The 70,154-nt window shown below is 46.8% G+C and overlaps 3 protein-coding genes, 1 non-coding gene and 2 pseudogenes across 4 annotated transcripts; 2 read left to right on the top strand and 4 right to left on the bottom strand.

Annotated features, from left to right (window-relative positions):
* Positions 1-789: 789 nt before the first annotated feature.
* LOC115933009 (PRAME family member 22) lies at positions 790-3,590 on the bottom strand. Its single transcript, XM_031006751.3, has 3 exons — positions 3,304-3,590; positions 2,339-2,917; positions 790-1,390 (listed from the first exon to the last, which is right to left on the bottom strand). Exons 1-3 carry the CDS (start codon positions 3,588-3,590, stop codon positions 817-819), a joined length of 1,440 nt encoding a protein of 479 aa, XP_030862611.3. The 3' UTR covers positions 790-816.
* A 20,284-nt stretch (positions 3,591-23,874) lies between these two features.
* Positions 23,875-26,709, top strand: LOC101150139 (PRAME family member 17-like; annotated as a pseudogene).
* A 5,509-nt stretch (positions 26,710-32,218) lies between these two features.
* Positions 32,219-39,265, top strand: LOC101146552 (PRAME family member 15-like). Its single transcript, XM_055374076.2, has 4 exons — positions 32,219-32,296; positions 35,122-35,430; positions 36,099-36,680; positions 38,380-39,265. The coding sequence occupies exons 2-4, from the start codon at positions 35,138-35,140 to the stop codon at positions 38,939-38,941; spliced, it is 1,437 nt and encodes a 478-aa protein (XP_055230051.2). The 5' UTR covers positions 32,219-32,296; positions 35,122-35,137; the 3' UTR covers positions 38,942-39,265.
* Positions 39,266-49,346: 10,081 nt separating this feature from the next.
* LOC115933212 (PRAME family member 1-like) lies at positions 49,347-52,365 on the bottom strand (annotated as a pseudogene).
* Positions 52,366-54,914: 2,549 nt separating this feature from the next.
* On the bottom strand, positions 54,915-55,021 carry LOC115932973 (U6 spliceosomal RNA). Its single transcript, XR_004069052.2, has one exon. It is a non-coding gene; the product is annotated as a U6 spliceosomal RNA (small nuclear RNA).
* Positions 55,022-56,865: 1,844 nt separating this feature from the next.
* Positions 56,866-59,943, bottom strand: LOC101150488 (PRAME family member 7). Its single transcript, XM_004024695.5, has 3 exons — positions 59,638-59,943; positions 58,680-59,255; positions 56,866-57,764 (listed from the first exon to the last, which is right to left on the bottom strand). The coding sequence occupies exons 1-3, from the start codon at positions 59,922-59,924 to the stop codon at positions 57,203-57,205; spliced, it is 1,425 nt and encodes a 474-aa protein (XP_004024744.4). The 5' UTR covers positions 59,925-59,943; the 3' UTR covers positions 56,866-57,202.
* Positions 59,944-70,154: the final 10,211 nt, after the last annotated feature.

Raw genomic sequence — 70,154 nt, 5'->3', positions numbered from 1 at the left:
TAGCTGGGCATGGTGGTGCATGCCTGTGATCCCAGCTACTCGGGAGGCTGAGGCAGGAAAATCGCTTGAACCCAGGAGGCGAAGGGTGTGGTGAGCCAAGATCACGCCATTTCACTCCAGCCTGGGCAACAAGAGCGAATCTCAGTCTAAAACAAAACAAAAAAGAAAAAAAAACACAACAACAAAATGAAGTTTATTTTGATTCCTTTATTCCCTGCGGATGAACCTAAATCACAGATGAACTAGTACCTCTTTTTTTAATTCATCAGGAACTAAAGATTTCTGATGTATAAATTGCCGAAACAGGCTAATCAATCATGAAGGACAGCAGAGAGTTTCCATTTAGGTTCCCTCTACTTCCGACGTTTCTTTATATCCATCCTTGCTGAGATAACTCCCTCACTCTAGAACTTCAGGTTCTATTTCTGACTGTCTAGGACAGGTCCCTAAGTCTCAGTGACTCCATTCAACCTTTTCCCCAGTGCTGCCCCCTGCTGGGTTTTTTTGTTTTTTGTTTTCCACTCACAGAAAGCACATGCCTGAAACAGAGGTTTCTCTGTTCCCTTTATAATGCACCTATAGACCCGGCACAGCTGCTTATGCCTGTAATTCCAGAATCTCGGGAGACCAAGCAGGGGGCTCCCTTAAGCGTAAGAGTTTGAGAGCAGCCTGGACAACATAGGGAAACCCTGTCTCAAATTTTTAAATAAAAACTGTAAAATTGTAAAATAAGGAAAAAGAAAAATAAAAGACATCTATGTCCCAGATTTTAGTTTCCAAGTGCCTGGAGAAAAAGCTTTTTATACCTCCACCCCACTAGGCAGGCCTTCCCCACAAGCAAAAATTGAACTCCAGTTGCTCAGTGGGCGACGTGCCACAGCAAGGACAGGAGACCGGAGCAAAGAAGATCCTTTTGGGCTCCCTTACTTCCCTCAGTATACCCATCAGCTCAGCCTGAAGTGGGGTGAGGAGCTCCGAAATGACACGACCCCTGTCGTCAAGACTCTCCCGAGGGGCAGGATATGTTTCCAGGCTCAAATTGCTCAGCCTGCCTGTGTGGCGCAGCAGGTCCTTCAGAGCATCCATGGACGTGTCATTGCCGTGAAAACAGAAAGTGGTGAGGTTGGAGCAGCGGCTCAGGGCAGGCAGGATGACCCTGAGTTTGGAGTCCCCAATCCCACAGTCCACTAAGAAGAGGGTCTGAAGAGTGGCAGCAACTTTCTCTAGCAGAGCTCGGAGGGGCTCAAGACGGATGAAGCGCAGTGCACCATGACTCAGATTCAGCTGCTTCAGTTGACTGAGACTTGGGTACCGGGGCAGACATTTCAAGTCCACTTTTTCTAGGAAGCCATAAGTTAATGCCAATGTCTCCAACGGGCTCCTGAGGCACCTGGGGAGAGCAAGAAGTTAGTACTGGGCAATGGCACCAGTTAGAGGACGGTGGTGGAAAATAACGTCAAGGGAAGAGCCTGTTTTGCCCAAACACAAGTTTGTTCTCATCATCTAATCACGGTCCTCCCGCAAGGTGCTGCCTGATGAGGACTTGGATCATTCAGAGGCAGTCCCATTTTAGGCTCAGTCCTGTCACCATCACTGGTGTGATTGGTTCAAGGCCATAAAATCTCTAAAGCCTCTTTTCTTCATCTTCCAGCAGAAAGCTTCATCTCTGGGCCACAGGAGCCCAGTGGAAGAGATGCCCAAAGAACTGACCTGAGCAAGGTCTAGGGACATCAGCAGGGCTACCTGCTTTCAGAGGCTCCCTGACATGGCCACATCTGCAAACCACCTGTCACTTTGTACCACTCTCGTGCCTACTCCCTCACTTCCATCCCAGAAGCACGCATTTCCCATGTCAGTTACCTTTCCTGGAGTTCAAAACAACCTTTTACAGACAGGGAACCAGAGAGGGGATCATTCACGTTCACTAAGCTGTGAGGACAGAGCTTCCTCTGTGAAACGCACAGGTTTGGTGCACTTTCTCTTCTTTTACACCCTCCCCTCTGTTGCCTCTTTTTTATCATATTAACTTGAAACACACTTCCTAACAAGGAATTCCTAAAAGGAATTCACCCTCACTAGAGCTGAACCCCCCACTAACCAGCTCCCTACACGATGTCCCTCTCTGTAGCTTCTACCCCAGGTCATCCCTCTGCCCTTACTGGAGCGATCCTGTGATACCCACTTCAGGATATAGAGCACCAAACAGGACAGTGCATTCTAGTGTCCCCTTCCCTAGACATCTCCAGTGGCTGGCACACAGTAGATGCTGATTGGTGTTTATTGTAACAAAAAAAGGCTGTGCTATGGCCCCCAGAGAAAGCTCACCATCCTTCCTCACCTGATCAGCTGGTCCAGGTAGCCTCTGAAGAAGCAGACCCTTCTTATATAAAGCATCTGGAGGTACTCCAGCCTGAGGAGCACAGAGCTGAATTCAGCAACTAACTGTTCTTGGCTGTCAGAGCTTAGCAGGTAACGACAGCCATCGGAGATGAAGAGTTTGCGAAGATTCCTCATCTGGCTCAGGTAACGGCTAAACTCTACTATCATACACGGCCAGCACACGTTCCAAATTTCCAACACTTGGATACTGTCTGGGTATACTGTTTCCAATATGTTTCTGAAATTTAGCATGCTCATTGAATAATTCACCACCTTAGTACAGCACAGGTGTACTGAACCTCTTCTGTGCTGGACCCACCCAGAGAAGAAGCTCAGATCTTCATCCATGAATTTTTCCTTGAGGCAAACATCCATGAACACCTTCAAGGGCTGCTTCTCTCCTGTCCTTGGACAGTCCTCCACTGTCTGCCTCTTACTCATGGCCTCTGGGGAGCAGGACACGGGCCTGGCTCCAGACCATATGGTCCAAAAATTCTCATCAACATCCCGCAATTCCAGCACTTGAAGTTTCCACCTCCTGTGAGTAACATAGGGGAAAAGCTCAGAACGTAGACAAGGACCCACCCCTGACCTGGGCTTTCACTCCACATCAAGGACTTCAGCTGCTTTTTTCCTCAGCGCCCCTCCTTCTGTCTCTTCTCCATCCCTTTCCCCCTTGGATTCTGCCTGGTACCCACTTCTAGTGCCTTTACCTTCCACTGGGAGCAGGCAGGTTCCTGTTTCCTCAGTGGACCCTGTATGGTGAGCAGTCCTTTCCCAGAGGAGCTGGGCAATAGCCAAGAACTTTCCCAGCTTTCTCACTGGCACCATCAGAAGCCCCTGGGCCACCCCGGGTTCCCAATTTGTCTGACCCAGCTGTTTAGTCCCTGGACACCTGGGCCCTCCCCACCTGGGTCACCTCACCTGGGGCGAACCTTTTGGGAAAGCAGGCAATCAATCCCATCCACTACATAATGTAAGATCTCCGGATCAGGCGTCTTCATCAGGGACCCCAGAGGGAGGCAGGGGAAGGGCCAGGCCTGCACCATCACCTTCAGAACCTCGCAGTGTCTGCTAGTGAAGGCCTCCATGAACAGTGGGGGGAAGAGCTCCCTGGGCAGCTCATCCAGGACGGAGATGGCCAAGGCCTGGTCCCTCAGCAGGCTCTGCCCTGCCAGCTCCAGGAGTCTGCGTGGGGCCTGGAAGCTCATCCTGATAAATCTGCAAGAAAACAAATCCAGAGAAAAGACAAACTTATCAGGCCAGTCCTCTCACACCCTGACTTCTCCTCGGCCAAAAGTCACTACTCTGGCAGGTGTGAAAGAGTCCTTAGTTTACCCCAATTCGACTCTGCAATAATTGGCCACAGAGACATAGTTCTGCCCTTCTGGTACCAAGAAGAGTGTCTCCCAACCTCCAAGGAACGGGCAAGATCACTCCTACTCCATGAATTTTCATTAATTGCTCCACCCAACTCTATTAGCTCTGGGAAGTGTTACCAAGGATCTTCAAAGCTCAGCTCCTTTTTTGAGAAAAAATGTCTTCTCAATTTAAGGATCTAAAACAATGGTCATGTGGCTGGGCTTGGTGGCTCACAACTGTAGTCCCAGCACTTTGGAGGCCAAGGCAGGCGGCTGACTTGAGGTCAGGAGTTAGAGACCAGCCTGGCCAACAAGGTGAAACCCAGTCTTTACTAAAAATACAAAAAGTAGCCAGGCATGGTGGCAGGTGCCTGTAACTCCAGCTACTCGGGAGGCTGAGGCACAAGAATCGCTTGAACCCAGGAGGCGGAGGTTGCAGTGAGCTGAGATAGTGCCACTGCACTCCAGCCTGGGCAATAGAGAGAGACTCAGTCTCAAAATAAATAAATAGATAAATAAATAAAACAATAAAACAATGGTAATGGGAGTCTCCTGTGGCCCCAAACAGCCTACAGTCTCAGTTCCCACAGTGAACTTGGCTAGGAGAGACTAAAGGGATATTTTTAATTAGACACCATTATGTTCACTTTCAAAAGAGTAATGAGGGGCCACACATGGAGGCTCACAGCTGTAATTCCAACACTTTGGCAAGCCAAGGCAGAACAATCACTTAAGCCCTGGAGTTGCTGACCAGCCTGGACTACATAGTGAGACCCTGTCTCTCCAAAAAAATACAAAAAATAGATGGATGTGATGGCGCACACCTGTAGTCCCAGCTGCTCTGCAGGCTGAGGTGGAAGGATGGCTTGTGTCTGGGAAGCAGAAGTTACAGTGATCTGAGACTCTGCCACTGTACCCCCAGCCTGGGCAGAAGAGCAAGACTCTGTCTTAATAAATAAATAAATAAAATATTACCCACTTTGGAATGGAGTCTAGAGAAACAAATGGATCCCACATTCAGAACAAAGACTCCATTCTTGAAAATGGTGTATGAGACCAGTCATGTTGGCTCATGCCTGTAATCCCAAGACTTTAGAAGGCAAAGTGGGAGGTTTGCTTGAATCTAGGTGTCCCAGACCAGCCTAGGTAACAAACCAAGACCCCATCACTATAAAAAATAATAATAATAGGCCTGGCACGGTGGCTCACACCTGTAATCTCAGCACTTTGTGAGACTGAGGCAGGCAGATCGCCTGAGTTTGGGAGTTTAAGACCAGTCTGGCCAACATAGTGAAACCCTATCTCTATTAAAAATACAAAAATTAGCCAGGTGTGGTGGCACAGACCCACAGTCCCAGCTACTTGGGAGGCTGAAGCAGGAGAATCACTTGAACCCGGGAAGCAGAAGTTGCAGTGAGCCAAGATCATGCCTCTGCACTCGAACCTGGGCAACAGAGTGAGACTCTCTCTCAAAAAAAAAAAAGAAAAAGAAAAAAACAGAAACAAAACAAAAACAAAACAAAAACAAAAAAATTAGCCGGTTATACTGGTGCATGCCTGAATTCCAGCTATTCAGAAGGCTAGAACTTCTGAGTAGGGAGGATGGCTTGAGCCCAGAAGGCAGAGGTTGCGGTGAGTTGAGATCACAATACTGCATTCCACCAAGAATGACGCAGGAAGACAATGTCTCAAAGAAAAAAAAAAAAAAAGACTTCAGTCAATTGCATTATTTTTCAACTGCTTGATTCGGAACTCTGAAGCTGGGCATGGTGGCTCACACCTATAATCCCAGCACTTTGAGAGGCCTAGGTGGGCAGATCACGAGGTCAGGTGTTCGAGACCAGCCTGGCCAACATGGTGAAACCCTGTCTTTACTAAAAATACAAAAGTTAGCTGGGCATGGTGGTGGGCACCTGTAATCCCAGCTACTCAGGAGGCTGAGGCAGGAGAATTGCTTGAACCTAGGAGGCGGAGGTTGCAGTGAGCCGAGACCTCATCATTGCACTCCAGCCTGGGTGACAGAGCAAGACTCCATCTCAGAAAAAAAAAAAAAAAAAACATTTGAAATGACATAAACTAAACACAAATAAAATATTTGGAGTGAAGAGATAAAACTGCATTAGAGAAAAAATTAAAGCCTACATGTGTTCATCTGAAAAACAGGCAGGAAAATTCTCTGTGCCACCTTGGCCTGCATGTCGCCATCTCTACTGGCTGACTGTGGGTCATAGGAGTGCCCTTGTGAAGGTCCCTGACTTACCAGATCTGGACTCACTTTGCAGTCTGCTCGGACCTCTTGGAGAACCAAGCAATAACTCCAGGCACCACAGCTCGGGGTCTCTTCTGTGGATGTTCACAAGCTTTCTTGGACCTTTCTCTTTTTTTGAGATGGAGTTTCACTCTTGTTGCCCAGTTTGGAGTAAAATGGCGTGATCTCAGCTCACCGCAACCTCCACCTCCTGGATTCAAGTGATTCTCCTGTCTCAGCCTCCAAAGTAGCTGGAATTACAGGCACGCGCCACCACACCTAGCTAATTTTGTATTTTTAGCAGAGATGGTGTTTCACCATATTGGCCAGGCTGGTCTTGGGAACTCCTGACCTCATGATCCACCCTCCTCCTCAGTCTCCCAAAGTGCTGGGATTACAGGCATGAGCCACGGCTCCCAGCAACTTTCTTGGACTTCCCTAATCCCACCTCCTTTATCAACTTCCAGATTCCTATCAGAAAGTGATGCCTGATTGGATTTCTGAATCCCACCCAGTTAAGCCTGATTGAAGTTTTGGCTTTCTGCAGAATAATGGATTGAATCAGATATCCAATCATGAAACTGAAAGCACTGTAATTAGGGTGGAAGTCAAGAACTCATTTTGATGATTTTGATGTCACCAAAGAGCTCCCAACCATAATATTTTCCGGTTTTGCTTTTCTGTCTAATCTCAGGAATAGGTTGAACCCTTCCCTGTCTTCCACTCAGGACTAGGAAGGTCACATATTACTACCACTCCATCTCTGCTTGTGGAGGGCATTAATGAGTGAATTCTTGACTTCCACCCTAACAAACACTGATGGAATTTACCAGTATGTGACCTTCTTTGTCCTGAGTGTGAGACAGGGAACTCTCACTCTGTTCCTGACATTAGAGAGAAAAACAAAACCTAAAAAGATTAATGTTGGGGAAATCTTTGGCCCCATCAAAATTATCAAAATGGACCAGGTGCAGTAGCTCATGCCTGTAATCCCAGCACTTTGGGAGGCCCAGGCGGGTGGATCACGAAGTCAGGAGATCAAGACCATCCTGGCCAACATTGTGAAACCTTGTCTCTACTAAAAATACAAAAATTAGCCGGGTGTGGTGGCGGGCGCCTGTAGTCCCAGCTACTCAGGAGGCTGAGGCAGGAGAATCACTTGAACCCAGGAAGCGGAGGTTGCAGTGAGCCAAGATCGTGCCACTGCACTGCAGCCTAGGTGACAGAGAGAGACTCTGCCTCAAAAAGCAAAACAAAACAAAATTATAAAAGGTTTCAGCCAGGCACTGTGGCTCACGCCTATAATCCCAGCACTTTGGGAGGCTGAGGCGGGTGGATCATGAGGTCAGGAGATCGAGATCATCCTGGCTAACAGTGAAACCCTGTCTCCACCAAAAATACAAAAAATTAGCCAGGCATGGTGGCGGGCGCCTTTATTCCCAGCTACTCCAGAGCCTGAGGCAGGAGAATGGCATGAACCTGGGAGGCGGAGCTTGCAGTGAGACAAGATCGCGCCACTGCACTCCAGCCTGTGTGACAGAGCAAGACTCAGTCTCAAGATAAATAAATAAATAAATAAAAATAAAAATGTTTCAGAGTTTAAACTTTATAAGCCAGGCACGGTGGCTCAAGCCTGTAATCCTGGCACTTTGAGAGGACAAGGTAGGCAGATCATGAGGTCAGCAGTTGGAGACCAGCCTGGCAAATATGGTGAAACCCCGTCTCTACTAAAAATACAATAATTAGCTGGGCATGGTGGGATGCACCTCTAGTCCCAGCTACTCAGGAGTCTGAGGCAGAAGAATCACTTGAACCCGGGAGGTGGAGGTGGCAGTGAGCCAAGATCATGCCACTGCACTACAGCCTGGGCGACAGAGGGAGACACCATCTCAAAAAAAAAAAAATCAGTGAAGCATGGTGGCGCACACCTGTGGTCCCAGCTACTCTGGAGGCTGAAATGGGAAGATCCATTTTTTGATCCCCACGATGCAGAGGTTGCAGTGAGCTGAGATCAATCCACTGCCCTCTGGGCTGGGCAACAGAGCCTGTATCAAAAACAAAAACAAACAAAACAAAAAACAGCTTCATGAAGGCAGTGGTTTTATGCCCACAAAATTGAATTTAAATGTTCGTGTATATATTGGTCATTTGGGATTTAAGTTACCCATATGAGGAAATCGTATGCTCATTTGTGTGGAAGAGAGGTACCGCTAAGGGTGTGATTGGTCTCAAGACTTTGTTCCAGGTTTCTCTGGAGGAAATCAGGTAAAAATTACAAAGAGAAGTAAGGGTGGCGGCTGGGCTGGGCTGGGTTGGGCTTAGTGTTCCAATGGGACCTAGAGATTGAACCAAGTCATGGTCAATGTGTTGGGTTTTTGTGGGCATGAGGGAGACTCTTTCCAACATTGGCCAATGCCACCTTAACTGTGATCCTTATGGCCAAGGAGGATGCCTTCAAAACCACTTATGGAATCCTCCTTATTTTTCCTTTCCAAACCCTTGTCTTCCTTGACCCTCCTGAATAGTCTCACACCTATTCCCATTGCTTTGCTCATTCCATAAGAAAAGAATCCTTTTTTACTGAGTCTCTTTCTCTGTCTGTTAAGTACACCATATTTTTGTTGACACACAGGTGAGTAACCCAGTTTTAGGGTGAGAAAGGGTCAAAGGATCCCATTCTCCACCAGTTGGAGGTAATGGGATGGTCATGGTTATTCTTCACCATAGCTGCGTCTGCACATTGCCAGTGAAAACCTGCAGATCAGCCAGGCTTGGTGGCTCACACTTGCAATCCTAACACTTTAGGAGGCCAAGTCGGGAGAATCACCTAAGGCCAGGAGTTCAAGACCAGCCTGGCCAACATGGTGAAACCCCATCTCTACTAAAAAATATATACATATATATAAATTAGCCAGGTGTGTTGGGGCATGCCTGTAATCCCAGCTGCTTGGGAGGCTGAGGCAGGAGAATTGCTTGAACAAGGGAGGCGGACATTGCAGTGAGCCAAGACTGCACCATTGCACTCCACCCTGGGTGACAGAGTGAGATTCCATCTCAAAAAAAAAAAGAAAACAAAAGCAAAAACCTGCAAATCACAGTTGGCGGGCTTCCAAACCAACCATCTGGGGAAGGACTTAGGATTCATGGCTTACATCCTGTCCCTGAGTAAATCATCTGATCATGAGCTTCTCAAACTCTTCAAGTACTGACAAAGGCTTCACCTTCTGACATTGAGAAGGACACTGATTTGACTTTGATCATGAAGTTTGACTGTCTTGCACTTCAAGCATTTTGGCCTGTTCATTGTCAACCTTGGCCAATGATTGTAACCTCTGTGTTGTACCCATCATTGAAGAAGGACAACTCAGCTATGAGGAGTCCCACTGCCTTCTACACTCTCTCATGAAAGCATTCCAACTTATAATAGACTTTGGAACACACCCACTTTGTTGCTCTATGTTCCTGGGTCAATTCTCACATTCAGCTTCCAATAAACTTGTATCAAATTATTTCTCCTTCAACAGCCTTAATTTCCATTGACACCAGATTGTGTGATTGTGGTTTAAATTGGGATAGAGGAGCAAGCATAGTGGTTAACACCAGTAATCCCAGCATTTGGAAAGCCAAAGTGGGCAGATTGTTGAGTCCAGGAGTTCAAGACCAGCCTGGGCAATGTGGCAAAACCTCATCTCTACAAAAAATACAAAAATTAGCTGGGCATGGTGGCATGCACCTGTACCCTCAGTGACTTGGGGGGCTGAGGTGGAAGGATCACTTGAGCCTAGGAGGCAGAGGTTGCAGTGAGCTGAGATCTGCCACTGCACTCCAGCTTGGGTGACAGAGTGAGAACCTGTCTTATAAATAAATAAATAAGGCTGGGCACAGTGGCTCACACCTGTAATCCCAGCACTTTGGGAGGTCGAGGTGGGTGGATCACCTGAGGTCGGGAGTTCAAGACCAGCCTGACCAACATGGAGAAACCCTGTCTCTACTAAAAATACAAAATTAGCCGGGCATGGTGGCACATGCCTGTAATCCCTGCTACTAGGGAGGCTGAGGCAGGAGAATCGCTTGAACCAGGGAGGCAGAGGTTGTGGTGAGCTGAGATCACACCAATGCACTCCAGCCTGGGCAACAAGAGTGAAACTCCATCTCAAAAAAAATAAAATAAAATAAATACATAAATAAATAAATGTAGGAAGAAAAAGTATTTTAATGAATTAGATGAAGTAGCCATTGCATGCTATCTCCATTAAAGGATAAGTAGGTTCCTCTACAAAATGCCCTGATTATTGATGCATCTAATAAACCAAACTATTGGCCGGGTGCGGTGGCTCACGCCTGCAATCCCAACACTTTGGGAGGCCAAGGTGGATGGATCACAAGGGCTCAGGAGTTTCAGACCAGCCTGACCAACATGGCAAAACCTCGTCTCTACTAAAAATACAAAAAATTAGCCAGGTGTGGTGGAGAGCACCTGTAATCCTAGCTACTTGGAGGCTGAGGCAGGAGAACTGCTTGAACCCAGGAGGCAGAGGTTCCAGTGAGCCAAGATCATGCCATTGCTCTCCAGCCTGGGCAACAGAGTGAGACTCTGTCTCAAAAAACCAAAAACAACACAAACAAACAAAAGAAGCTATTATTTATTTCATATAGTAGAACTGTAGAGACAATCCCTTTGCCTCTCATGTTTCCATTAAACCAATGTCTAGTTTTTTAGTTTTTTGTTTTTTGGGTTTTTTATTGAGACGGAGTCTTGTTATGTTACCCTGGCTGGAGTGCAATGGCACGATCTCAGCTCACTGCAACCTCTGTCTCCCAGGTTCCAGCGATTCTCCTGCCTCAGCCTCCCAAGTAGCTGGAATAACAGGCACTCGCCATAATGCGCAGCTGATTTTTTTGTATTTTTTTGTAGAGACGGGGTTTCACCACGTTGGCCAGGCTGGTCTTGAACTCCTGACCTCAGGTGATCTGCCTGCTTCGGCCTCCCAAAATGCTGGGATAACAGATGTGAGCCACTGCGTCCAGCCACCAATGTCTGGTTTTAGTAAGACGCTGATTACGTAGTAGAGGTTAACATGATCATGCTCATGTATTGTTTTGTTTTGTTTTGTTTTGTTTTGTTTTGTTTTGTTTTGCTTTGCTTTGATTTAGACAGAGTCTCACTCTGTTGCCCAGGCTGGAGTGTAGTGTTGCCATCTCAGCTCACTGCAACCTCTACCTCCTGGGTTCAAGCGATTTTCCTGGCTCAGCCTCCCAAGTAGCTGGGATTACAGGGGCCTGCCACTACACCCAGCTAATTTTTCTTGTACTTTTAGCAGAGATGGGGTTTCACCATGTTGACAAGGCTGGTCTTGAACTCCTGATCTCAAGTGATCTGCCCTCTTCAGCCTCCCGAAGTGCTGGGATTACAGGCATGAACTACTACCTCTGACTGTTGTTTTGTTTGTTTGTTTTTGTTTTGTTTTGTTTTGTTTTTTGAGATAAGGCCTTCTTCACTCTGTTGCCCAGGCTAGAGTTCAGTGGCATAATCATAGCTCATAGCAGCCTTGAACTCCTGGACTCAAGTGATCCTTCTGCTGCAGCCTCCTAAGTAGTGGTCATGTTCTAATTTTATATCTATTTCCCTTACACATTGGCTTCCAATCTCCATAATGTGTGTCAAACCAAAGAGTCTGGTTACAGAGGGAGTCTGGAACACTGCCTAGATCAACCCAGTTGCACTAAGGTTTTCTATGCACAGAAATAAATTTCCAGGCCCTGCTTGGTGGCTCACACCTGTTATCCCAGAACTTTTGGAGGCCGAGTCAGGCAGATTGCTTAAGCCCAGAGGCCAGGAGTTAGTGACCAGCCAGGGCAGCATGGTGAAACATTCTCACTCATAGGTGGGAATTGAACAATGAGATCACATGGACACAAGAAGGGGAATATCACACTCTGGGGACTGTGGTGGGGTGGGGGGAGGGGGGAGGGATAGCATTGGGAGATATACCTAATGCTAGATGACGAGTTAGTAGGTGCAGTGCACCAGCATGGCCCATGTATACATATGTAACTAACCTGCACAATGTGCACATGTACCCTAAAACTTAAAGTATAATAAAAATAAATAAATAAATAAATAAATAAATAAATAAAAATAAAATTAAAAAAACACAAAACCTAGCCACGTGTGGTGGCACACGCCTGTAATCCTAGCTATTTAGGAGACTGATTTGGAGGATTGATTGAGCCTGGCAGGTCAAGGCTGCAATAAGCCGTGATCGTGCCACTTCACTCCAGCCTGGGTTGCAAAACAAGACCCTGTCTCGAAAAAGAAAAACAAAAACAAAGATTAAAAAAAAAAGTTTACATAGCCAGCAATTGATTTGCTTAGTGAAAGAAGCTAAACTTTGAACAGTAGAACTTTGAGAATGTTCAGTTTGAGGCCAGGCACGGTAGCTTACACCTGTAATCCCAGCACTTTGGAAGGCCAAGGTGGGAGGATCACTTGAGGTACGGAGTTCGAGGCCAGCCTGGCCAACATGGTGAAACCCCGTCTCTACTAAAAATACAAAGATTAGCCTGGCAAGGTGGTGTAAACCAGTAGTTACAGCTACTTGGACGGCTGAGGCAGGAGAATCGCTTGAACCTGGGAGGCAGAGGTTGCAGTGAGCAGAGATGGTGCCACTGCACTCCAGCCTGGTGAAAGAGGGAGACTTTATCTCTTTTTTTTTTTTTTTTTTTTGAGACAGAGTCTCGCTCTGCCACCCAGGCTCGAGTGCAGTGGCGTGATCTCGGCTCACTGCAAGCTCCGCCTCCCAGGTTCACGCCATTCTCCTGCCTCAGCCTCCCGAGTAGCTGGGACTACAGGCGCCCGCCACCACGCCTGGCTAATTTTTTGTATTTTTAGTAGAGGCGGGGTTTCACTGTGTTAGCCAGGATGGTCTCGATCTCCTGACCTCATGATCCACCCGCCTCTGCCTCCCAAAGTGCTGGGATTACAGGCGTGAGCCACCGCGCCCGGCCGGGGGACTCTATCTCAAAAAAAAAAAAAAAAAAAAAAAAAACTCAGTAGTAAAACTTTTGGTTAGCCGGGCACGGTGGCTCACGCCTGTAATCGCAGCACTTTGGGAGGCCGAGGCGGGCGAATCATGAGGTCAGGAGATCGAGACCATCCTGGCTAACATGGTGAAACCGCATCTCTACTAAAAATAGAAAAAAATTAGCCAGGCATGGTGGCAGGTGCCTGTAGTCCCAGCTACTCAGGAGGCTGAGGCAGGAGAATGGCATGAACCCAGGAGGCAGAGCTTGCAGTGAGCCAGGATCATGCCACTGCACTCCAGCCTGGGTTACAGAGCGAGACTCCGTCTCAAAAAAAGAAACAAAAAAAAAAACTTTTGGTTAGTGTAATCTAGTCTTCCCTGTAGATGTAGCTAATTTTATTTTATTTTTATTGTTATTTTTTTTGAGACAGAGTCTTCCTCTGTCTCCCAGACTGGAGTACAATGGTGCAATCTCGGCTCACTGCAACCTCTGCCTCCTGGGTTCAAGTGATTCTCCTGCCTCAGCCTCCCTAGTAGCTGGGAATACAGGCATGCACCACCATGCCTAGCTACTTTTTGTATCTTTAGAAGAGAAGGGGTTTCACCGTGTTGGCCAGGCTGGTCTCGAACTCTTTACAAGTGATCCACCCGCCTCAGCCTCCCAAAGTGCTGGGATTACAGATGTGAGCCACCGCGCCCAGCCTGATTTAGCTAATTTTAGTTTCAAGATACTATTTGTTCATTCAACCTTTGTAGAAGGCTGAGAAAAACAAGGGCAATGGTAGTGCCACTAAATTTGTAAAATCTTCTTTAAGCGTTTGATAACCTGTCCAGTAGTGTGTTCCTGAGACAGGATTGTTCCCTTGACTTTGACCTTCTTCATGGGCAGGAACTAGAGTGGCTTGTTTCACTCCGGCTGCAGTCTGTGGATGGCTGAGTGTGAACAGCTCAGTGTAGGGTCAGAGTGACAGGTTCCCGCACCTGCCCTTTTTGACACTCAAGTTCTTATTTGGTGTAAAGGAAGAACCAGGTCACATTAGCTATTTAAAGAGTAGCATAAGTGAAGGATTTTACTGGGTGATAAATGTGGCTCTCAGTGGAAAGGAGAGTTAGAAAGGGGACGGTGCTGCCAGGCACAGTGGCTCAAGCCTGTAATCCCAGCACTTTGGGAGGCTGAGGCAGATGGATCACCTGAGGTCAGGAGCTCAAGACCAGCCTGGCCAACATGGTGAAACCCCATCTCAACCAAAAATACAAAAAAATTAGCTGGGCGTGGTGGCGGGCGACTGTAATGCAAGCTACTTGGGAGGCTGAGGCAGGAGAATCTCTTAAGCCCAGGAGGCAGAGCTTGCAGTGAGCAGTGAGCTGAGATCACGCCACTGCACTCCAGCCTGGGCAACAGAGTGAGACTCCGTCTCAAAAAAAAAAAAAAAAAGAAAGGGGATGGTGCAGCAAGAAGATGACCTTCCCCTGAAGCCACACCATCTGAAGTTAGCTGCATCTCTCTGTAGGCTTTAATGCTCATCTGCTTGTAACCCCAACATTCAGTCACTTGTATTCCGATGCTCAGCATCTTGCATCCCCGACCACTTGCAGCAGCCACTTGTGTTGCTCTGCCAGCTGGTCTTTTTATGGGCCCAGGATAGGGTGTGGGGAAGGCCAAAAGGGCAACCATTTGGGCAGAAAAATGGGGTTAGCTGTTTTCACTTAGGGCCGAGTTTCCAGGATTGAGGGTGGGTTTAGTTGGGAGCCCAGCTGTTCTGAATCATTTCCTTATTGCTGGCCAACAAGGTAAAACCCTGTCTCTACCAAAAATTAGCTGGGTGTGGTGGGGGATGCCTGTAGTTCCAGCTACTTGGGAGGCTGAGGCAGGAGATTCCTTGAACCCAGGAAGCAGAGGTTGCAGTGAGCTGAGATCGTGCCACTGCACTCCAGCCTGGTGACAGAGCAAGACTCCGTATCCAAAAAAAGAAGAATGGGCACACAGATGCCTCAACAGTTGGCAACTGAGGGACTTTTCCTCCTGGGTCATTATCCATCCATTCCAATTATGGAAAAATTCCTGCTTTCTAGAGCATTAAAGGAGAATCACCAAGAGGATATTAAGACAGGTGGTGATAAAGCCTTTTGGATATAGTTGTTCTCACTATTGGGTTTATGCAAATGGAGATATGATAAAGACATTTTTTGGCCACTTTAGGACAGATTACAAAAGAAACCACAAAACAATGCTGTGGGACACAGAAGTCTCTAAATTCCTTACCTTAAGTGGTTTCAGGGAAATGTTTATGTTTACAGCTAATTGCTACAAGTCTAACTAAAACCAAGGTTGCAGTAGCTCAATGCATAGAACTTATAGATAAGTCCATTTTTGTAAGCTTGCTTTTTGGCTTTGGTTTTAGGCTTCTGTTGCCTAAAAGGTTTTAAGTGTTGATGCATGCCTGCCCACCGCCACGCTTATCTGGCCTAGGATGCTTTAATTGGCTGTAAGTCTTTTGGCTCTGAATCTCACGTCCATAGGAGTCCCACCTAGGGGCTGGGTGGACCAAGGCAGGTAGCTCCGCCACCCTGTCATCCACATGAGACAAATTAAAACTTTGGCCATTGATGCTGCTTCTGGCATATCCTGATGAACAGGGGGGAAAATGAGAAATAACAGTGAATTTCTAAGCCCCCTAACTGAAGAAACAGACCCCCTATTGGTCAAGAGGAACCCCCAGTTATCCTTGAAAACTGAGTTCTCAAGGAGAACGAGATGGTGGGTGGGGGTTCCACATGCTTCAGTATACCCCCTCCCTTGCTAACCACCATTAGCCTTTCTTCCTTAAGGGTCAAACAGAAACCAGCTCTTTAAGAATCTACCACTCATAGCAACCAACTGCCTGATGCTGCTCCTCCCGTCAGAGTGGCCATCCGACACTTGGCCACTCTTTTTTTTTTTTTTTTTTGACACGGAGTCTCCTTCTGTCGCCCAGGCTGGAGTGCAGTGGCACCATCTCGGCTCACTGCAACCTCTGCTTCCCAGGTTCAAGTGATTCTCCTGCCTCAGCCTCCCAAGTAGCTGGGATTACAGGCGTGGGCCACCATGCCCAGCTGATTTTTGTATTTTTAGTAGGGACAGGGTTTCAACATGTTGGCCAGGCTGGTCTCGAACTCCTGACCTCAGGTGATCCACCCACTGGGATCAGGTGCTGGAATTCCAGCTATGAGCCACCTTGCCTGGCCAAGGCCACCTTTTATGAAAAATAAAGCTCTCTCTTCCAAACTTAAAATAAATAAGTAGTAAAATAAATGATACATACCAACAGAACACTGTATATAGTAAATACACACATACAATATGTATGCAGTTGAAAAATATAATAGTGGCCGGGCGCGGTGGCTCACGCCTGTAATCCCAGCACTTTGGGGGGCCGAAACGGGTGTATCATGAGGTCAGGAGATCAAGACCAGCCTGACTAACACAGTGAAACCCCGTCTCTACTAAAAACACAAAAAATTAGCCGGGCGCAGTGGCGGGTGCCTGTAGTTCCAGCTAACTTGGGAGGCTGAGGCAGGAGAATGGCGTGAACCCAGGAGGCAGAGCTTGCAGTGAGCCGAGATCGCGCCACTGTAGTCCAGCCTAGGGGACAGTGTGAGACTCCGTCTCAAAAAAAAAAAAAAAAAAAAAAATATATATATATATATATATATATATATATATAAAATAGTAATGTTGACAAAAAGAGTCAGACTCTGCAATATATGTGAAGAGGTTTATTCTGAGCCAAATATGAATGACCATGGCCCATGACACAGCCCTCAAGAGGTCTGGAGAGGCTGGGCGCAGTGGCTCATGCCTGTAATCCCAGCACTTTGGGAGGCCGAGGCAGGTGGATCACGAGGTCAGGAGATCGAGACCATCCTGGCTAAAACGGTGAAACCCTGTCTCTACTAAAAATACAAAAAAAAATTAGGTGGGCATGGTGGCGGGCGCCTGTAGTCCCAGCTACTCGGGAGGCTGAGGCAGGAGAATGGCGTGAACCCGGGAGGCGGAGCTTGCATTGAGCCGAGATCGCGCCACTGCACTCCAGCCTGGGTGACAGAGCAAGACTCCATCTCAAAAACAAAACAAAACAAAAAGAGGTCTGGAGAACACGTGCCCAGGGTGGTTGGGGCGCAGCTTGGTTTTATACAGTTTAGGGGGACATGAAACATCAATTAAATACATCTAAGAAATATATGGCCAGTCCCCCTGGTTCTGTGGCTCACGTCTGTAATCCCAGCACTTTCAGAGGCCGAGGTGGGTGGATCATTTGAGGTCAGGAGTTCGAAACCAGCCTGGCCAACATGCTGAAACCCCATCTCTACTAAAAATACAAAAATTAGCCTGTCATGGTGCTACACACCTTTAATCCCAGCTACTCAGGAGGCTGAAGCAGAAGAATTGCTTGAATCTGGGAGGTGGAGTTTGCAGTGAGCTGAGATCACACCACTGCACTCCAGACTGGGTGACAGAGCCAGACTCCATCTCAAAAAAAAAAAAAAAGAAAGAAAGAAAAAAGAAATATATGGCCGGGTGAGTGGTGGCTCACGCCTGTAATCCCAGCACTTTAGGAGGCTGAGGCGGGTGGATCACCTGAGGTCAGGAGTTAGAGACCAGCCTGGCCAACATAGTGAAACCCCGTCTAATTTTTGTAAAAATACAAAAATTAGCCAGGCGTGATGGTGTGTGCCTGTATTCCCAGCTACTCGGGAGGCTGAGACAGGAGAATTACTTGAACCCGGGAGACAGGGATCGCAGTAAGCCAAGAGGACACCACTGCATTTCAGCCTGGGTGACAGAGTGAGAATCTGTGTGAAAGAAAGAAAGAGAGAGGGAGAGAGGGAGGGAGGGAGAGAGAGAGAGAGAGAAAAGAAAAGAAAAGAAAAGAAAAAGAAAAGAAAAGAAAAGAAAAGAAAAGAAAAGAAAAGAAAAAAGAGAAGAGAAGAAAAGAAAAGAAAAGAATTACATTGGTTTGGCTCAGAAAGGAGAGACAACTGAAGGGTCAGGGGCTTCCAGGCTATAGGTAAATTTAAACATTTTCTGGTTGACAATTGGTTGAGTTTGTCTAAAGACCTGGGATCCATAGAAAGGAAATGGTCAGGGTGAAATAAAAGATTGTGAAGACCAAGGTTCTTTTGAAATCTTATAGTGGCCACCCTTTGAGACAACAGATGACAAATGTTTCCTATTCAGACCCTTAAAATTACCAGACAGTTCATCTCTTCAGGATTGGGAGGGCCTGCAAGAAAAAGATCTAGCTGTGTTAATAGAGATTCTTTACAGATGCAGATTTTCCCCCATAAAGGACAGCTTTGCAGGGCCATTTCAAGATATGGCAAAGAAACATGCCTTGGGGCAAAATATCTTGACTTTCTCCTCTGTCACAGGATGTTATGCCAGAGTCAGATTGGAAAGTAAGTCACCATATACAGGGCTAACAAAAACTCATCTGATGGGAATTTATGATTTTGGTGCATGACTCTGTAGACTCCTTAGGAATTTGGGCAAGATAAAAAATTCAGACCTTAGTCCTCAGTAAAATGAAGGCATATGTACCTTCCACCCACTTTAGGGCCACCTGTCTCTCCACTCTTCTCCTTCCAATCCCATCCACCTATGTGTCTTCCAACAATTTATAAAAATGACCAAAGGGACAATGAAAACGGTTTTAACATTTGAATATCAACCAAACATGCATGATTGGGCCAGGTTCAGTGGCTCACACCTGCACTCCCAACAACTCTGGGAGGCTGAGGTGGGCAGATCACCAGAGATCACAAGTTCAAGGCCAGCCTGAGCAACATGGGAAACCCTGTCTCTAGTAAAAACACAAAAATTAGCCAGGCGTGGTGGTGCACATTTGTAATTCCAGCCACTCAGGAGGCTGAGGCAGGAGAATTGCTTGAACTCGGAAGATGGAAGTTGCGGTGAGCTGAGATCACACCACTGCACTCCAGCCAGGACCACAGAGCGAGACTCTGTCTCCCAAAAAAAAAAAAATTCAACCAACGTATTTAAACAAATAAATAGAATAAAAGCACCAGAAGATGATCATCTTAATTGATGTAGGAAAAACATTTGAAAAAATTCAATGACTCATTCAGGATTTTAAAAATATTCTCAGCAAAATAAGAAAATAATTCCTCAATATGAATTGCTCAATGGGATTACAGGCACACACCATCCACCTTATCAGTCAGTCCCTTAGTAAATTCCATCAGTGTTTGTTAGGATTAGGGTGGAAGTCAAGAATTCATTCATTAATGCCCTCCACAGAGAATGAGTTGTACTAATATGTGACCTTCCTTCCTATTTTTGAGTTTGAGACAGGGAAGGGTTCAATCTGCTCCTGAGATTAGACAGAAAAACAAAACCTGAAAGCTTTATGGTTCAGAGATCTTTGGCTGGATCAACGTTATCAAAATGAATTCTTGACTTGCATTCTAATCCCAACACTTTCAATTTCATGATTGGATATCCAAGGGATTGAATGGACACCTGAATTCACAGGCTTAACTGGGTGGAGCTTCAGAAATCCAATCAGGCATCACTCTCTGATGGGAAGCTGGTGGTTGAGAAGGGGAAGTGTGATGAGAAAGGTTCAAGAAAGCTTGTGAGCACCCCCAGAAGAGACCCAGAGCTGTGGTGCCTGGAGTTACCGCCTGGTTCTCCACGAGATCCGAGCACACTGCAAAGTGAGTCCAGATCTGGTAAGTCAGGGACCTCCACAAAGGGCACTCCTATGACCCACAGTCAGACAGTCAGGATGACGACATAGAGGTCAAGACGACACAGAGAATTCTCCTGCCTGTTTTTCAGACGAAAAGATGTAGGCTTTGAATTTTCCTCTAATACACTTTTATCTACACTCCAAATATATATCTACATATATATTTTTGTTTGTTTGTTTGTTATGAGACAGAGCCTCACTCCGTTGCCTGGGCTGGAATGCAGTGGCACGATCTTGGCTCATTGCAACTTCCACCTCCTGAGTTCAAGCAATTCTCCTGCCTCAGCCTCCCGAGTAGCTGGGACTACAGACGCCCACCACTACGCCTGGCTAATTTTTTTTGTATTTTTAGAGAGACAGGGTTTCACCATGTTGGCCAGGCTGGTCTTGAACTCCTGACCTCGTGGTTCACCTGCCTCAGCCTCCCAAAGTGCTGAGATTACAGGCAGGAACCACCACTCCCAGCCACTCTCCAAATATTTTATTTCTGTTTTAGTTTATGCCATCTCAAAGTTCTCTTTTATTTTATTTTTTTGAGACAAACTCTTGCTCTGTCACCCAGGTTGGAGTGCGGTGGTGCGATCCTGGTTCACTGCAACCTCCGCCTCCCAGATCAAGTGATTCTCCTGCCTCAGCCTCCCTACTATCTGGAATTACAGGCGCCCACCACTTTGCCTGACTAAATTTTGTATTTTTTTTTCCCATATTGCTTCAGGGCTTGATAAGCTTCTTTTTTTTTGAGACAGAGTGTCACTCTTGCCCTGGCTGCAGGGCAATGGCACTTTCATGCGCGTCCATGTTAAGAGACCACCAAACAGGCTTTGTGTGAGCAACATGGCTGTTTATTTCACCTGGGTGCAGGCGGGCTGAGTCCGAAAAGAGAGTCAGGGAAGGGAGATGGGGTGGGGCCATTTTATAGGATTTGGGAAGGTAATGGAAAATTACAGTCAAAGGGGGTTGTTCTCTGGTGGGCAGGGGTGGATCTCACAAAGTACATTCTCAAGGGTGGGGAGAATTACAAAGTACCTTCTTAAGGGTGGGGGAGACTACAAAGTACATTGATCAGTTAGGGTGGGGCAGGAACAAATCACAATGGTGGAATGTCATCAGTTAAGGCTGTTTTTACTTCTTTTGTGGATCTTCAGTTACTTCAGGCCATCTGGATGTATACGTGCAAGTCACAGGAGATGCGATGGCTTGGCTTGGGCTCAGAGGCCTGACAGGCAAAATCTCGGCTCACTGCAACCTCCACCTCCCAGGTTCAAGTGATTCTCCTACCTCAGCCTCCCGAGTACTGGGATTATAGGCAACCACCACCACACCTGGCTAATTTTTGTATTTTTAGTAGAGATGGGGTTTCACCATGTTGGCCAGGCTTGTCGCAAACTCCTGACTTCGTGATCTGCCCGCCTTGGCCTCCCAAAGTGCTGGGATTACAGGTGTGAGCCACCGTGCCCAGCCCTAATTTTGTATTTTTAGTAGAGGTAAGTTTTCACCATGTTGGCCAGGCTGGTCTTGAACTCCTGACCTCTCAAGTGATCAACCTGCCTTGGCCTCCCAAAGTGCTGGGATAATAGGCATGAGCTACTGGGCCCTGCCACATTTCAAAGTTCTTTTTTTTTTTTTCTGCAAGAAGGAGTCTCACTCTGTCGCCCACGTTGGAGTGCAGTGTCGCGATCTCAGCTCACTGCAACCTCCGCCTCCCAGCTTCAAGCAATTCTCCCGCCTCAGCCTCCCAAGTAGCTGGGATTACAAGGCACCTGCCACCATGCGCAGCTAATTTTTGTATTTTTAGTAGAGATGAGATTTTGCCATGTTGGCCACACTGCTCTCAAACTCCTCACCTCACTGCAACCTCTGCCCCCCACGCTCAACGGATCCTCCCTCCTCAGCCTTCCAAGTAGCTGAGACTCCCATGATGGCTCACACCTGTAATTCCAGCAACCTTGAAAGGCCAAGGCAGCCAGATCACATGAGGCCAACTCCATCTCTACTTAAAATGCAAACATTAGCCGGGCATGGTGGTGCACACCTGGGTGACCCAGCAAGACTCTGCCTTAAAAAGGAAAAAAAAATTTATTTGTGCTTTGTTTTATGTCATTCCAAAATTCTTAACCAAAGAATTAAAAAAGAATCCAACTGGGCCAGGGACAGCGGCTCATGCCTGTAATCCCAGCACTTTGGGAGACCAAGGTGGGTGCATCACCTGAGGTCAGGAATTTGAGACCAGGCTGACCAACACAGTGAAACGCCTTCTCTACTAAAAATACAAAAATTAACTGGGCATGGTGGCACATGCCTGTAATCCAAGCTACTGAGGAGGCTGAGGCAGGTGAATTGCTTCAGCCCACGAGGTGGAGGTTGCAGTGAGCCGAGATCACACCATTGCACTCCAGCCTGGGTGATAGACTCCGTCTCAATTAAAAAAAAAAAAAAAGAATCCAATTAATTAATGTCTCATTCCTTGACATTTAAAATTTGTAGATTGTGTGCCCTTAATTTGCAGTTTATAGACTATGTTATTGTGATTTTAATTTCTTGAGACAAAGTCTCGCTCTGTCACCCAGCTGTACTGCAGTGGTGTGATAATTGCCTCAGTACAACCTCTGTCTCCTGTATTCAAGGGATCTTCTCACCTCAGCCTTCCCAGTAGCTGGGACTACAGACCCACACCATGAGGCCTGGCTAATTGTATTTTTAGTAGAGATGGGGTTGTACCATATTGCCCAGGCTGGTCTGGAACCCCTGGACTCCATGTGATCTGCCAGCCCTTACCTTCCCAAAGTGCTGGGATTACAGGCAAGAGTCACCCCACCCAAGAATGCTATTGTGATTTTGAAAGATAGGCTTTGTTTTTTACTAAAATTATAAAGATATTCCTTCTACCATGCTCTATTAACTTTTTTTATAATTATGGGGTCTCGCTTTGTTAGCCAGGCTGGTCTGGAACACCTGGACTCAAGCAAACCCCCCACCTTGTCTCCTAAAGTCTTGGGATTACAGGCATGAGCCACCACGTCTGGCCCCATAAACTATTTTCAAGAGTAGAGTCTTTGTTTTGAATGTAGGATCCATTTCTTCCCCTAGATTCAATCCCAAAGTGTGTTAGCATTATTATTATTATTATTATTATTATTTGAGACAGGGTCTTTCTCTGTTGCCCAGGCTGGAGTGTGGTGGCACAATCTCAGATAACTGAAACCTCTGCTTCCCAGGCTCAAGTCATCCTCCCACCTCTGTCTGCAGAGTAGCTGAGACTATAGGCATGTGCCACAATGCTCAGATAATTACTTAATATTCTAGTAGAGTCTAGTAGACATGGGCTATCACTATGTTGCCCTACCTGGTCTGGAACTCCTGGGCTCAAGTGATTGTTCTGCCTTGGCTTCCCAAAGTGTTGGGATTACAGCTGTAAGCCGCCATGCTTGGCTTCCCTTTACTTTTTTTTTTTTGTTTTTTTTTTTTGTTTTTTTGAGACAGAGTCTCACTCTGCCACCCAGGCTGGAGTGCAGTGGCTAGATTTTGGCTCAGTGCAAACTCTGGCCCTCGGGTTAAGAGATTCTCCTGCCTCAGCTTCCCAAGTAGCTGGGATTACAGGCAGGGACCACCACACCCGGTTAATATTTTGTATCAGTAGAGATGGTATTTCACCATGTTGGCCGGGCTGGTCTCGAACTCCTGACCTCATGATCCGCCCACCTCGGGCTCCCAAAGTGCTGGGATTACAGGCATGAGCCACTGCGCCTGGCCAAGAAGACATTTTGTTTTCTCAAGAAAGTGGAGATCTGAGCTTCAAAGATCCTTGCTAACACTTCCCAGTGCTATCAGTGTAGTAGTGCAGTGGCTAATAATTCATGGACCCTATAGGAGTGATCTTGCCTGCTCTTTAGAGGTTGGGACACACTCTTCTTGGTACCAGAAGGGCAGAACTATGCCTCTGTGGCCACTTATTGCAGAATGGAATTGGAGTAAACTGAGGGCTCTTTCACACATGCTAGAGAAATGACTTTGGCCCTGGGAGAAGCGGGGCTTGCAGGGGATTGGCCTGAGAAACTTGCCTTTTCACTGGATTGTCCTCTAGAGTTTTTCCTTGCAGATTTGTCAGAATGAGCCTCCAGTCCCCATCCAGACTCCTGGAGCTGGCAGGACAGGGCCCACTGAGGAACCAGTTCTTGACCATCTTCACCCTGCACGAGCTGCCCAGGGAGGTCTTCCCTCTGATGTTCATGGAGGCCTTCAGCAGGAGACGCTGTGAGGCCCTGAAGCTGATGGTGCAGGCCTGGTCCTTCCTCCACCTCCCTCTGGGATCCCTGATGAAGACACCTCATCTGGAGACCTTGCAAGCTGTGCTGAAGGGACTTGATACACTGCTGGCCCAGAAGGTTTGCCCCAGGTGAGGTGACTCAGGTGGCCTGGTGGGAAGGGTCCAGGCATCCAGGGAAGGGACAGCTGGCTCAGGAGGAGTGGTGGGGTTGGGGAGCTAGGGTGACTCAGAGGCTTCTGATGGTGCCCATGAGAGGCCTTGACCATTGCCCAGATCCTCTGGGAAAGGACTGCTCACCATACAGGGTCCACTGAGGAAACAGGAACCTGCTTCCTCCCAGTGGAATGTAAAGGTTCTAGAAGTGACAACCAGGCAGAACCCAAGGGGGAGCGGGATGGAGAAGAGACAGAAGGAGGAGCACTGAGGACAGGAGCAGCTGATTGATGTCCTGGTTGTGGAGTGAAAGCTCAGGTCAGGGGTGGGTCCTTGCCTACATTCTGAGCTTTTCCCCTATGTTACTCACAGGAGGTGGAAACTTCAAGTGCTGGATTTGCGGGATGTTGATGGGAATTTCTGGACCATATGGTCTGGAGCCAAGGTCCTCTCCTGCTCCCCAGAGGCCATGAGTAAAAGGCAGACAGTGGAGGACTGTCCAAGGATAGGAGAGTGCCAGCCCTTGAAGGTGTTCCTAGACCTCTGCCTAAAGAAAAGTATGCTGGATGAATGCCTGAGCTACCTTTGTGGGTGGATCCACTACAGAAGAGGTCCAGTGCACCTGTGTTGTAATAAGGTGCAGAATTACTCAATGCTCACTTCAAGTTTCAGAAATCTATTGGAAAGGATATACCCAAACAGTATCCAGGAGTTGGAAGTTAGGAGAAAGTGCTCTCTGAATAAAACAGGAAAGTTTGCCCCTTACCTGAGCCAGATGAGCAATCTTTGCAAACTCTTTTTAGCCTTTGGTTATGACGATGAGTTATATATAAGCGGCCAACAGCAGTTCGTTCCTGACTTGGACTGTCCATTCCTCTGCCTGTCCTATCCTCAGATGCTTTATATAAGAAAGGTCAATAATATCAAAGAGCACCTGGAGCACCTGCTCAGGTAAGAAAGGATGGTGAGCTTTCTCTGCAGACCATACCACAGACTTTTGTTCTTTTTCACAGTAAACGCTAGTGGGCATCTACTGTGTGCCAGCCACTGGTGATGTCACAGGGAATGGGATGCTAGAATGTCAATTCATTATGCTGTTCAGTGCTCTATATCCTGAAGTTGGTATCACAAGCCCGCTCAAATAAGGGCAGAGGGATGGCCCGGGGCAGATGCTACAGAGAGAGACATGCAGGGAGCTAGTTAGTCAGGGGTTCAGATCTAGGGAGGGTGCATTTGTGAATTCCTTTTCAGGAAGTGTGTTTGAAGTTAATATGATGAAACTTACTCTTCATATAGAGGAGAGTATGAAAGAAGGGAAAGTGCATCAAACCTGTGCGTTTCACAGTAGAAGCTCCATCCTCACAGCTTAGTAAACACCAATGATCCTGTCTCTAATTCTCTGTCTGTAAAAGGTTCTTTTGGACCCCAGGAAAAGTAGTTGACATGAGAAAAGCGTGCTTCTTGGACAGAGGTGAGGGAGTAGGCAGGAGAGTGGTATAAAGTGATAGGTGGTTTGCAGATGCGGGCACGTCAGGGAACCTTTGCAGGCAGGTGGCCCTAGCTGATATCCCTAGACCTTGCTCAGTTGAGTTCTTTGTGCACATCACCCACTGGGCTCCTCTGGCCCAGAGCTGAGGTTGTCTGCTGAAAGATGAAGTAAAGAGGCTTTAAAGATTTTGTGGCCTTGAACCAATCACACAAGCAAGGCTGAAAGGACTGAGCCTAAAATGGAGCTTCCCCTGAATGATCTGAGTCTTCATCAGGCAGCACCTTGCACGCAGACCATCATCTGATGATGGGAACAAACTTGTGTTTGGGTGAAACAGGCTTCCCCATTGCAGTTACTATAACACCTGTGTGGTAGTAAGGTGCAGAATTACTCAATGCCCACTTCAAGTTTACCATTGAGATTATTTCCCACCCCCCTCCTCTAACTGGCACCATTGCCCATAACTAACTTCTTGCTCTCCCCAGGTGCCTCAAGAACCTCTTGGTGGCCTTTATATTCTGTCATGCTTACCTAACTGATCGGGACATGGAGTGTCTGTCTTAGTAACCAAGCCTCAGTCAGCTAAAGGAGCTGCGTCTGATTCGCATCGTAATGTGGACCACCCATCTTGATCCCCTTGGAGCTCTGCTAGAGAAAGTTGCTGCTACTCTCGAGACCCTCACGTTAAAGGACTGTCGGATCCAGGACTCCCAACTCAGGGTCCTCCTGCCTGCCCTGAGCCACTGCTCCCAGCTCACCACCTTCTACTTTCATGGAAACGAGACCTCCATGAATGCTCTGAAAGACCTGCTGTGTCACACAGGCGGGCTGAGCAAGTTAGGCCTGGAGTTGTATCCTTCCCCTCTGGAGAGTCTTGACAACAGGGGTCATGCCAATTGGGAGATCCTTGCCTCAATTCGGGCTGAGCTGATGTGTATACTCAGGGAAGTCAGGCAGCCCAAGAGGATCTTTTTTGGTCCCGTCCCCTGCCCTTCCTGTGGCTCATGACCATCTCACCTCCATCTTTGCTCTTAGGGAAGGCCTGGCTAGTGGGATGGATACGCTTTCTTCTGGATGCTTGGGCACTAAAATCTAGGACACAGGTGCTTTTTTTTTTTTTTTTTTTGATGGAGTCTCGCTCTGACCCTCAGACTGAAGTGCAGTGGCACAGTCTCAGCTCACTGCAACTTCCACCTCCCAGGTTCAAGTGATTCTCCTGCCTCAGCCTCCCTAGTAGCTGGTGTTACTGGCATGCACCACCACACCTAGCTAATTTTGTATTTTTTTTTCTTTTTTTTTTTTGAGACAGAGTCTCGCTCTGTCACCCAGGCTGGAGTGCACTGGCATGATTTTGGCTCACTGCAACCTCCGCCTCCGGGGTTCACGCCATTCTCCTGCCTCAGCCTCCCGAGTAGCTGGGACTACAGGTGCCCACCACCACACCCAGCTAATTTTTGGTATTTTTAGTAGAGTCAGGGTTTCACCAAGTTAGCCAGGATGGTCTCGATCGCCTGACCTCGTGATCCGCCTGCCTCGGCCTCCCAAAGTTTAATTTTTGTATTTTTAGTAGAGACAGGGTTTCACGATGTTGGAGGAGGCTGGCCTCAAACTCCTGACCTCAAGTGATCTGACTACCTTGGTCTTCCACAGTGCTGGGTTTACAGGCATGAGCAGCCAGGCCTGGTCAGGTGCATCTTAAAGGAAGCACACGGTCATGTGTTTCAGGCACGTGCTGACTGTGAGTGGAAAAACAAAGGTGACTCAGCTGGGGGCAGGACTGGGTGAAAATGCTGACTTGGCATCAATAAAGCCTTCAGGGTCCTGTTTCCTAGACTCAGAAATGGAACCTGAAGTTCTAGAATGATGCAGGAGTTACCCTCGCAAGGATGGTTATTTAAAAATGTCAAAAATAAATGGAACCTGAATGGAAACTTTCTGGTGTCTTCCATGATTGATCAACCTGTTTTAGCCATTTATATATCAGAAATCTCTAGTTACTGATGAGAGGTACTACGTCATCTGTGATTGAGGTTCAGCTGCAGCAAATCAAGGCATCAAAACTGAAATGTGATCATTTTGATTAATTCTCACTCATTTTTTGCTTCCTTTCAGTCATCTGTTTCTTCCTTAATTTCTCCCATGCCTGTTCACTGGGTTCATTCACAAAGGATGCACACTTGGGGCCTGGAACATTCTGTGTGGGCAGTGATGATGAGCCACTGAAACCTACCCTCTTCTCAGGGGCCCTCACTGCTCCTCAGATACTGAGACCCTGCTCACTCCTAATGGACAGATACAGAGGAATCCGTTCCTGATCTTTGGCCATGCCAGGAAATGGCTTCACTGGACCAGGAGTGAATTCACATGAAATTCACTGAAAGCTTCACATGAAGCTCAGAAAACTCCTGTGTTTGAAGCAGTCCCGATGACATTTGGACCATTTTTAGGAAAGTATGGCTTTTTATTAAGTGACAACATGGGGTTGAGATTTGCTTTCTCCGTTAAGGTGATGCGTAAAGCTTTCTCTGGAGGGAGAGAAAACCCTAGAGTTTCCTGACCTTCCTTAACCTGAGCTGCTTGGTTCCCTAGAAGCAGAAATTGATCATATTAGAACCCAAACTCATACCAACCTTGACCTTCATGAAGTACTCCAGTGTTTCTGCTCTTCTTCCTCATGTGATGTAGAAAGTATTAAAAGTGATGAGTTTAGGCCGGGCACGGTGGTTCACGCCTGTAATCTCAGCACTTTCAGAGGCCGAGGTGGGTGCATCACCTGTGGTCAGGAGTTCCAGACCAGCCTGGGCAACATGGTGAAACTCTGTCTCTACTAAAAATACAAAAACTAGCTGTGTGTGGTGGCCTGTGCCTGTAATTCCAGCTAACTGGGAGACTGAGGCAGGAGAATCACTTGAACTGGGAGGCAGATGTTGCAGTGAGCTGAGGTCACACCATTGCACTCCAGCCTGGAAAACAAGAATGAAACTCCATCTCAAAAAAAAATTAATAAATAAATACATTATAAATAAATAAATTAATGCTTTAAAGAAAAAAGAAATAAACTTTGCCTACAAGTTTCATATGCAATTGAATACCTCTTAAATTTTGATGTGAACCGACCAGGCATGGTGGCTGAGGCCTGTAATCCCAGCACTTTGGGAGGCCGAGGCAGGCAGACCACGAAGTCAGGGGATTGAGACCATCCTAGTTAACATGGTGAAACCCGGTCTTTACTAAAAATACAAAAAATTAGCCAGGTGTAGTGGCATGCACCTGTAGTCCCGGCTATTTAGGAGGCTAAGGCAGGAAAATTGCTTGAACCGGGGAGGCAGAGGTTGAAATGAGCTGAGATTGTGCCACTGCATTCCAGCCTGGTGACACAGCGAGACTCCATCTCAAAAAATAAATGAATAGAATAAATAAATAAATAAAAATACTGTGACAGGAACCAACATTGCTCAACTTGTACACTAATGTCTTACAAAATCCTTTCCTTGTCACCTTCAAATCTCCATTTCAAATGCTACACTCTGCATAACTCTACCACTTTGTTGCCATTTCCTGATGATGGAGAAGACCATACATGTGTGTGTGGCATCAGAACTATTGACTCCTCCTATTGATGTTTAAGATATTCCATTACACAAACCTGGGTTCATACTTTTTTGTTGATAGATCTTATGCCAAAAATGTAGGCGAAAAATGCCCAGCAGGAAATGCTATCACTTCTGAAGATGAATTCATAGAGATGGAAATTCTTTCAGAATTTATTTTTCCAGCTTTTTCCTTTGTTTGTTTGTTCATTTGTGTTTGTTTCCTTGTTTGTTTGTTTGTTTTGAGATGGAGTCTCGCTCTGTCACCAAGTTGGAGTGCAGTGGTGAAATCTTGGCTGACTGCAACCTCCTCCTCCTGAGTTCAAGCGACTCTCCTGCCTCAGTCTCTCGAGTAGCTAGGACTATGTGTGGGCGCCACCATGCTCAGCTAATTTTTGTATTTTTAGCAGAGACAGGGTTTCACCATGTTGTCTAGGATGGTCTCAATTTTTTGGCATCGTGATCTACCTGCCTTGGCCACCTAAAGTGCTGGGATTACAGGTGTGAGCCACCACCGTGCCCGGCCTTTTTTTTTTTTTTCTTTTGAGATGGAGTCTCGCTCTATTGCCCGGGCTGGGAATGGGACTCCTCCTATCAATTATTTTTTTAAATTTTCTTTTGTTTTATTGACCTGACAAGGCTCAAATAGAGTTGAGTTTTTGTTTTTGTTTTTTCCACTGGAAGGGACAATACAGAGGTTACAATCATTGGCTTTAGATGACAAGATACAAGAATAAAACATATTCCTTGCAAGACAACCAGCAGAACATGATCAGCATCAAATCAGTGCCTTCTCACTGTCAGTGGGTGGAAACCTTCATCAATACTTGCAGAGTTTGAGGCACTCATGAACTCACCATGAGACTCTTTACTCAGGGACAGGATGTAAGCCAAGCAAAAGACCTTCCACAGGTGGTGAATTTGGAAGCCTGCCCAATGTGACCTGCAAGTTTTCACTGGCAATATGCAGGTGCAGATATGACAAAGAATAACCGTGACCTTTACATCACCCCCAGCTGTTGAGGAATGGGATCCTTTTGACCCTTTCTGTCCATAGAACCAGGTTACTCATCTTGTGTGGCAACAACATATGTGGTCTACTTAACAGAGAAGAAGACTCTGTAAAAAAAAATGTTTATTATGAAGTAAGCAAAGAAATGGGAATAGATGTGAGATTATTTGGGGAGATAAAGGAAGTTGAAGGTTTTGAAAGGAAAAATAAGGAGGATTATACAAATTGTTTTGAAAGACTCATACTTGGTCATAAGGATTAAAACTAAAAGGGCATCAGTGCAATGTTAGATAGATTCCTCTTACACCCACTCGATAACCCCCAACATGTTCAGCAAGTCTTGGTTCACTCCCAGGTTCCCATTAAAAACCCAGCTCAACCCTGACCAGCTCCACCCTCACTTCCATTTGTAATTTTGACATGACTTTATTACAGGACCATGAGGTTCCTATGCCTGCTGCACAGTAGCTTAGCAATATTCTGAGACAGCAGGGTTTGCAGCAGAGAGTTTAATGATCACAAGGTGGCTGAATGAGAAGCTAGGAGGAGATCCTCAAATTCATCTCCCGAAGGAGTACTGAGGGTTTCCAGTGGATCCTGGATAGCAAGGGGCTGGAAAGTTGGGGTAGCGGTAAGAGGGAAGAAGTCAACAGGATGTAGAAACTGCATTCTTTGGTGAGTTGGTGCATTGCAGGGCCCTTCAGATCAGCTGGCATCAGTAGTTTCACTGACATGCAGAACCTGAAAGAATATCTCAGATGAAAAAGTTAATGTTTTACAATGCGTAAATCGTTGTCTGCAGGGATGTTAAGGGGAACTATAATCTAAGGTGTATATGATTTTGGAACAGTAGGTTGCCAGCAACCATGAGGAACCAGGTCAGAGAGCAAGAAGACCTCCTGATGAATGCTGAATGTGTTGCAAGCTTGGTTTATTTTTGTTTCTCTCCCTCCCTTCTTCACTGATTAAATTTATAAAGTTTATCGATGTGGTTTCAATTTCTTCCAAAGAAGCCTTAACCTAAGCCCTGAGACCACTCACGCCCTCAGTGGCACCTCTCCTCCACCAGAACGAGCATGTAATCTGCTACCTTAGGTTATACAAAATTCCGAAGACCATTCAATACATTGAGATTTTTATTCTGATTTCGTAGGGACGACACCTCTGTTTTTATAAAGCTTTTTAAAATATAAAGCATTTTTATATTTTGATGTGGCCAAAGGTCTCCTAACAACACTACTTTCAGATTTTATTTTTCTGTCTAATGTCGTAAACAGATCAAATCCTTCCCTGCCTCACACTCAAGACTATGAAGTTCACATATTAGTAAAATACCATCAGTGTTTGTGGAGTTCATGAATGAATGATTTTTTTATTTTTTGACAGAATCTCCCTCTGTCACCCAGACTGGAGTGCAGTGGCACAATTCTGGCTCACTGCAACCATTGCCTCCTGGGTTCAAGCAATTCTCCTGCCTCAGCCTCCCAAGTAGCTGGGTTTCAGGCACCTGCAATCGCGCCCAGCTAATCTTTGTATTTTTGTATTTTTGTAGAGACAGAGTTTCACCTTTTTGACCTGGCTCGTCTTGAAGCCCTGACATCAGGTGATCTACTCACCTTGTCCTTCCAAAGTGCTGGAATTACAGCTATGAGCCACCTCACCCGCCCTTGAATGAATGTATTCTTGACTTCTACCCTATCCCTAACACTGTCAATTTCTTGCTTCACGAACTGCATATAGATATGTGATATGAATGGATATGTGACTCAATCCATTAATCTGGGGAGAGCCAAAAACCCAATCAGGATTAACAGGGTGGAGCTTCACAAATGCAATCAGATATCACTTTTTGATTGGAAGGTAGCAGCGGATACGTGGAGGGGCGTGGGTGGGAGTTGTGATTAGAAAGGTCAATAAAAGCTTCTAAAGACCCACAGGAGAGACCCAAAGTCTTCAAGCCTGGAGTTCCTGCTTGGTTCTTCCTGAGGTCTGAGCATCTTCTAGACTACATCCAGATCTGGTAAGTCACTAATTTCTGTAAGGACACTCCCATCTGACCTACAGTCAGCTGCTCTGGGATGTTGACACGGCAGCCTACGATGGCACAGAAGTGTATCCTGTCTTTTTCTTTTTTTTATATGAACAGTTTAAAGCTTGAATTTTTTCCTCTAAATGCAGTTCTGTCTTTATTTCAAAAAAGCTGATTGTGCTTTGGTTGATGTCATTTCAAAATTCTTGAACGGAGCAGTGACTCATGCCTTTAACCCCAACACTTTGGGAGGCCAAAGTGGGAGGATCATTTCAGCCCAGGGGTTTGAGACCAACCTGGGCAACATGACAAAAACCCTCCTCTACACAACGTTTTTTTTTTTGAGGGTGGGGATGGAGTCTCACTGTGTTGCCCAGACTGGAGTGCAGTGGCACGATCTCAACTCACTGCAACCTTTACCTCCCGGGTTCAAGCAATTCTCATGCCTCAGTCTCCATCCTCAGAAGCTGGTGTCACAGACATCTGAAACCATGCCTGGCTAAGTTTTGTATTTTTAGTAGAGGTGGGGATTCACCACGCTGGCCAGGTTGATCTCGAACACCTGACCTCAAGTGATCCACCTGCCTTGGCCTCCAAAAGTGCTGGGATTACAGCTGTGAGTCACTGGTGCTTGGCCTCTACTTTTTTTTTTTTTAATTAGCCGAGCATGGTGGCATGCATCTGTAGTCCCAGCTATTTGGGTGGCTGGTGTGGGAGAATCACTTGAGCCCAGAAGATTGAGGCTGCAGTGAGCCATGCTCACACCACTGCTGTACTCCAGCCTGGGCAAAAGAGAGAGACCCTGTCCAAAAAACAAAAACAATATCTTAACCAAAAAGGATCTATGACCTTAATTTTAAACCAATCACGTCCTCACCGTAATTCTTCCACCCGAATGGAGACATGGGTGTGGGGGTGCATGCCTGTAATCCCAGCTACGTGGAAGGCTGAAGCATGAGAATTGCTTGAATCTTGGAGGCCGAGGCAACAGTGAGCCGAGATGGCACCACTGCACTCTAGCCTGGCCGATGAAGTGAGATTCAGCTCCCTCAACACCAAAAAGAATTATGCCACCTAGGTGATCATTGGATATATGAAGATTTCTATTGTGTTTTCTTAGGGACTGTCATCTCTGTCTTTGAAAACTGTTTTAACTCTGAAATATTTTGATAAATTTGATGTGGCCAAGGATCCCTCAACAAAGATACTTTCAAGTTTTCTTTCTTTCTGTCTAATATCAAGAAGAGATTCAACCCTTCCCTATCTCACACTCAGGACTTTGAAGGACACATATTAGTAAAACTCCATGTTTGTGAAGGGAATCAGTGAATGAGTCATGGACTTTCACCCCATCCCTAAATCTTTCATTTTGATGGATGAATATCTAATTCGATCAGTTAATATTTAAGAAAGGCAAAAATCCAATCAGGATTAACTGGGTAGAGATTAAGAATTTGAATCAAATGTAGCTCTCTCTGTCTCTCTGTTCAATCTAGCCTATTTCCCAGGCTGGAGTGGAGTGGTATAATGTCAGCTCACTGCAACTTCTGCCTCCTGGGTTCAAGAAATCCTCCTACCTCAGCCTCCCTAGTAGCTTGGACTACAGGCGCAGACCACTGCACCTGGCTAATTTTTGCTGTCTTAGTAGAGGCAGGGTTTTACCATGTTGGCCAGGCTCATCTTGAACTCCTGATCTCAGATGATCCACCTGCCTCGGCCTCACAAAATGCTCAGATTACAGGTGTGAGTCACTGCACCCAGCCAAAGTGGTTCACTTTGAATATGTGTAAGAGGTGTGCATTGGAAACATCTATCTTGTGAATGATGCATAACAGTGTCACATAGCTTTCAGAGCTTCTCACTGAAATTTTCAATAATGAGGCTGGGGCGGAGGCTCACACCTATAATCCCAGTATGTTGGGAGGCCAAGATGGATAGATTGCTTGAGACTAGGAGTTCAAGACCAGCTTGGACAACATAGCGAAATCCACTGTCTTTACAAAAAGTCAAAAAATAAAAGATGAGCTGGGTGTGGTGATGCATAACTGTGGTCCCAGCTACTTGGGAGGCTGAGGAGGAAGAATCCTTCAAGCTGGGAGGTCAAGGCTGCACTGAGCTGAGATCCCACCACTACACTCCAGGCTGGGTGACAGAGCAAGACCCTGTCAGAAAGAGAGTGAGAGAGGGAGACAGAGAAAGAGAGAGAGAATGACAGAAGGGAGGCAGGGAAAGAAGACAAGAAAGAAAGAAGGGAGAGAGAGGGGGAAAGAAAGAAAGAAGGGAGAGAGAGGAGGAAAGAAGGAAAGAAGGGAGGGAGAGAGGGAAAGAAGGAAAGAAGAAAGAGAGAGAAAGAGAAAGCAAGCTTAAATAATGAAAAGAAAACACATAGAACCTGTTCTAGGGATGCCCCATGAATGTTCCCAACAAGCTTATTTGTAGGAACTGATAATGTGGGCATGTAGGCTTGTGACACTCCCATTCCCATTGTTTTAGAACCTTGAGTAATTAGTAATTTCCCCCAATGGTAGGAGGGGTTCACTTTCAGGTTCCTCCACACTCACTAGTCACTGGATGGAGCACTGGATAGAAAGGAAGGGCTAGTGGTGGCCCTGCTTCCTCACTGCTTCGGAGACACTCATGCTGATGCAGCAGAGGCAGAATGCTGGCTTAATGGCCACTGAGTACAGAGTAGAATTGGAGTAAACTGAGGGCTCTTTCACCATTGCCAGAGCAGTGACTTTGGCTATAGGAGAAGATGAGATTGCATGGGCTTGTCCTGAGAGTGATGCCTTTTCTCTGGGTTTGTCCTCTGGAAGTTTTCCCTGCAGATTCATGAAGATGAGCATCCGGACTCCACCCAGACTCCTGGAGCTGGCGGGGCGGAGCCTGCTGAGGGACCAAGCCTTGGCCATGTCCACCCTGGAGGAGCTGCCCACAGAACTTTTCCCCCCACTGTTCATGGAGGCCTTCAGCAGGAAACACTGTGAGGCCCTGAAGCTGATGGTGCAGGCCTGGCCCTTTCGCCGCCTCCCTCTGAGGCCTCTGATAAAGATGCCTTGTCTGGAGGCCTTCCACGCTGTGCTCGATGGGCTTGATGCACTGCTTACCCAAGGGGTTCGTCCCAGGTGAGGTGGCCCAGGTGGGCTGGTGGGGAGGGCCCAGGTGTCCAACCGAAGGAACAGCTGGGTCATGACAAGTGAGGAGGCCCAAGGGGGGATGGTGGTGGTGAGGAAGCCGAGAGGACTTGGCCATTCACCAGCTCCTCAGGGAAAGCACTGCTGACCATGCCAGGTCCATGGAGGTAACAGGAACCTCTCCTCTAATGGCACTGAAAGGCACCATGAAAAGTGAGAACTGGGCCAGGCACGGTGGCTCATAATGTAATCCCAGCACATTGGGAGGCTGAGGTCAAGAGTTGGAGGCCAGCCTGTCCAACATGGCAAACCCCAACTCTACTAAAAATACTAAAATTAGCTGGGCATGGTGGTGGGTTCCTGTAATCCCAGCTACTTGTGAGGTTGAGGCAGGAGAATCATTTGAACCCGGGAAGCAGAGGTTGTAGTGAGGTGACATCACAGCAGTGCACTCCAGCCTGGGCGACAGAGGGAGACTTGGTCTCAAAAAAAAAACAAAAAAATATGGAAGTGGGTAGGATCCAAGGGGAAAACAGAGTGAAGAAAAGTCAGAGAGAGGGACAAGAAGCAGGGAGGGGAGGAGCTGCTATCCAGGATGTGGAGTTTTAAGTTCAGAAATGAGTTCTGAAATTCTCAGTCTCACCTCTACTTTCCCACAGGAGATGGAAACTTCAAGTGCTGGATTTACAGGATGTCTGTGAGAACTTCTGGATGGTTTGGTCTGAAGCTATGGCCCATGGGTGCTTCCTCAATGCCAAGAGGAACAAAAAAGCAGTGCAGGACTGTCCAAGGATGAGAGGACAGCAGCCCTTGACTGTGTTCGTAGAACTTTGGCTCAAGAACAGGACTCTGGATGAATACCTCACCTACCTCCTTCTATGGGTCAAACAGAGGAGAGATTTACTACACCTGTGCTGTAAGAAGCTGAAAATTTTGGGAATGCCCTTCCGCAATATCAGAAGCATCCTGAAAATGGTGAACCTAGACTGTATCCAGGAGGTGGAAGTGAATTGCAGGTGGAAACTGCCCATCCTGACACAGTTTACCCCATACCTGGGCCACATGAGGAATCTTCAGAAGCTCGTTCTCTCCCACATGGGTTTCTCTCGCTACGTTTCCCCAGAGCAGAAGAAGGAGATTGTTACCCAGTTCACCACTCAGTTCCTCAAGCTGCGCTGCCTCCAAAAGCTTTATATGAACTCTGTTTCTTTCCTCGAAGGCCACCTGGACCAGCTGCTCAGGTGAGGGAGGGTGGTGAGCTTTCTCTGCAGACCACAGCAGAGCCTGTTACACTAAACGCTAGTGGGCATCTACTGTGAGCCAGCCTATGAGGATGTAACAGTGAAGGGGACACTAGAATGTCCATGCATTGTCCTGTTGGTGGCCCTGTCCTGAAGTGGGTATCACGCAACCATCCCAATAGAGGCAGAGGGATCAGCCAAGGGAGATGCTATAGAGAGGTTGCTATAATAGGAAGCTAGCTACTGGGGGGTTCAGATCTAGTGAGGGTGCCTTTCTGAATTCTTCCTGAGGAAGTGTGTCTAAGTTAAGATGATGAAAAATACACCAGGGGCGGTGGCTCATGCCTGTAATCCTAGCACTTTGGGAGTCTGAGGCAAGAGGATAGCTTGAGCCTAGGAGTTTAAGACCAGTCTGGGTAACATCCCAAGACCGCTGTCAGAAATGAATAAATAAAAGTAAAAACAAACAAGATAACTTTTTTTTCTGAGATGGATTTTCACTTTGATTGTCCAGGCTAGAGTGCAGTTGTGACATCTCAGCTCACAGCGGCTTCTGCCTCCCAGGTTCAAGCGATTCTCCTGCCTCAGCCTCCTGAGTGCCTGGGATTACAGGCGTGAGCCACCACACCTGGCTAATTTTTATATTTTAAGTAGAGACAGGGTTTCACCATGTGGCCAGGTTATTCTCCAACTCCTGACTTCAGGTGATCCACCCACCATGGACTCCCAAAGTGCTGGGATTATAGGCGAGAGCTACCATGCCCAGCCAACAAGATAATTTTTAAGAAGATGATGTGAAGTAGGGAAGTGAAGTGGGCACTGAAGAGGGGAATGCTCAGCAAACCTGCACATGTCAGAAAATCAGCTTTGTGCCCCACAGTTTCGTGAACATGAATGATCCCATCTCTAATTCCCTGTTGTAAAAAGTTTCTTTTGAGCTCCAGGTAAATTAATTACCTAGGAAATGCATGATTCTGAAACAGAGGGTCAGGGAGCAGGCACAAAGAATGGTGAAAGTGATAGATGCTTTGCTGATGATACAGGCATGTCAGGGACGCCTGCAGCCCGCCCACCCCAGCTGATGTTGCAGGATCCTGCCTGGGTTTGTCCTTTATGCCTGAATCTCCACTGGGCTCCTGTGGCCCAGGGATGTGGTTTTCTGCCTGACAGATGAGGAAAGGGAGCTTTAGGGATTCTGTGAACTTGATCCATTCCTGTTTTTTTTTTTTAACACAGAGTCTCTCTCTGTCACCCAGGCTAGAGTGTAGTGGCATGATCTCTGCTCACTACATCCTACACCTCCTGGGTTCAAGCGATTCTTCTGCCTCAGCTTCCCAAGTAGCTGGAATTGCAGGCTCCCGCCACCACACCTGGCTAATTTTTGGATTTTTAGTAGACAGGAGGTTTTGCCATGTTCACCAGGCTGGTCTCAAACTCCTGATCTCAAGGAATCCACCAGTCTCAGCCTCCCAAAGTTCTGGGACTACAGGTGTTAGTTACTGGGCCGGGTCTAACGTGGAATTGACCTCGGTGGCAAAGCTCTTCATCACGCATCATCCTAAGTGTTGACCATCAGGCCATCAGAATGACCCTGGACTTGGGCAAAAAGGTCTCCATCCATTACCTTGAAGCCATTCGCCACCACCCTCCACTCACCCCTATGATTCCCCAGAATTAACTTCTTGCTCTCTCTCCCCAGCTGTCTGAAGACCTCGTTAAAGGTCCTCACAATAACTAACTGTGTGCTTTTGGAATCAGACTTGAAGCATCTATCCCAGTGCCCGAGTATCAGTCAACTAAAGACCCTGGACCTGAGTGGCATCAGACTGACCAATTACAGTCTTGTGCCTCTCCAAATTCTCCTAGAAAAAGTTGCAGCCACCCTCGAGTACCTGGATTTAGATGACTGTGGCATCATAGACTCCCAAGTCAATGCCATCCTGCCTGCCCTGAGCCGCTGCTTTGAGCTCAACACCTTCAGCTTCTGTGGAAATCCCATCTGCATGGCCACCCTGGAGAACCTGCTGAGCCACACAATCATACTCAAAAACTTATGCATGGAGCTGTATCCTGCCCCGCGGGAGAGTTATGGTGCAGATGGTACTCTCTGCTGGAGCAGATTTGCTCAAATTAGGGCTGAGCTGATGAAGAGAGTGAGGGACTTAAGGCACCCCAAGAGGATCTTGTTCTGTACTGACTACTGCCCTGACTGTGGCAACAGGTCATTTTATGACCTGGAGGCAGATCAATACTGCTGTTGAATGCCTGCCTATTTGGGTGGATATGTCAAACGCTTTCTTCTGGACACTTGGAAACTAAAATCTAGGTCTTAGGTACATCCTAAAGGGAGCACAGAACCCATCGTTTCACACATGGGCTCTGAAAGTGGGAAAGGAAAGGTGATCAAGCAGGGGCCGGACTTGGGGGAAATGTTGCCATGGATTCGATGGGACTTTGGGCACCTGTGTCCTGTAGAGTCGAAAATGGGAATCTGAATGTCTAGAGTGGAGGCTTGAGAATACTTGAGGGAGTTACTCTTGCATGGATGGTTGTAAGGAAACAATCAGAAATAAAGGAAAACTGAGCAGAATCTGTCTGGTGCCCTCTATTATTAAGTAACCTGTTTTCCAGTTTAAGCCTCAGGAATCTTCAGTTATTGATGGAAAAAACAAAAGGCACTGAGTTGTCCAATCAATAAGATGCAGCCCAAGAAAATCAAGGCATTTAAATGAAATTTGGTTATTGTAATCAGTTTCCTCCCATTCTTTTATTTGAGACAGAGTTTCACTCTTGTTGCCCAGGCTGGAGTTGAGAGTGCAATGGTGCCATCTCAGCTGACTGCAACCTCCACCTGGGGTTTAAATGATTCTCCTGCCTCAGCCTCCCAAGTAGCTGGGATTACAAGCATGCACCACCATGCCCAGCTAATTTTTGTATGTTTAGTAGAGACAGGGTTTCCTCACTATGTTGGTCAGGCTGGTCTCAAACTCCTGACTTTGGGTGATCCACGCAAGTAGGCCTACCAAAGTGCTGGGATTACAGGTGTGAGCCACTGTGTCAGGCTTGTTTTTGTTTTTGTTTTTTAAAGGTCTCCTGTCACTCAGGCTAGAGTGCAGCAGCACAATCATAGCTCACTGCAGCCTCAATTTCCTGGGTTCAAGTGATCCTCCCACCTCAGCCTCCTGAGTAGCTAGGACTACAGGCGTGTGAGCAACCATGCCTGTTTGCTTGTTTTTTTAAGTGGTGACAAGTTCTCGCTGTCTTGCCCAGGCTGATCTGGAACTCCTGAGCTTGTGATTCTCCTGCCTTGGCCTCCCAAAATGCAGGGAGTATAGGCGTGGACCACCACGCTTGGCTTGGCCTCCTCCACTTCTTCACTTCTTTAGATGTCTGTTAACTCCTTGTTAGTTTCTGTGGCTGTTCAGTGGGTTAATACACACTAGGTGGACACCAAGGGCCTGGAACATCACTGGGCAAGAACAGTGAGCCAATCCACACGGAAAGCACCTTCTTCTCAGGTCTTTCACTGCTAGCCAGATGCTGAGACCCTGCCCACTCCTTGTGAGTCTCCACATGGTTCCAGAAGCCTTAGTTGGTGGACGTCAGCTTCACTGCACAAGGAGCCACTCTCTTCCCGCTGCCCTGGAAGGGGATGTCCATATTGTGTATTAGCTGGAGACTCTGGGCAGCACCAACCCTTGCTTGTTCCCCTGACGACTAGCAGCCCTTCTTGAATTAAACTGGTTGTAGCCAGTAAAGACAGCCACATTCCCTTTAAGTAAAATACTAAAACTACACAGGTATGTAACACTTTTTAAATATTTCCATCTGAAATTTAAAAAGTGACTTCTTATTAGGGAGCTAGGTCAGATCGATGAGAGATTTTCTCATAACACCTCCCCTCTCTCCCTATCAAGGAAGAGACTAGTGCAGCGTGTTCTGGAATCTCACATCATCAAAGGGTGGATAACAATCAAGTGCCTGTGGGTGATGAGTGACCTTCCCTGTGCTGAGGAAGCCTGCATAGTGGCCACCCAAGTGAAGGATCCTGCTGAGTACTCAGGGGCTGGTGTTGCTGTCAGGGATGTTAGCCAAGAGCCTCAGTTCCCTGTAAAATGAGGATGATGATGTCCAACAGCTTATAGGACCCTGGAAGGATCCAATAAGATGGTTCATGTTTAGGGCTTGGCATGGGGCCTGGCATACAGTAAGATCAATACATCTTGTTCTTTTTTCTCTTCTCAGCAGAAGTCCCAGAAATTTTCATCTTTCAATCTCACCTCCTATTCCTGACAACAGGGAGGCAACAAGAAGCCAGGGCATGCAATGGGGCTCATCTTCTACCCTCTGCCACAACTTCATCATGACTCCCCCAAACAGCAGAGCCCCAGGAGCCAGCAGGGGCCAGGGTGGGAATTTCTGGACTGGATTCATTCCTAAGAAGAGTAAAATGTCCAATCCATGGGTTTCGCGTGCCATCTGCTGGTAGATCAGACCAGATGGTGTAATTTAATGTTGCAAGGATTATATTATATGGTATTTTTTAAAATTTACTATTATGAGCCAGGAGCGGTGGCTCATGTCTGTAATCCCAGCACTTTGGGAGGCTGAGGCTATTGTCATGGCCAGGCTTGGTGTCTCACACCTGTAATCCCAGCATTTTGGGAGGCTGAGGCAGGCAGATCACTTCAGGTCAGGATTTTGAGACCAGCCTGGCCAACATGGTGAAACCCCGTCTCTACTCAAAATACAAAAAAAATTGCTGGGCGTGGTGGCATTCGCCTGTAATCCCAGGTATTCAGGAGACTGAGGCAGGACAATCGCTTGAACCCGGGAGGCGAAGGTTGCAGTGAGCTGAGATTGCACCACTGCACTCCAGCCTGGGCAACAGAGCAAGAAAAGAAAATTTACTATGATGTAAATACTAGTTGAGTATAAATATTTGTGTTGTAATTTATGTATATGAAAGATATAAAACTTTTAAAGAATGCAATGTGATATTTTAAGAATGGTTAATGGCCAGGTGTGGTGGCTCATGCCTGTAATCCCAGCACTTTGGGAGGCCGAGGCAGGCAGATCACGAGGTCAGGAATTTGAGACCAGCCTGGCCAATGTGGTAAAAACCCGTCTCTACTAAAAATACAAAAAATTAGCCTGGGGTGGTGACGGGCCCCTGTAATCCCAGATAGTCAGGAGGCTGAGGCAAGAGAATCTCTTGAACCCAGGAGCAAATGCTGTTGACCACGTGATGCATGGAAACGTTTGTCATGGGTACAGCCACTAAATTGCTAACTTGGGGACGTCAACATTAGCTCACTACCAATAATATAAATAAATTGGATTATGGAAAAAATTGCCTTTGTGATACCATATCCATGTGTGTCATGAGAGTCCAGCAATTGGCCTGGTGTGGTGGCTCATGTCTGTAATCCCAGCACTTTGGGAGACTGAGGCGCATGGATCACTTCAGGTCAGGAGTTCGAGACCAGTCTGGGCAACATGGTGAAACTCTGTATCTATTAAAAACACAAAAATTCTCACCTATGAGTGAGAACATGTGGTGTTTGTTTTTTGTCCTTGTGATAGGATGGGAATTGAACAATGAGAACACATGGACACAGGAAGAGGAACATCACACACTGGGGCCTGTTGTGTGGGGAGGGGGGAGGGATAGCATTTGGAGATATACCTAATGTTAAATGACAAGTTACTGGGTGCAGCACACCAACATGGCACAGGTATGCATGTGTAACTAACCTGCACGTTGTGCACATGTACCCTAAAACTTAAAGTATAATAAAAACAAATACAAAAATTAACTGGGCGTGGTGGCACGTATCATCCCAACTCCTGGGGAGGCCGAGGGAGGAGAATTGCTTGAACCCAGCAGGTGAAGGTTACAGTGATCAAAGATCGTGCCACTGCACTCCAGCCTGGGCAACAGAGCTAGATGCCATATCAAAAAAAAAAAAAAAAAAAAGAGAGAGAGAGAGAGAGAGAGAGAAAAGAAAACAAAACAAAAGAAAGTCCAGCATGGTAAAAGGTACATAGAGGTACATGCGGGTGAGCTTCCTTTGTTTTTCATTCTTTTTCCCTTCTCTGGACAGAATTCTCAATGCAAAACATTCCAAAAACACAGAGCAAATGTCTTCTATAATCTTCCCTTTTTTTGAGACTTCTCTTCACAGTGTATGTGCTAGTGTCTTCCAGAGTTTTGTATGACGTGCTATACAGAACATCAGATCAAATGGGCACATCCCTAATAAGTGGTGACTTGCCAGATCTGGACTCACTTTGCAGGGTGCTGGGACCTCTCCGAGAATCAAGCAGTAGCTCCAGGAGCCAGGGCTTTGGGTCTCTTCTGTGCATCTTCAGGAGTTTTATTGACTTTTCTTACCACGACCCCCTTCTCAATTACCAACTTCCAATCCAAAAATGACATCCAACTGGATCCTGAACTTCCACCCAGTTAACGGTGATTGAGTTTTCAACTTTCTTCTTATTAAGTGATTAAATTAGATATGGATTTATGAAAGTGACAGAATTAATAATAGGGTGAAGGACTAAAACTCATTTATTCACTTATTCCATAAATATTGGTAAAGTTTGACTAATATGTGACCTTCATAGTGATACAGGGAAGGTTTTAATCTGTTTCTGACATTAGAAATACATATATTTATATATATGGTATCTTTATTGGAGAACCTTTGGCCACATCAAAAGTATCAAAACGTTTCAGAGTTAAAACAGCTTTAAGATAGACAGTGATGTCATCCCTAAAAACACAATAAAAATCTCAGTGTATCCACTGGTCACCTGGGTTTTGTGCTACCTAACATGGTAGATCATATGCCCATTCAGGTGGAAGACAGGAACTACTGAGGGTGTAATTTTTCTCAAGGTTAAGGTCAAGGCATCACTGAAAGAAATCAGGCCTAAATTACAAAGTGAAGTGGAGGTTGGGCTGGACAGTACTGACTGTCCTAATGGCACCCTAGGAGGGAACCAAGACAACATAAAACATGGCAGGTATTTTGTGGGCATCTAGACAAAAGGATTGAAAGACTTCCTTCTGGATTGAGTTTAAAAATTAAAAAAACCTAATTACAAAAGACATAATGCAGACTCGTAAAACATCACAGTGTCTTTGAGGGCAGAGAGGGCAGATACAGTCTTGACTCCTACTGGAAGGTGAAGCATCATTACTCACAAACGTGATGGGCTTCCCTCAGAATACCAGCTTGGGAAGAGTGAATCTGAGTGTGTGAGCTGGGGCAGAGCCCAGAGACGAGCAGTGTGGTCAGACATAAGGAGGGAGACTTTTCAATCTGGAAGCATGAATGGTGCAAGCTGTGTATCTGAAGAATTTGGGAGAAAAATGAACCCCTTGGGGAAATCCTGCACCATCCTCAGGACCCCAGTGAGAATCCTGCAGTTTGGGGGGTCTTTCTACCATGTTCTGGTTGCCTGTGCTTCTGAAGGTGCTCCTCTGCTGTCCAGGTCAGAGTAGCTTTCAGAGCCCATCTGAAGGGATGGCCTGACTTCAATTCCACTCACAGAATTTCTACTGGGATTCCAAAGCTTCTCCAGGCTTTTGATTGGGGTCTCTAAAATATTTCTGAACTTCTGTTTTCCTCCCCCAGCCTGAGCTGTGAGAGAAGCTGAATCCTCTGCTTCCTGGAAATGTCAGCCGATCTCTCCTGCACTGAGGACTATGGCCACAAACAATGCTAAGAGACGCTCTCCCTGGAATCAGCAGTGACTCATACATTCTCCCCAAATTCTACTGAGCTTTTTGGGTGCACATAGCAAGGCACAAAGCAGGGAGCTCCTCAGCTGCTCTTCTGGACCTAAAGAGGCACTCAGGACCAATGGAGGGGAAGTTTGTCTGCCTTCCACAGGAAGAGCTGACTCCTCTGGTTTTCCTAGAAGTGCCAGGCTGTTGGCAGAGCCTGGAACAGGTCCCAGTGCAGGGGCCCATCCCTTCTAGGATCCCCTTGCCCAGCCTTAGAGGTGAGGAGGCTGCACCTGGAATGCAGTGAGTCTGTTTCTGAGTCAGCGCTTTCTTTGCCTGTGGTGTTTGCCCTCTCCATGTTTCTAGCAGTAGAAATCACTGCTCAGGCCCTGCTGGACTTCTTTAATCCTCAACAGGATCTCATTCCAGGTCGCATTTCTGACCGTCTTTTCCAAGATCAGGGGCTGCCCCTCCTTTTTTCCCCAATAAAGATCTGAGGAGAAGCTCACTCTGAGAGCAGAGTGGATGCCTAAGAAGGTGCTTGTGGCAGCCTGGGGTGGGGGAGGTCTGGGAACTCGCTGCAGGCTGGATGGAGCCAGGGGGACTAAGGAAAAGAACAGGGCCCAGAAAGGGAGTGGCCCAGAGGAGCTGATGTGGGCCAGAGTAAGTGCAGAGGAGAGAGATGGCAGCACGGTAGGGGGCCGGGTTATTTGGCTTTCACAGAGCCACGTCCCTGATAAGCTGTGGACTTGTGTCTGAGATCCTCAAAGGACCTGTGCGTGGATGTGGAGCTGTGAGTTTCTAAGGCCCTTTGATTTCACCCTGGTCTACATGAGGCTCCAGTGGCTGCCCCATCTCACCCCAGGGGCAAACAGTCAGTCTAGCAGGGAGACATGGGGAGAGAGAGTCAATGGCAAACATCCACCCTGGATGCAAAGACAAGGGACATGTCAGAGGGAGGGAGACTTGGTGTGAGGCCAGGGGAAGGGAGGCACGTTGGATATGGTGCAGTTCTGTCTCTGCACTTGCCACAGCCTCATAGGACTGTGAGGATTGAACTTTGCAGGAGGGAATGAGGTAGAATGGGGTCTGGACTGGAGTCCCTGTCATCCAAGTGACCCCATATCTACTCCTGCCAACCAGGTGAAGGTCTTGCTAGATGTAAGTCAAACCAGGACCTATCAGACTGCCTGGCACTTTCTGGTGGATCTAGAAGGAGCACAGTGATCCTCAGTCAAATAAATCTTGCATTGTCCAGGGCTGAGGATTTTCAGGTGGCCCTGGAGGGGGAGACTCTGGGGAAAAACCACAGAGAAGATTTTGGCACATTTGACACTATTAACATCCAGTGCCTCCCCTTCCTGTTGGTCGGGTGTGGTGGCAGGAGAATTGCTTGAACCCGGGAAGCAGAGGTTGCAGTGAGCTGAGATCACGCCATTGCACTCCAGCCTGGGTGGGCAACAAGAGTGAAACTCTGTCTCAAAAACAAACAAACGAACAAAACAAACAGACAAAAAAATGTGAAACAACAAAAAAAAAAACCTTTGACTGAGTGCCTGCAATGTGCCACCTGCTATTCTGGGTGTTACTTAGGATAAACAAGAAGCAAGGCAGCTGCAAAGTGAGCTCAACAGAATACACCTGGCTTGGCAGTGCAGTGCAGATCAGAAAAAAAATGCCTGTGCAGCATAAAATGTGAAGAGACATCTTCTTTGCTTTTCTTTTCTTTCTTCTTCTTTTGAAAGACAGAGCCTTACTCTGTTTCTAAGGCTGGCGTGCAGTGGTGCAATCTCGGCTCAGTGCAGCCTCGGCCTCTCAGGCTGAAATGATCCTCCCATGTCAGTCTTCCAGTTAGCTGGAAATACAGGTGTGTTGCATGGAATATCTTTTTCTACCCCTTCACTTTCAGACTACATGTGTCCTTATAGGTGAAGTGAGTTTCTGGAAAACAGCATGTAGTAGGGTCTTATTCTTTTACTCATTCAACGACCCTAAGCCTTTCACTTGCAGAACTGAGATAAATTGTCTTCATTGTTGTTATTGATAAAGGCTTAGTACTTCCATTTCATTTCTTGTTTTCTGGTTGGTTAGAGACTTCTCTCTTCCATCCTTCTTTTCTTATTGTCTTTCTTTGTGTTTAAGTAATTTTCTCTTATGAAATCCTTGGGATGTGACTTTTCTGGCCAGAAGCCTCTATGGCTGGGGGCACCTTTGCCAGAGTTTTGATGGGATTCACTAGGTTTGTTCTGCCCACTCAGACTGGTAGACTATGCTTGCCTCATGCTTCAGGCCTGGATCACATGCCTATTAAGGGAGGGTCAGGACTGGAGCAGTGAGGGGTGTGTGAGTGAGCAGGGGGTCTGGCCACTTTGGACAGTCACTGGCTCACACAGCAGTGGGGCAGGCAGCTCCAGGTGCCAGCGCAGGTGCCAGATTTTTGCAAGGCTGCAAATGAACCAGGCACAGCAAAAGCAGCTTCCATGTTTGTCCCTGGAGTACACAGTGGTGTCTGCTGCTCTTTCCAGGAAAGTCATCTCATCATCTCCACAGCTCTCAGTAGAGAAAAGGCACTGGAGTGGATTGCTTGTCTCTGCAGGAAAATCATCCCAAGAGTGGGTAGTTTCACTCTGCCACTGTTCATCCTGATGTTTTCCCTGAGTCTGGGGCTTTTGGGGCATCATGGGGAAGGAAGTATGTGCTGCTTGGGTCATAGGTAGCCATTGGCAGGCACAGAAAAGGCACCACATATTCCCACTCTGGTCCATAGCACTGGTGGACCAGCCCACGGGCTTCAGGCCCTCCTTGGTCACAAGGTAGAGCCTCACCAGGTACCCTTGTCTTCCCATCCAGGAGTCTGTCTGCCTCCCACCACCACCCATGGCACCCAGGTCACTTGCATCAAGGAGCATCCAAAGGCCAGCACTGATCTGTCCTCAGCCCCCTGTCAGCCTCCCTCCCATGCTCATCAGGGCCCAAAGCCCAGAGTGTTCAAGACAGCAGGTGGACGGTGCATCAGCACAAACCTGAGCATGCACACACTCATCTGGGCTGCCACAGCATACATGCTTGACCCCAACCCCGCTCCAAAATTATAGCAGGTGCCAGGAGGGACCACACAGTGGGAGCAGACACCCCCATGCTGCAGGAGAAGGGGAGACCTCCTGAGCCCTCAAGAGCACTGGGAGACCTTGGTTGGAACTGCGACCTGGGCAGCTTCAGTTGTGCCTTTGGAGCTACTGTCCTGCCAACTCGGGAGGGCCAGGACTCCCTCTTGTCCCAGGATCCCATCAGGTTCAAAGTGTACGTAGCCTCAGTTATGCCCTCTCTCTGTGTTTCTCCACAGAGGTGACAGGTGAGATGCAGGTTCACAGCAGCTCTGGCCAACCCTGCAAAAACAAACCCAATGCTTCTGGGTCTGGTTTAATGAGCCCCAACTGCACTCTAGTTAAGAATATTGCAGGCTAACAGCAGGCAGTGAGGAGTGAGTCTGAGGCTTTGTAGAGGCTCCAGACCTGGGAGCGGGTCTCATTAAGCCATGAGAGGGTGTGGGTGGCACAGCTGTCTGCCTCAGGAACACGGGGCACAGGCCTGGCTCACAACCTGCCAAGGTGGGGTGCCTCCAGGAGTGGACCGTGGTCCCCAGACCCAGCAATTAGGAACGTCAGTCTCTGTGGTCACCCCTGTGGGGGGCAGATCTTGGAAATGCAGCCCCAGGAAGATTAGCACAGAACCTCCCTTCGACACCCAGGAACTTGGCACTGTTAGCAGGGCGGGCACAGTGGCCCCATAGCTGGCCAGGTCATTGAACTAGGTGCCATTTCTGCTTCCCAACAAAGGCCCCTGTAGCTTGATCCCAGCTCTGCCTACCACCTCAAGCCCATCTTCTCCTCAAGGCCCCTCTCTGCCAGTCCCTTTGTGCCTGACTGAGCTGCTCCTTGCAGGCAAAAATGTAAGGAAAAAACAGATGACTGAAGAGAAGTAAAGAATGGGTGGAGATCATTGGCACACCCGTAATCCCAGCACATTGGGAGGCCAAGGTCAGCAGATCACTGAAGCCAGGAGCTCAAGACCAGCCTGGTCAACATGGAAAAACCGCGTCTCTACTAAAAATACAAAAAGTAGCAGGCTTGGTGGCACTTGCATGCAATTCCAGCTACTAGAGTGGCTGAGGCACGAGAATCACTTGAGCCCCAAAGGATAGGATTGCAGTGAGCCCAGATGGGACCACTGCACTGCAGCCTGGGTGACAAAGCAAGATGTTGTCTTTTTTTAAAAAAAAAAAAAAAGCAAAGAAAAAGAATGGGTGGGAATTAGATGTTTTGCAGCTGAATCTCAATCACAGACAACAGAGTACTTTGATACTTTTCCATCAGTAACTCAATAACTAGGGATTTCTGATGTATAAATCGCTAAAACAAGTCAATCAAATACAGAGGACACCAGAAAGTTTTCATTGAGGTTATTTCTGATATTCCTTGGTAACCGTCCCTGCAGGGATAACATTCTCATCACTGTAGAACTTTAGCTTCTCTTTCTGACTCTGTAGGACATGGGTCCCGTAAGGTCTCATTGACTCCACCTCAAAATTTTCCTCTAGTCTTGCCCCCTGCTGTTATGTTTTTTCCCTCATACTGAGCACCTGCCTGAAGCAAAGAATTCTGTGCTTCCTGTAAGTTGCATGTGGCCTGGTCACAATCACTCATGCCAGTAATCCTAGCACTTTGGGAGGTCAAGGCAGGAGAATCCCATGTGACCAGCAGTTTCAGACCAGCTGGGGCAACACAGCGAAACCCTGTCTCAAATGTTCTTTAATAAAATTTTAGAATTATTAAAAAAGGAAATAAGAAAAAACAAACATAACTTGCACTTAACATACTAGATTTTAGTGTCCAAGTGCCTGGAAAAGAACTTTGGATTTATCAACCCCACTAGGCACGCCTTCCGTAGCAGCAAAGATGGAGCTCCAGTTCCTCAGACGGTGATGAGCCACAGGAAGGGCAGGGAGTGGGACCAGTGAAGATCCTCTTGGGCTGCCTGACTTCCCTCAGTGTACACATCAGCTCAGCCCGAAGTGGGGTGAAGATCTCCCAATTCACAGGAACCAAGGAATTCAAACTCTCCTCAGGGGCAGGATACGTCTCCAGGCTTAACTTGCTCAGCCCACTGGTGTGGCGCAGCAGGTCCTTCAGGGCGTCCATAGACATGCAATTTCTGCCAAAGTAGAAGGTGGTGAGCTGGGAGCAGCGGCTCAGGCCAGGCAGGATGGCACTGAGTTGGGAGTAGTGGATCTGACAGCCCTCCAACACGAGGGTCTCGAGAGAGGCAGCAATTTTCTCTAGCAGAGCTCCGAGGGGTTCAAGACTGATGCGGAACAGCAGCACGTAGCTGAGATTCAGATGCTTTAGGTAACCGAGGCTTGGGTACTGGGAGAGACACTTCATGTCTTCTTCTAATAGGTAGCCATAAGTTAACTCCAAGTTCTCCAAGGGGTTCTGGAGGCACCTGTGGAGATCAAGAAGTTAGTTCTGGGCAATGGTACCAGTTAGATGAAGGTGGTGGGGAATAACTGAAAGGGAAATGTCTGCTTCACCCAAACACAAGTTTATTCCCATCATGTGATGATGGTCCACATGCAAGTTGCTGTGTGATGAGAACTCTGATCATTCAGGGACAGTCCCAGTTTAGCCTCAATCCTTTCACCATTGCTTGTGTGATTGGTTCAAGGCCACAAAATCACATCACTAAAGCCTCTTTTCTTCATCTTTTAGCAGAAAACTTCATCTCTGGGCCACAGGTACCCGGTGGGAGATGTGCACGAAGAACTCAACTGAGCAAGGTCTAGGGTCATCAGCTAGGGCTACCTACTGGCAGGGGCTCCCTGACATGCCTGCATCTGCAAACCACCTATCACTTTTTACCACTCTCACGCCTACTCCCTCAGCCCCCGTTCAAGAAGCACACATTTCCCATGTCAGTTACCTTTCCTGGGGTTGAAAACAACCTTTTACAGACAGGGAATTACAGACAGGATCATTTGTGATCACTAAGCTGGTGAGGACAGAGATTCTACTGTGAAATGCACAGGTTGGATGCGCTGTCCCTCCTTTCATACCCTCCTCTATTACCTCTTTTATATCATATCAACTTGAAACACACTTTGTAACAAGAAATTCACATATGCACCCCCCAGTAGAGCTGAAACCCCCATGACCTGGCTTGTACATGATGTAGCTCTCTAGCCTCTACCCCAGGTGACCCCGCTGCCCTCATTGCAGAGATCCTGTGATAGCCACTCCAGAACATGGAGCACTGAATGGAACAATGTGTTGATATTCTGGTGTCCCCTTCACTGTGATGTCGCCACTGGCTGACACAAAAGTTATGCCTTCTAGCGTTTGCTGTAACAAAAAAAGGCTGTGCTGTGGTCTGCAGAGAAAGTGCACGATCCTTTCTCACCTGATCAGCTGTTCCAGGTGCCCACTGAAGAAGGTGATCAATTTTACTTCAAGCAATTGGAGGTGTTCCAGCCTGAGGAACACAGGCTGAATTTGGTGAGTAACCATTCCTCGAGGTCATTGTCCGACGAGTAATGATGGCACCTGGAGAAAATGAGTTTGCGAAGATTCTTCATCTCCTTCAGGTAACAAAGAAACTTTCTTATCAGATGCAGCCAGGACATGTTGTGAATTTCCAGCTCCTGAATACTATTCAGGTGGACTATTTTCAATGACTTTCTAAGATATTTAATGGGTGTTAGATAATTCACCAACTTACTACAGCACAGGTGTACTAAACCTCTCCTTTGGTAAACCCACTGGAAGAGGTATCTCAGGCATTCATCTTGGGGTGTTTCCTTGAGGCAGACGTCTATGAACACCTTTAAGGGCTGGTGCTCTCCCATCCTTGGATAGTCCTCTGCTGCCTGCCTCTTACTCATGGCCTCTGGGGAGGAGGACAGGGCCTAGCCTCCAGGCCATCTGGCCCAGAAATTCTCATCAACATCCAGCAAGTCAAGCACTTGAAGTTTCCACCTCCTATAGGTAAAGTAAGGGAGAAGCTCAGAATTTAGACGGACCCATCCCTGACTTTTGCTTTCATTCTCATTGCTCCCTGTTCTCTCTCTGACTTTTCTCAGTCCGTTTTCTCTTTCGATTCAGAAAAAGCAGGCTTCTGTTCCCACAGTGGACCCTGTATGGTGAGCAGTCCTTTCTCTGAGGATCTGGACAATGGCCAAAGCCTCCCAGAGCTTCCTCACCAGCACCATCAGAAGACTCTGGGCTACCCTGAATCAGGCTGGAAAACAAGCCGCTTTATTTTATTTATTTATTTATTTATTTATTTATTTATTTATTTATGGATTTTGAGACCGAGTTTTGCTCTTGTTGCCCTGGTTGCAGTGCAATGGTGTGATCTCAGCTCACCACAACCTCCATCTCCTGCATTAAAGCGATTCTCCTGCTTCAGCCTCCCGAGTAGCTGGGATTACAGACATGCACCACCATGCCCAGGTAATTTTGTATTTTTAGTGGAGATGGTGTTTCTCCAAGTTGGTCAGGCTGGTCTCCAACTCCTGACCTCAAGTGATCTGCCCGCCTTGGCCTCCCAAAGTGCTGGGATTACAGGGGTGAACCACTGCGCTCAGCCTCAAGCCACTTTATATAGGGTTAAATAAACCCCCTCTGAGGGGACTTTGTGATTTGTAGAAGGTGACTCCCCAGGCCCTTTAGTTAGGAATTGGGGACCTTCATGTCCCAACTTCACCTTTGGATGCAGAGAACCTAATTATAATGCATTTAAATGTAAAGCCTCAACCACCAGGTGAACCTGGGACGTATGTGACATGTATATTTGCTCACCATACATGCATGCATCCCCCCCCTGTGAATTTTCGTAGCTGCTCCAATAACCTGCTGAATATGCACACTTGGCGGCCAACAGGTTCAGCATAGTTCCTGGGTCACCTTCCCTCCCTCCAAGCGCTTGCCTCAGGTCCTGCCTGGAGGCCCATTTCCCAGCGAGCAGGTTGTAAACCTTTAGAAGAAATTACGCTCCTTTTTTCTAAATCTATAGACCCCATAATTTTTAGTGGACCTCATTGGTGTTAGAAGTGGGATTCAAAGGGGACCTCTGATCTCTTCCTGATGCCTCCAGAACCAATGCATCCTGCACTGGCAAGAGCCCCGTGAGCTCTTCTCAATTGCACCATGGGAAGGCCTCGGGTAAGTCTTCCTGAATTCAGATGTCCAGCTCTTAGGTGGGAGATCTCAGAGACTTTAATTCTTCCCAGCTGGTTCTCTCCAAACAGTTTCTGGAGGGGACCTTCTCCATCAGTTCCAGGTTTTGGGACCTATGGTGCCTTCCCTTCCCTGTTCCCTCTCAGTCCCTGTCCTGGCTCCCTAATTGGGATCTTGGAGGGAATCTCTTTGTTGGTCCTGGGTTTGAGGAGACTCTTCCAGTTCCCTCCATCTGGACTGGATAGAAGATTCCTCTGAGGACCCCTGCCTAGCAGGGAGACATTCAGGTCGGACTCCATGGGTCCATCAGATTTGGTGAAGATGCTCGCCCTCTAGTGGTGCTCACAGGGACGCCTGTGGTAGGTAAGTGCAGTTATGAGGGCCCTTAGTTCCAAGGGGACAGACTCAGGCCAGTGGCCATCAGGAACCCTGGTGACTCTTTGTTTAAAGACTGTGTCCTGTATTACATGGGGGGAAATCTATAAAAAACAGATGAAGTTCATCCATGTGATGACGGCACTGCCGTGACACACAGGTAGTGACCCTGGCAAAAGGAGGGTGACTTCATCCATATTCAATGTGTTTATATTATTGGTGGCAGCTCATGTTGACTGCCCAACATTTGCATTGTAGTGGCTATAAAGTGATTTCTAAGCACTATGTGATCAATAACCATTTACAGCCACCTGCCAGGCTCCATGCTCTGCTGTAGGACCACAGGGTGACAGAGACACAGTCCCTGCCCTTGAAGAAGCAGTCTCTGTCTACATGAGATTGTCAAGGAAAAAATCATTATCAAACACAACCTAGGCACATGGTCCAGCAGCCACGCTCCTTGGCATTTACCCAAATGAGAAAACCTAAAACCTGGATGTTTTTAACCACTACATTCGTAATAGACAAAACTTAATAGGGACCAACATATTCTTCAGCAGATAAATGGATGAATAAACTGTAGCACATCCTGACAGTGTAAATTATTAAGCCCTAAAAGACATAAAAAAAAACTTAAATGCACATAACCAAGTGAAAGAAGCCAACATGAAAAGGCCACACGACATTCCGGAAAAGGCAAATCTATGGACACAGTAGAAAGCCCAGGGGTTGCAAGGAGTCAGGGTAGAGTGGGATGGATAGAAAGAGAACAGATGATTTTTTTAGGGCACTGAAGCTACTCTGCATGATGCTATAAGGGTGAATACATGTCATCATCAATTCATCAGAACTCATAGAATATACAGCACCAGATGTGAACCCTTAATGTTAATTATGAACTTTGGGTGATAAGGATGGTTCGTGTGGTTCATGCATTGGAACAAATGGACCACGCTGGGGCAGGATGTGGATTCTTCAGGAGTCCGTGCTAGAGTGGGGTCATGAAGTATGTGGGAATGATCCACTTTCTGCTCAACTTCACTGCAACCTTATACCTGCTCTAACAAAATAAATCATATTTCCCTAAAAATATTGCACTTCCTTCCAGCTCCAAAATTGTATAAATTTAAATATTTTTAAATAAGAGCAATTCTTATTCATTGATCTTCAAAATCAGTTTTGAAGGTGTCATTTTATTTGAGACTCAACACCACATTAAGCATTTTCTAAACATACTTTAAGTTCTGGGATACATGTGCAGAACGTGCAGGTTTGTTACATAGGGATACATATGCCATGGTGGTTTGCTGCACATATCAAGCCATCATCTACACTAGGTATTTATCCTAATGCTAACCCTCCCCCACCATCCCCACCCCTCAACAGGCCCCAGTGTGTGATGTTCCCTGTATCCATGTGTTCGCATTGTTCAACTCCCACTTATGACTGAAAACATGTGGTATTTGCTTTTCTGCTCCTGTGTTAGTTTGCTGAGAACGATGATTTCCAGCTTCATCCATGTCCCTGAAAATGACCTGAATTCATCATTTTTTATGGCTGCGTAGTATTGAATGGTGTATATGTGCCATATTTTTTTTTTATCTAGTCTATCACTGAAGAGCTTTTGGTTTGGTTCCAAGTCTTTGCTATTAAGAACAGTGCCACACTAAACATACGTGTGCATTTGTCTTTATAGTATAATGATTTATAATCCTTTGGGTATATATCCAGTAATGGGATTGCTGGGTCAAATGATATTGCTAGTTCTAGATCCTTGAGGAATCACCACACTGTCTTCCACAATGCTAGAACTAATTTACACTCCCACCAACACTGGCAAAGCATGCCTAATTTCTCCACATTCTCTCCAGCATCTGTTGTTTCCTGAAAAATATGGAACTTGTCACGAATTTGCACATCATCCTTGCGCAGGGGCCATGCTAATCTTCTCTGTATCGTTCCAACTTTAGTATATGTGCTGCCCAGGCCAACACAAATATTTTCTTTTTTTTTTTCTTTTTTTTTGAGACGGATCTCACTCTGTCCCCCAGGCTGGGGTGCAGTGGCACGCTCTCAGCTCACTGCAAGCTCTGCCTCCTGGGTTCATGCCATTCTGCTACCCCAGCCTCCTGAGTAGCTGGGACTACAGGTGCCTGCCACCATGCCCGGCTAATTTGTTGTATTTTTAGTAGAGACAGGGTTTCATCGTGTTAGCCAGGATGGTCTCCATCTCCTGACCTCGTGATCCACCCATCTCGGCCTCCCAAAGTGCTGGGATTACAGTCGTGAGCCACTGTGCCCAGCCTACAAACCTTTTTAAAATATTGCACTACATACTTTAAAATACTAAATTCCCATTATAATTTAAAATTTCAATATACATATATTCAATATGTATAAAATTATATATATTCAATATGTATAAAATTATGTACATAAATTTATGTAAAAATATGTATTCAATATGTATAAAATTATATATAAATCACAATATTTATTCTCTATAAACACTTACATAACATCAGATTTTTGGAGATACCACTCAATATCATCCTGTTTGCATCAATAAATTACTCCAGATGGTCTGAGCAACCAGCAGACGGCGCATGAGTCTCATGGGTTGGAAATTTCTATCTCATGATCACCAGAGATGAACTCAGTCCTGCCCTGCCCATCCCAACCTCTGCTGGCTGCTGAGGCTCTGCTGTTTGGGGGAATCACGATTAAGTGGTGGTGGCGTGTAGAAATTGAGTCCCATTGCCTGCCCTGGGTTTCTGCTGCCTCCCTATTATCAGGAATAGAAGGTGAGATTGAAGTGTGAAGAATGCTGGGACTTCTATTAGGAGGGGGAAAAAAAAAGAACAAGATGCATGTATTGAGCTCTTACTGTATGCCAGGCCCCATTCCAAGTCCTGACCGTGCACCATCTCATTGGGTCCTACAATAGTCTCATAGGGTGGTGGCATCATCATCTTCATTTTACAGGGAAACTGAGCCTCTTGGCTGTTTCGTGCCCAACAGCACCAGCCCCTGAGTCCTCGGCAGGGTTCTACACTTAGGTGCCCTTTGTATAGGGTCCCTCAGCACAGGAAAGGTCACTAATTACCCACAGGCACTTGATCGTTATCCACCCTCTGAGGATGTGTGATTCCTACTGCGATGCACTAGTCTTCCTTGACAGGGAGAAAAAGGAGGAGTTAAGAAAAGGTCTTTCATTGATGTTACAGGTATTATATGCCTACATAATGTCAGCATTTTGCTAAAAGGGAATTTGGATGTCTTTATTGGCCACAACTACTTTAATTCAGCAAGGGCCGCTACCCACCACGACAGGCATGGGTTAGTGATGCCCTGAGGCTCCTGCTCATAGAGTGTGGAGCTCTCCTTCCAGGGCAGGGGCCACGCCTTGGGCAGTGAAGTCCTTTCCCAGCACAGGTAACGGTCAGGAACTGAGAGCTCTGAATCCACCCACTGAGAGTGAACAGGGTCTTGGCATTGGGACAGAATGAGGGCACCTGAAGGGGCTTAACTTCGGAGGCTGACACTCACTTTGCACTTAGAATGCTTCAGGCCCTGTGTGCGTCTCTCATGTGTATTAACCCATTAAATAGGCACAGAGAATAGCAAGAAGGTAACAGACGCACAGAGAGAAGAAAAGAAAAGGAGGGAATTGAACCAAATGATCAAATTCCATTTTGATGGCTTGATTTCCAGGAGCTGAACCTCATCAGTCACAGACAAATCAGTGCCTTATTAGCTCGATCAGTAACTGGACTTTTTTAGGTTTAAATTGTTTAATTGTTAAGCCATGTTAAGCAATTATGGAGGACACCAGATAGTTTCCACTCAGTTTCCCTTTATTTCTGACTGTTACTTTACAACCATCTGTGCAGGGGTAACCCTCTCATGTGTCTCTCCTACCTGATTCTCACTCTAGCAATTCAGATTCCCATTTCTGATTCTCTGGGACACAGGTCTCTAAAGAGCCCATCTACTCCAAGTCAACTTTTCCCCCAGTCCTGCCCCTCCTGCACCCTCATTCCTTTCCCATTCACACTGAGGAGGCATTTGAAACGATGGGTCTGTGCTCCCTTTAACATGCACTCATGGCCTAGGTTTCAGCTCCGAAATGACCAGAAGAAAGCTTTAAATATATCCACCCTGATGGCAGGCATTCAACAGAGGCAGTGACTGGGCTCCAGGTCATAGGAGGCCCTGATGCCACAGCGAGGGCAGGGGACGGTGCAGAACACAATGATCTTGGGCTGCCTTAAGTCCCTCAGTGTCTTCATCAGCTCAGCCCCAAGTTCAGCAAATCTCCCCCAGCAGAGAGCACCCTGGGTGTCATAACTCTCCAGAGGGGCAGGATACAGCTCCAGGCTTAGCTTGCTCAGCCCGACGGTGTGGCGCAGCAGGTTCTCAAGGGCGGCCATGGAGATGAGGTTCCCACAGAAGCTGAAGGTGCTGAGCTGGGAGCAGCGGCTCAGGGCAGGCAGGATGGCGCTGAGTTGGGAATCCACGATCCCACAGTCCTCTAAGTCCAGGGTCTGCAGGGTGGCCTCAGCTTGCTCCAGCAGAACTGCGAGGGGCTCAGGGCTGAAATGGGTCAGTGTGATGCCCCTCAGGTCCAGCTCTTTTAGCTGACGGATGCTCGGGCACCAAGAGAGATGCTTCAGGTCCGACTCTGACAGCAGGCATTCGGTCATTACGACTGTCTCCAAGGGGGCCTGGAGACACCTGGGAGAGAACAAGAAGGAGTTAGAGGAGAGAGGTGGGGATGACTTCAGGGTGAGATGACGCTCTCCATAACCCAGGGCTGCTCTGCTCATCTGAGGATAATCAGCACCTGGGGTTTGGGAATGGAGACTCTGTTCCTTCAGTGCAGTCCCAATCGAGGCTCAGTCCTTCACCATCACCGAGGTGATTGGATCAAGTCCATGAACTCTAAGGCTCCCTTTCCTCATCTGTCAGGTAGAAAACCACATCTCTGGGCCACAGGAGCCCGATGGAGACACAGGCATAAATGACAAACCCAGGCAGGATCCTGCAACATCAGCAGGGGTGGCCAGGTTGCAGGGGACCCTGACATGCCTGTACCATCAGCAAACCATCTATCACTTTCACCATTCTTCACTCCTGCTCCCTCGCCCTCTATTCTATCATCATGTATTTCCCATACATTAATTACCTGACCTGGAGCTCAAAACAGGGTGCTGACAGGGAAACACAGGATTTTGCCTGTTCACTAGGCAGGTGAGGATAGACCTCATATTTTAAAATATAGGAGTGTGATGGGCATTCTCTTCTTTAGTGCCCTCTTCACCTCCCTATTTCCCATCATCTTAACTTAGACACACATCCTCAGGAGGAATTCACAAATGCACTCTCACCAGATCTAAACCCTGCAGTAGCTAGCTTCCTAGCTTGGCACCTTCTCTATAGCATCTAGGCCAGGAGATCCCTCTGACTTTATTGGGATGGTTGTGTGATACCCGTATCAGGACAGAGCCACCAACAGGATAATGCATGGATATTCTAGTGTCCCCTCACTCTTACTTCCTCACAGGCTCACAGTGCATACCCACTGGTGTTTACTGTAACAAAGAAAGGCTCTGCTGTGGTCTGAAGAGAAAGCTCACCATCCTTCCTCACCTGAGCAGCTGGTCCAGGTGGCCTTTGAGGAAAGAGACGGAGTGCATAAACAGATTCTGGAAATAGTCCAGCTTGAGGAACCGAGAGGTGAATCGGGCAATGAACTGCCCCTTGTTGTCTGGGGGAATGCAGGCAGATGCATGGATGTTGAAGAGAACAAGTTTGCGGAGATTCCTCATCTGGCCCAGGTAAGGGGCAAACTTGACAAGAATGGACAGCTCCCAGGGGCAGCACACTTCCACCTCCTGGATACAGTCAAGCTCCACCATGTTCAGGACCTCTATGATACTGTGGATGGGCATTCCAAAAACCTGCAGCTCCTTGCAACACACATGCAGTAAGCCTTTTCTCTGCTTGCCCCACTCTAAGAGGTGGGTGAGGCATTCATCCAGTGTCCTGTTCTTGAGACAAAGGTCTATGAACACCATGAATGGCTGCTGCCCGCCTGTCCCTGGACAGTTATCTGCTGTTTGCTTCTGACTCGGAGCCTCCGGGAAGGATGCAGTAGCTCCAGACAATACGTCGCAGAAGTTCTCATCCACATTCCTCAGGTCCAGCACTTGAAGTTTTGACTGCCTGTGGGTAAAGGAGAAGAGAGGCTCCAAACTAAGGCAAGGACCTGAGCTTTTATTTACATCCCAGACATCAGCTGTTCTCCTCTCTGCCACTTTTCCCTCTCTGATTTTGTCCAACCCCTTTTCCCTCCGGATTTTGCCTCACCCCCATTGCCTGTAGCTTTCAGAGCCACTAGAAGAGAAGTTTCTGTTTTCTCAGTGGACCCTGCATGGTGAGCAGTCCTTTCCCAGAGGGGCTGGGCAATGGCCAAGGCCTTCCTGAGCTTCCTCACTGGCACCATCAGAAGCCTCTGGGCCTCCATTGTGCCCCTCCTCCTCCTGAAACAGCTGTCCCTACCCTGGACAAAAGGGCCCTCCCCACCTGGACACCTGGGTCACCTCACCTGGGGCGAACCTCTTGGGTCAGCAGCACATCAACCCCTTCCAGCACAGATTTTAATGACTCCAGATGAGGCGACTTCATCAGGGACCCTAGAGGGAGGTGGGTGAAGGGCCAGGCCTGCACCATCGTTTTCAGGGTTTCACAGCGTCTCCTGCTGAAGGCCTCCATGAACAGTGTGGGGAAGAGCTCCCCGGGCAGCTCCTCCACGGTGGAGATGGCCAAGGCCTGGTCCCTCAGCAGCCTCTGCCTTGCCAGCTCCAGGAGTCTGGGTGGGGCCCTGATGCTCATCTTGATGAATCTGCAAGGGAAAACTCTAGAGGACAAATCCAGAGAAAAGGCATCACTCTCAGGCCAAATATGATCACCTCATCTTCTCCTATTGCTAATCTCATTGCTCTGGTGGAGGTGGAAAAGCCCTCAATTCCCCCCAATTCCATTCTGCACTTGGTGGCCACAAATCTGTATCTGTGCCCCTGCGACTACCACAAAGAATGTCTTCCAAACACCAAGGAGGGGACAAGGTGGCCAGTGGCCCATTAATTTCTATGCATTGCTCCACTGAAACTCAGGATTACTGGGATCTGTCACTCAGGATCCTGAAAGCTAAGCTCCACCTTATTGAGGGAAATTTTTTTGTTACTTAACACCCAAAAACAATGAGAATGACTGTCCTGTGGCCCCACACAGCCTGCATTCTCAGTTTACACAATTAGCATGCTTGGGGAAGACTGAAGTGACTCCCTAAAATCAATGCCACTTGTTTTTATTTTGAAAAATTATAAGAGAAACTATAAAAGCAGTGTGGCAGTACTCTAGAGCATTTGGAAGGTACGGATGGAAACACTAAGTCTCAGATGAAGGATCCAATACGCATCCCTTCCACATACTCACAATCACCCACTTAGGGACAGAGTCTAAGGGCAGAGATAAATCCCATGTTCAGAACAAGACTTGAGAAAATCACAATACCACCTAGTGTGTGAACTGTAGCTGAAGGGCACAGAAACCAATAACTTCACATGTCAAGACATAAAAATTCATCCAACTGTAAATTTTTAATATCTTTTTTAAAAAACTGCTTCAATAAGAATTTTGAAATGAGAAAAATGAAGCAGAAATCAAAATTTGAGGGATGAAGTCAAAACTATATTTAGAGGAAAAATCAAAACCTACATCTGTTTAATTGAAAAAACAGACAGGAAATTCTCTGTGCCACTTTGGGCTGTGTGTCACCATCCCTGACTGGCTGGCTGCAGATCAGATGGGCATGTTCCTAAGGAGGTGGTGACTTACCAGATCTGGACTCAGTTTGCAGGGTGCTGGGACCTCTCAGAGAATCAAGCAGTAGCTCCAGGCACCAGGGCTTTGGGTCTGTCCTGTGCAAACCCAGGAGCATTTGTTGATGTTTCTAACCACACCCTCCCCTTCTCAGTCACCAGCTTCCAATCAGAAAGTGATACCTGATTAGATTCCCAAGTTCCATCTAGTTAATCCTGATTGAGTTTTACACTTTCTTCTGATTCATTGATTAAACTAGATGTGCATTTATGAAAGTGAAAGAATAAATAACAGGGTGAAAGTCCAAAACTCATTAATTCATTTATTCCCCAAACACTGATGAAGTTTGACTAACATGTGACCTTCATAGTGACATGGAAGGTTTAATCTGTTCCTGGCATTAGAAAGAAAAAACAAAACCTGATGATATCTTTATGGGAGAATCTGTGGCCACATCGAAATTATCAAAACGTTTCGTTAAGACAGTTAAAACAGCTTTAAAAAGACAGTGATGTCAACCCTAAGAAAACGGATTAAAAAGCTCCTTTATCCAATGGTCACCTGGGTTTTATGTTTTATAAAGGGGCAGGACATATGCGGGTTCAGGTTGAAGAGGGGAACCACTGAGGGTGTTATTGATCACAAGACTAAGGTCAAGGCTTCACTGCAGGAAATCAGGACAGAATGACAAAGTGAGGTGGGGGCTGGGCAGGATGGGACCTGGTGTTCTAATAGAACCCTGGGAAGGAACCAAGACATCATGAAACATGGTGGGTATTTTGTGGGCATCTCCACAGAAGGATTGAAAAACTCTGTCTAGATTGAGTTTAAAAATTAAAAAGGGAATAATTACAGAAGAGGCAGTGCAGACTCTTCAAACACAACATTGTCTTTGAGGGCAGAGGAGGCAGATACAGTCTTGGCCTCTACTACAAAGGAAAGCGTGTTTACTCCCAAAAATGATGGGCTCACCTCGGAAAATCAGCCTGGGAAGATGGCATCTGAGAATGTGAGCTGGGGCAGATGCCAGAGGAAGGAAGGAAGGGAGGGAGGGAGGGAAGGAAATAAGAAGAAAGAAAGAAAGAAAGAAAGAAAGAAAGAAAGAAAGAAAGAAAGAAAGAAAGAAAGAAAGAAAGAAAGAAATAGAGAAAGAAAAAAGAAAGGAAGAGAGAGAAACTCAGCCTTCCTGGCTTTAAGAACGGTGCACACATCTGGTTGTATTGTGTGCAAATGTACAAGACATTTCCCCAACAAAACCTGGAAGCTCTATTTCATGTTAAAAGATCTGCTAAGTTCAGGAATGGCTCCCATCCTAAGCAGGATCACACAGTCATTCTTCTGATATTTTAGGACACAAAGTAGCAAGAACGTCCCCCACCTCCAGAAAGTCCTCCAGGCCTTTCTCTCCCGTTCCATATGAAACCCAAACAGCTCGGAGATGCCACTGGCTTCCAAAACTGCAGTACTTTGAAGGATGTTCTCTATCATGGAATATTTCTGTAAATGTTCTTTCTCCACATTTCTGATCTCACTATCAATGCCCTGCTGTGTGTGCAATCGAGTTAAACTGAAACGTGCTAAGTGCGGCTTCTACTTCACCTGCCCTCACTTTGTGAGCCTGAGGCTGAGGGTGAGCTCAGCACCAAAGGTGATCGTGAGTGTCTCTGTTGATTGAGCATGCACAAGGCACAGCAGGGACTGGTACCATTCATCCAAGATCTCAGCTCTCCCTCACGAGGAATCTAAAGCATGTTGCTATATTCCCCATTTTTAAAGTGGTGACCCTGAGACTTGGCTAGGGAGAGGAGCCTGCCCATGTTCAGGCAGCAAATGATGGACAGACCCCTCAGGTGAGGGGCTCAGAGGATCCCCTAAGGATTTCAATAATCTAAATGTTTGAAAAGAACTGATTGACAGACTTTCCCTTCCTGCCCAATTCAGAAGGTCCAGCACCACCCCCAGGACCCCAGTGAGAATCCCGCACTTGGGGGCATTTCTACCACGTCCTGTCACCTGTTCTTCTCAAGGTGCTCATCTGCTGTCAAACTCAGAGCAGTCTTCAGAGCCCCTCTGAGAAGATGATCTGACCCCTTCTCCACTCACAGAATCTCCACCAGAATACCAAAGCTCCCCCAGGCCCTTGCTCAGGGTCTCTAGAATATTTCTGAGCTTCTGTTTCCCTCCTCCAGCCTGAGCTGTCAAGGCAGGCATCTCTTTATGCATCCTGGATACCTCAGCCCAAATCTCCTGAATAACAGAACATGGCCACAATGCTGGCAGACCCTCACCCCAGAGCAGTCATTGAGGAATTCTCCCAAAATTCTGTCGAGCTATTTTGGTGAACATGACAAGCCATAAAGCAGGGAGTTCCTCAGCTGCTGCTCTGGCCCTAAAGAGGCCCCTGGGACTGGACTGCTGGAGGGTGACCCTGCCTGGCACACAGAAGGAGACCTGACTCCTCTGGTCTTCCTATGGGTGCCAGGCTGAGAAGAGGTCCTGGGAAAGGTCCCAGTGCAGGGGCCTTCCCTTCCCAGGCTCCCCTGGCTCAGCCTTAGAGCTGACAAGGCTGCACCTGGAATGCAGTCAGTCTGTTTCTGTCCAAGTCAGGTCTCTTCTTAGCCTGAGCTGTTCACCCTCTGTGCATTTCTAAGAGTCAAACTCTCTGTTCTGGCCCTGTTGCCCGTCTCTGGTCTTCAACCGGGTCTGATTCCAGGTCAGATTCATGCACATCGTGTGCTAAAATAGGGGCTTCCTCTCTTTCTTCCTCCAATCAAGTCTGAGGACAAGGTCACCCTGAAAGCAGACACTTGATGCTGAGGGAGGTGCTCAGAGCCTGGGGTGGGAGGAGGTCTGCACCCTCACTCCGGGCTGGACGGAGCCAGAGGGACTGAAAGTAGGAATGGGGCCAAGAAGGGGAGTGACCAGAGGAGCTGATGGGGCTGAAATAAAGGGGAAGGAGGGAGGTGGCAGCAGAGCAGGCAGCCAGGTTCTCTGGCTCTCATAGAGCTGTGTCTCTGAAAGGCAGGGACTTCTGTCTGAGACCGTGGGGCACTGGGGCTTGGACTTGGGTCTGTGAGTTCCCAAGACACTTTATGTGCCCTGGTCTGCATGAGGTTTTAGTGACTGCCCTATCCTGCCCCAGGGGCACAGAGTCAGGAGAATGGGGAATCCCAGGAGAGGAAGAGCGGGTGGCGAGTGTCCATCCTGGATCCAAAGACAAGCAGCAGGTCAGAGGGAAGCAGCTGCGGCTTGAGGCCAAGGAAAGGATTCTCTTTGGAAATCATGCAGCTCCATCTTTTCACTGGTCAGAGCCTTATGGGATGGTGAGGACTGGGCTTTTCAGGAGGGAATGAAAGAGAATGGGGTCTGGCTCAGAGTCCCTGACATCCAAGTTATTCCAAACCTCCTCTGACAAGCAAAGGGAAAATCATGGAGGATGGAAGTCCAACCAAGGCTCATCTGGCTGCCCAGAGCTTTCCAGTGGATCCAGAGAGGGCACAATGATCCTCAGTCAGAAAAGTCCTCCAATGTCCAGCACTGAGACCCAACAGGAGTGCCTGGAGGGGACTCTCTGTGACACGTCTGAAGAGAAGATTCTGGCACATGTGACTCCTCCCACAGCCTCTGCCTCCCCCTGACTCCTCTCCCCTTGATTCATTCAAAGACCTTCACTGAGCACCTGGGATTGCTTCCTGCAATTCCTGGTGCTACCAGAGAAGACGAATAAAATGCAAGGAAGGTGGAAAATGAACTCAGCAGAGGACACCAGGCTCAGCACTGCAGTCCCGGTCAGTAAAATGACTGTGCAGGCTGCGCGGTGCAGAGCGATCATAATAACCCATGGGGATAATCACAGGTGTCCCAAATCCTTTAATCACTTTTTGTTGGAATATGAAGAGGTCTCTCACTGCTGAATATAAATATACAGGGAAATGAAAAACATTAGTAAAACGAACATTTACTAAGTGCAATGTGACTCAAAACACTGAGAAGCCAAGGGCTTTATTTCTTTGAAACAACTTGCCAAGGCAGTTTGAACAGTGATCATCTTCCTCCTGGGCTCAGCACCGCAGAGGCAGCTGGTGTCTTCTCCACCTGGGAGAGTTGCCCTGCTTTTTTTTAAGTTGGGATAGGCCAGTGAGTCGGGAAGTTTGTTCATCTTGGGCTTGGGGTACAGGAGGATTTGGTGGGGTGCCTGTGGCCACTCCACTGCCCTCTGGGATTAGGAGGAGACAGTGGGGTCAGGACTCACCCCCTGGCCTGTGCTTCAGGTGATCCCTCTCTGTTCTGTGGATGTGGGGTTGGGAGCAGGTTTGGGGTCCTCGCCTATCCCCATTGGCTCTTCTTGGGAAGATGAATTTATGGGGCACCTGCAGGTGGCCATGTGTGGGAAGGAATCTCAGAACTTACATGGATCCATGCAAATGAGGCTTCCTTCAGGCAGACACAGGAACTCTGAGCCTCCCTGATGCTGCAGGCACCTGGGTTTGGGGACCCTCTTGGAGACAAATGCATGGAGCATTCCAGCAAGTTTCCCTGTCTCCCAGCTCCTCCCTGGGCTTCTGCATCCGGGAGTCAGGGCCGGATCAAGAGAAGCCCTGTGGGGAGTGGGAAGGACATAGGATTCTCAGGGTCTCAAGTTCAGCTTTTAACATTATCCTCAAAGGTGGGGTTTTTCCCAGAGGCCTCCTTTCCACAGATCCCATGCCTTCTTGCTGGACTCATGGGAAACTTGCCCTGCTAGAGACATGGGATATTTTACTTTTCTCTGCCATGGAGCCATGCTGGAGAGCTGTGACTTCCTAGCTGACCACACACACACATAAACATGTAAACACCATGAGGTCATCGTAGGGATGCCCACTGGGCCTGCGGTTCTCCCATAGCACGCAGTTCATAAAAGCCTCTCTTCCACTCACCTGGGGCCTGGAGTCATTGGCCTCCTCGTGTCTCATTGATCCAGCATTTGGCCTTGACTGGCCAGTGACTCAGACCCCAACAAGAAGGACAAAATGACTAGTGATGAGACTGGAGAGGTGCAGCCAGGGGCAAGGGTGACTCAGGGGTCATTGGCAGTTTGGGATTAGGGTTGTGAGGCCACTTGAAGCCTATTTTCCACATCCCTGAGGTGGCTGAGAGGACCGTGTTCCCTGGGGGAGATAACCAGAGGGCAGGGACACGCATCAGAAGATTCTTGCACTGTCTAGACAGGAGGCCCTGGTGTCCACTTGAGTGGCCATGGACAGCATGGGGATGTCCTGGAGGCAGAATCAGCAGGACTTGCTCTTAATTCTTCCTGGGGTGGATGTGAAGCTTGTGTCCTGGCAGAGGGAGTGGCTGGCACAGGAGAGGACTCTGCCTTAGGGCTGAGTTATCCCCTGTGGCCTCAACTGTTTTCCTGATTATGCCTGTTGTCTTTGAATGTCAACAAAAGTAGCCAACATTTATGGAGGGTTTATTATGCCCCATGCTTTGGGCTCAGCATTTTTACCTGAAGATTGAGATTATCCTTCTACACATTTGATGGAGAAAGAGACAGATTCAAAGAGAGAGGGAGAAATTTTCAAGGCCAGACAGCCTGTAAGTGTTGGGACTGGAATGACGGAATGTCTGTTTGTCAACATCTTTGGCAGTGACATGATACTGTCCCAGTCCCTGCAATCTGCTGCTCATTTTCATCCTTTCAAATAAAACTCCACAGTCAGAGGCTTGTGCAAGAGTTGGGGTGCAGAGCATCAGGTCTAATGTTTGCTATGTTTATATTCACTGCCAAATCTGTTATTCCAAAGAAATTTTACTAGTGAAATAGAAATACATTGTCTGACAGCATTACCCCCTGTGATATGGGTTGGATCGAACCATTGCTCTCCAGCCTGGCAACAGAGTGAGACTCCATCTCCAAAAAAAAGCAATTAATTATAACAACACGTCCATTCACTCTCCAAAGTGTCTGGGACTGGACAATTAATTGTCAGGCCCTCTTCTGTAGCACCATACACTAGAGCATATACGTGGATTAAAATAAATACACACACAAAATGCAAGTATATATTCTTTTTTCATTATTATTATACTTTAAGTTTTAGGGTACATGTGCACAACGTGCAGGTTTGTTACATATGTATACATGTGCCATGTTGGTGTGCTGCACCCATTAACTCATCATTTAGCATTAGATATATCTCCCATTGCTATCCCTCCCCCCTCCCCCCACCCCACAACAGTCCCCGGTGTGTGATGTTCCCCTTCGTGTGTCCATGTGTTCTTATTGTTCAATTCTCACCTATGAGTGAGAACACCTATGAGTTTTCTTCTAGGGTTTTTATGGTTTGAGGTCTAACATGTAAGTCTTTAATCCACCTTGAATTAATTTTTCTATAAGGTGTAAGGAAGGGATCCAGTTTCAGCTTTCTACTTATGGCTAGCCAGTTTTCCCAGCACCATTTATTAAATAGGGAATCGTTTCCCCATTTCTTGTTTTTGTCAGGTTTGTCAAAGATCAGATAGTTGTAGATATGCGGCATTATTTCTGAGGGCTCTGTTCTGTTCCGTTGGTCTATATCTCTGTTTTGGTACCAGTACCATGCTGTTTTGGTTACTGTAGCCTTGTAGTATAGTTTGAAGTCAGGTAGCATGATGCCTCCAGCTTTATTCTTTTGGCTCAGGATTGACTTGGCAATGCGGGCTCGTTTTTGGTTCTATATGAACTTTCAAGTAGTTTTTTCCAATTCTGTGAAGAAAATCATTGGTAGCTTGATGGGGATGCCATTGAATCTATAAATTACCTTGGGCAGCATGGCCATTTTCACCATATTGGTTCTTCCTACCCATGAGCATGGAATATTCTTCCATTTGTTTGTATCCTCTTTTATTTCATTGAGCAGTGGTTTGTAGTTCTCCTTGAAGAGGTCCTTCACATCCCTTGTAAGTTGGATTCCTAGGTATTTTATTCTCTTTGAAGCAATTGTGAATGGGAGTTCACTCATGATTTGACTCTCCGTTTGTCTGTTAGTGGTGTATAAGAATGCTTGTGATTTTTGCACATTGATTTTGTATCCTGAGACTTTGCTGAAGTTGCTTATCAGCTAAGGAGATTTTGGGCTGAGACGATGGGGTTTTCTAGATATACAATCATGTCATCTGCAAACAGGGACAATTTGACTTCCTCTTTTCCTAATTGAATTCCCTTTATTTCCTTCTCCTGCCTGATTGCCCTGGCCAGAACTTCCAACACTATGTTAAATAGGAGTGGTGAGAGAGGGCATCCCTGTCTTGTGCCAGTTTTCAAAGGGAATGCTTCCAGTTTTTGTCCATTCAGTATGATATTGGCTGTGGGTTTGTCATAGATAGCTCTTATTATTTTGAGATACGTCCCATCAATACTTAATTGATTGAGAGTTTTTAGCATGAAGGGTTGTTGAATTTTGTCAAAGGCCTTTTCTGCATCTATTGAGATAATCATGTGGTTTTTGTCTTTGGTTCTGTTTATATGCTGGATTATGTTTATTGATTTTCGTATGTTGAACCAGCCTTGCATCCCAGGGATGAAGCCCACTTGATCATGGTGGATAAGCTTTTTGATGTGTTGCTGGATTCAGTTTGCCAGTATTTTATTGAGGATTTTTGCATCAATGTTCATCAAGGATATTGGTCTAAAATTCTCTTTTCTTGTTGTGTCTCTGTCAGGCTTTGGTATCAGGATGATGCTGGCCTCATAAAATGAGTTACGGAGGATTCCCTCTTTTTCTATTAAGTGGAATAGTTTCAGAAGGAATGGTACCAGCTCCTCCTTGTACCTCTGGTAGAATTCGGCTGTGAATCCATCTGGTCCTGGACTTTTTTTGGTTGGTAAGCTATTAATTATTGCCTCAATTTCAGAGCCTGTTATTGGTCTGTTCAGAGATTCAACTTCTTCCTGGTTTAGTCTTGGGTGTGTATGTCGAGGAATTTATCCATTTCTTCTAGATTTTCTTGTTTATTTGCATAGAGGTGTTTATAGTATTCTCTGATGGTAGCTTGTATTTCTGTGGGATCAGTGGTGATATCCCCTTTGTCATTTTTTATTGCATCTATTTGATTCCTCTCTCTTTTCTTCTTTATTAGTCTTACTAGCAGTCTATTAATTTTGTTGATCTTTTCAAAAAACCAGTTCCTGGATTCATTGATTTTTTGAAGGGTTTTTTGTGTCTCTATTTCCTTCAGTTCTGCTCTGATCTTAGTTATTTCTTGCCTTCTGCTAGCTTTTGAATGTGTTTGCTCTTGCTTCTCTAATTCTTTTAATTGTGATGTTAGGGTGTCAATTTTAGATCTTTCCTGCTTTCTCTTGTGGGCCTTTAGTACTATAAATTTCCCTCTACACACTGCTTTGAATGTGTTCCAGAGATTCTGGTATGTTGTGTCTTTGTTCTCATTGGTTTCAAAGAACATCTTTATTTCTGCCTTCATTTCGTTATGTACCCAGTAGTCACTCAGGAGCAGATTGTTCAGTTTCCATGTAGTTGAGCAGTTTTGAGTGAGTTTCTTAATCCTGAGTTCTAGTTTGATTGCACTGTGTTCTGAGAGACAGTTTGTTATAATTTCTATTCCTTTACATTTGCTGAGGAGTGCTTTACTCCCAACTATGTGGTCAGTTTTGGAATAGGTGTGGCGTGGTGCTGAAAAGAATGTACATTCTGTTGATTTGGGGTGGAGAGTTCTGTAGATGTCTATTAGGTCTGCTTGGTGCTGAACTGAGTTCAATTCCTGGATATCCTTGTTAACTTTCTGTCTCATTGATCTGTCTAATGTTGACAGTGGGGTGTTAAAGTCTCCCATTATTATTGTGTGGGAGTCTAAGTCTCTTTGTAGGTCACTAAGTACTTGCTTTATGAACCTGGGTGGGGCAACCCGCTCGGGTCCCCTTCCACAGTGTGGAGGCTTTGTTCTTTCGCTCTTTGCAATAAATCTTGCTACTGCTCAAAAAAAAAAAAAAAAAAAAGTATGAATCTGGGTGCTCCTGTATTGGGTGCATATATATTTAGGATAGTTAGCTCTTCTTGTTGAATGGATCCCTTTACCATTATGTAATGGCCTTCTTTGTCTCTTTTGATCTTTGTTGGTTTAAAGTCTGTTTTATCAGAGACTAGGATTGCAACCCCTGCCTTTTTTTGTTTTCCATTTGCTTGGTAGATCTTCCTCCATCCCTTTATTTTGAGCCTATGTGTGTCTCTGCACGTGAGATGGGTTTCCTGAATACAGCAC

Source organism: Gorilla gorilla, chromosome 1 (genome assembly GCF_029281585.2).
Source record: "Gorilla gorilla gorilla isolate KB3781 chromosome 1, NHGRI_mGorGor1-v2.1_pri, whole genome shotgun sequence".
In the NCBI taxonomy this organism is placed as follows: Eukaryota; Metazoa; Chordata; class Mammalia; order Primates; family Hominidae; genus Gorilla; species Gorilla gorilla.
Note: the sequence above shows the minus strand (reverse complement) of the source record. Positions and strands in the feature narration are given on the sequence as shown.

Bases quoted from the DNA above. Each gene is read 5' to 3' on its own strand.
- LOC115933009 (XM_031006751.3), bottom strand. From the start codon at position 3,590: ATGAGCTTCCAGGCCCCACGCAGACTCCTGGAGCTGGCAGGGCAGAGC. The intron at 2,918-3,303 runs GTGAGGTGACCC...TGTTACTCACAG, and splicing joins TCCCAAAAGGTTCGCCCCAG to GAGGTGGAAACTTCAAGTGC. The intron at 1,391-2,338 runs GTGAGGAAGGAT...TGCTCTCCCCAG, and splicing joins TACCTGGACCAGCTGATCAG to GTGCCTCAGGAGCCCGTTGG.
- LOC101146552 (XM_055374076.2), top strand. From the start codon at position 35,138: ATGAAGATGAGCATCCGGACTCCACCCAGACTCCTGGAGCTGGCGGGG. The intron at 35,431-36,098 runs GTGAGGTGGCCC...ACTTTCCCACAG, and splicing joins ACCCAAGGGGTTCGTCCCAG to GAGATGGAAACTTCAAGTGC. The intron at 36,681-38,379 runs GTGAGGGAGGGT...CTCTCTCCCCAG, and splicing joins CACCTGGACCAGCTGCTCAG to CTGTCTGAAGACCTCGTTAA.
- LOC101150488 (XM_004024695.5), bottom strand. From the start codon at position 59,924: ATGAGCATCAGGGCCCCACCCAGACTCCTGGAGCTGGCAAGGCAGAGG. The intron at 59,256-59,637 runs GTGAGGTGACCC...CTTTACCCACAG, and splicing joins ACCCAAGAGGTTCGCCCCAG to GCAGTCAAAACTTCAAGTGC. The intron at 57,765-58,679 runs GTGAGGAAGGAT...GTTCTCTCCCAG, and splicing joins CACCTGGACCAGCTGCTCAG to GTGTCTCCAGGCCCCCTTGG.